The sequence below is a fragment of the Pongo pygmaeus genome, chromosome 14 (genome assembly GCF_028885625.2).
Source record: "Pongo pygmaeus isolate AG05252 chromosome 14, NHGRI_mPonPyg2-v2.0_pri, whole genome shotgun sequence".
NCBI lineage: Eukaryota > Metazoa > Chordata > Mammalia > Primates > Hominidae > Pongo > Pongo pygmaeus.
In genome coordinates this window covers 120,875,472-120,930,150 of record NC_072387.2, presented here as the reverse complement: position 1 = coordinate 120,930,150, position 54,679 = coordinate 120,875,472, and the positions used below count along the sequence as shown (strand labels likewise).

At 41.5% G+C, this 54,679-nt stretch overlaps 1 protein-coding gene across 5 annotated transcripts; it reads left to right on the top strand.

Annotated features, from left to right (window-relative positions):
- The first annotated feature begins 17,548 nt into the window (after positions 1-17,548).
- ANKRD10 (ankyrin repeat domain 10) lies at positions 17,549-54,454 on the top strand. Of its 5 annotated transcripts, none has more exons than XM_054446151.2 (6): positions 17,549-17,934; positions 21,926-22,078; positions 26,515-26,606; positions 39,386-39,621; positions 49,183-49,278; positions 52,885-54,454. In XM_054446151.2, the coding sequence occupies exons 1-6, from the start codon at positions 17,725-17,727 to the stop codon at positions 53,358-53,360; spliced, it is 1,263 nt and encodes a 420-aa protein (XP_054302126.2). In that variant the 5' UTR covers positions 17,549-17,724; the 3' UTR covers positions 53,361-54,454. The 5 variants fall into 5 exon arrangements, with proteins under 5 accessions (XP_054302126.2, XP_054302125.2, XP_054302127.2 ...); XM_054446150.2 differs by having other exon boundaries at positions 52,867-54,454; XM_054446152.2 differs by having other exon boundaries at positions 17,579-17,934; positions 49,183-49,423.
- The last annotated feature ends 225 nt before the right edge of the window (positions 54,455-54,679 follow it).

The window sequence follows — 54,679 nt, the reverse complement described above, 5'->3', positions numbered from 1 at the left end:
CCAGGAGCCAGGAACTGGGAGTTGGGGGTGCAAATATAAAGGGGTATTGTAGCCTGCACAACATGGTGAAACTCCATCTCTACAAAAAAATACAAAAAAAATTAGCCAGGTGTGGTGGTGCATGCCTACAGTCCCAGCTACTTGGAGGGCTGGGAGGTGGGAGGATTGCTTGAGCCCAGAAGGTCGAGGCTGCAGTGAGCAGTGAGCCAAGATCTTGCAACTGCACTCCAGCCTGGGCAACAGAGGGAGGCCCTGCCTCCAGAAAAGAACCTGGGAGGCGGAGGTTGCAGTGAGCCGAGATCGCACTACTGCACTCCAGTCCGGGCAACAGAGCGAGACTCCATTAGAAAAAAAAAAAAAAAAAAACAAATAAAAAAAAACAAAACCAACAACAACAAAAAAAATCCTAAAAACTGAAAAAATAAAGAAATAAAGGAGTCATGAAGGAACTCTTTGTGCTGGCTCAATAGTTCTGTAACTTGAATGTAGTGTTGGTCACATGAACCTGTACAAGGGGCAAAATTGCACAGGACACACAAAGACATGCAGACATGCATGCAAAAGTGGTGCACACGGCATAAGGCTTATAATGCTGTAGCAATGTCATTTTCCTGGCTTTGATATTGCACTACAGTTAGGTAAGATGCCATCACTGGGGGAAGCTGAGCAGGAGGTACCCAGGACCCTATGTACTCTTTTCACAACTTCTGTGGAGCTATAATTTATTTTATAAATTACTTCAAAGGTTTTAAAGATGTTGAGCCCAGTGTCCTCAGCAGTTATGAAGTGTGCACAAGTCCAGGGATTTTTCTGAATGCCCTAGGAGACTTACAATTACAGGCTTCAGAAGGCTTACAATCTAACTTTATGAACAAAAATAACTTTATGAATAAAAATGTCTAATATTAGCTAGCAAAAACCAGTGATAAATCAGTTTATAGGTAGCAAATACTGAAGATTTGCTGCTGAGCTGGAAGTGAGCCTTCCTTGTGTATCTAATCTGACGGGCACTCCAGGGAGAAGGAAGAACCCCCCGAAGGTGTAGAAGGTGTGGCGGCTGAGCAGGGGAGATTGCCTCTTGGTGGCCATGGCTGCCACGGAAAGCCTTTGTCCCTGCTTTGAGTGGGACGGGATGGAAGACACTTTGGAGCGACACTCCTCCCTTCTCCATAGTTTCAATCCTTTGAAATTGATTGAGAAATGTTCCTCATCTCTCAAAATCTTCTTGCCTCAAGAGTACAATTGTTCAATATTCATTTGAATATGCTTTCGTTTAACTAGTATTTGCATGTTATATTATTTTCCTCTTTTATTTTCAACTTTTTTGTGCCCTTATATTTAAGATATCCACCCCTATATTTAAGGTATATCTTTTGCAAACAACATATAGGAGGATTTTAAAAGTCTACTGCAACCATTGTTTTGCCTTTAACTGGAGTATTTACTCCACTTGATGAAATGTAACTGGGGATGTAGTTTGGCTTCTATCTGCTACCTCAGTATTTGTTCTCTATTTGTCCCATCTGTTCTATAGTCCTTTCCTCTCCTTTCTTGTCTTCTGTTGTATTTATTAGGTATTTTTGTTTTCCTTTTTTCCTTCTATTAAATTATTAAACATTCTATTAATGATGATAGCTATTATGACATACCTCTCTGCCTTACTAGAACCTACAATCCATCGGTACTTTGGTGACTTCATGGACAATGCAAAGGCAATAGAATGTTTAACTCTCATGCACTTTTCTACATTTTCCATCATTTTTCCTCTTTGGGCTATAATCTGGATATAGCAAAAGTGAACAAGGAATCCCTCCCTCCCACTAGAGGCCACCTGGTGCCAGTGTGACAGCCAGGGTGGGGGGCTGAGATTCAGCCCACAGAGTCTCCTTGGACAGATGCTCTTCTCCAGTGCCACGTAACCTGAGCAAGCACATGCAGCAGCCCAAGACCAGCAGCTCAGTGAGGACCGGGTAGTCTTGGCAAGGAGAAGACACTCCATCTTCCGGGGAATTCGTGAATGAGGAGAGAATGAAGGTGTAAGACTCTGGAGGTGGAGGAGACTCTGCGGTCTCCAGGGAGGCACCTGCTGCTCCTTTGCGTCCCCTCATCCCTGCAGAATGTAAGCAGATGCTCCCCTAGTTCCACATCAGGCAGAGTGGCTTTTAGGGTTTGAAGCTGTATCTGCATTTTGGTTTTGAAAATTAAAATACATCTGCATCACATATTCCATGTTGGCTTCTTTTTCACACATCCTATGTGGGCATAATTTCTTGGGGAAGACGTACAATACCTCAACATGTGCTTGGTGTCATTAATCCCGAACTACCACATAATTTTAGTTATTTCCTTTTTGCTTCTGGAAAAATACTTTTTAATTTCCATGAAATTAGGGATTTTCTAATTGCTATTTTTTAAATTTTATTATGGACACAGGTTGTGTAGTATTTGGGAGAAGGGGGGTTAGTGATGATTACTGAAATTTCCATTTTAGAACTGAAAAATAAAAGGGAATTTGCCAGACCATATTTCAAAACATATTATGAAACTACAGGGTATGAAACAGTATGGCACAAGAATAGACAGAGTATCAATGGAATGGAGTAAAGTGTCCAGAAATTCTGAGAGTCCTGGTGTTTAGCATATGATGAGGATGTGGAAGATTTGGGAACAATGGGTAAATGACTGGGAAAACTCTGAGTTCAAACATTAATACATACCACACAATAAAATAAATTCAGATGAGCTAAATATTTAAATATCAAGAATAAAAGCATGGAATGACTAAAAGGACATATAAGGGAATTGTACCATTCTGAGTCTAGTAAGTAACTTAAACAGAACTTTAATATAAAGAATTATTAAGTATGATTAGGGAGTAACTATAAAGACAGATTAGTAACTATAAAGACTGTAAAGACAGGCATACCAGGGCTGAGGGCAAGGGCCCCAAAAAGGAGAAATGTGGAAGGAGCCCTGTCCCCCAGGCCAGGGTCCAGAGTCACTGGCCAGGTTTGGCTGCCAACCATGGGGTTGTGAGGATGTTTTCTGGCCAGAGCTGCTCCCTAGCCGGGCATGGGACACAGCCTCCTGGGCCTGGGCAGTGGGTGGGCAGGTGAGGTCTGGGCACACAGGTCATGTGAGGAGACTCCTGGGCAGGGATCCCAGGGTCAGGCAGCTGAGGGGCTGCACCCTCTGAGCAGGGGCTGTGGCGGAGCCCCCTGGAATGTCCCCACCTTCCTGCACCACAGACAGACCCTTCAGTAGGAACAAAGAGGAGAACACAGCACACGAAGAAGAAGACACAGCACACCTGGCCCAGGAGGGAAAAGTCCCTTCCTCTTGCCACATCCTCTAGCATCTTCCGGTGGGGACACTTAACACTGTGAGCCCACACGGTGGCCACCTGTGGTCCCAGCTACTTGGGAGGATGAGGCAGGAGGATGGCTTGAGCCCAGGGGCTCAAAGCTGCAGTGAGCTATGATCACACCACTGCACTCCAGCCTGGGCAACAGAGTGAGACCCTGTCTCAAAAAGAAAAAAAATAAAAATAACATCGATAAGGAGAAATGCTTAAAAAGACAAGTCCACATGGCAGAGTAGACATCAAGTTTGAAGCTAGGAGGCAGCAAATCAATAACTGGCAAAGAAATATTTTTATAATCAGGGTATGTCTCTCAGCGTGACTCCAGCCACAGAAACTCAAAAGAGAACATGCCAATCTTGACTACCTGAAATAGAGACACTTTGCACAGTGAAGGTGCTGCAAAAACAGGCAGGACAGCTCTGCAATACAACAGAGAGCTGCAACCCTTGAATAGAAAAAGACTCATAAATTAATAAAACACAAATAATCCCAACATGCCAAGGGCAGCTCAGAGCAGAAACACAAAGCACATGAAAACATAAAACACATAGAAATACATTGGCAGCAGCCTCACTGACAATTTTTAAAGTGCAAATTAACAGTGGCATATGGTGGGTGCTTAATAAATACTTGTTGAATGAATTATTTTTGCATAAAAATATGGGTAATACCCAATATTAGCCAGGGTGTGGGGAAACAGGTACTCTCAAACATTGTTGGTGCAAGTATAAATTAGCCAAAATTTTCTGGAAGGAAATCTGAAATGTTTCCAGGAAATGAGACCTGGAAAAGCCAGGTCTTTTCATTATATGCACTTTTCATTATATGCATTATAATGATAATGTGCATAAAACTGGCCCAGAGATTCCACCTCAGAAAATGAGACAAAGAACCATACACAAATAAATTCACCTCAAAATTGTTTATCATTGCAAAAAGAGATGAATTCACCAATAAAGGATGAGTAAATAAATTATGCTAGAGGCACATATTGGGATATTGCACAGCTATTAAAAAGAATAGTAGAGATGTCTATTACCAGCCTGGAAAGCTGAAATTTGTTAAGTAAATGACTCAGGTTACAGAGAGTGTGTGTAATATGATTCCATTTTACCTGAAAAATCATGGGTATATTAATATATAAAGATACAGGTTAAGTACCCCATATCCAAAATGCTTAAGACCCGAAGTGTTTTGGATATGGAGTTTTTGGAATATTTGCCTTATGTATACTTACCAGTTGAGCATCCCATATCCAAAAATCCAAAGTCCAAAATTCTCCAATGAGCATTTCCTTTGAGTGTCATACTGGTGCTCAATGTTTTGAATTTTGGACTATTTCAGATTCCAGATTTTTTGATTTGGCATGCTCAATCTGTATTTATATCTATGTGTGTGTGTGGAAATGTATACAACAAATGAAATTACCTCTGGGATAGAATTACAAGGGGCTTTCATCTCACTTTCTTTTTGTTTTCTTCAACTTTTATTTTAAGTTCAGGGGTACATGTGCAGGGTGTGCAGGTTTGTTACATAGTTAAATGTGTGCCATGGTGGTTTGCTGCACAGATCATCCCATCACCTAGGTATTAAGCCAGCATCCCTCAGCTATTCCTCCTGATGCTCTCCCTCCCTCAATCCCACCCCAAACAGGCCCCAGTGTCTGTTGTTCCCCTTTGTGTCCATGTGTGCTCATCATTCAGCTCCCACTTATAAGTGAGAACATGTGGTGTTTGGTTTTCTGTTCCTGTGTTAGTCTGCTGAGAATAATGGCTTCGAACTCCATCCATGTCCCTTCAAAGGACATGATCTCATTCCTTTTTATGGCTGCATAGTATTCCATGGTGTATACGTACCACATTTTCTTTATCCAGTCTATCACTGATAGGCATTTAGGTTGATTCCACGTCTTTGCAATTGTGAATAGTGCTGTGATGAACATACGAGTACATGTGCCTTTATGGTAGAATGACTTCTATTTCTTTGGGTATACACCCAGTAATGGGATTGCTAGGTCAAATGGTGTTCCTGCCTTTAGGTTCATTTTCTACTTTATATATTTCTGTAATGTCTAGACTTTGTTACAAGAACCATTATTTTTGCAAAACAAAATGCTCATTTTAAAAATGAAGCAATATAGAAATGTTCCAAAAAGAAATGTCCCCAACATGTACCATTCAAAAACTCTCCGGTGAAAATCATTTTCCAGATCTATCTATGGGGAGAGAGAAGTACAATTGTACATACTTAGTAAAGAGAGAGGGAAGAAGGGAAAGACAGAAGAACAATTCACAGAGCAGACGATAATGTCAGATATGGCTCTGCTCCTGGAGCCCAGCAGTGAGTTAGAAGACCTGGCCCTGCTGTTCACTCAGCTGCTCTCCGTCCTCCTGAGTCTCTTGTGGGCATTTTGCCACCCTGGGTGGGGTTCCATTCTTTAAAGGCATTTATTTTTTTCCTCAAGATGGGCCCCAGGTCAAGTCTGGTACTGAACCAAAGAAACAGTATTCTCCTAGCAGAAGAAACAAAACAACTAGTTATGTGATTTATTGATAGATGAGGTACGTATTACTCTCCAATATCCCAGTGCCACTGTATTAGTCAGGGTTCTCTAGAGGGACAGAATGAATATGATAGATGTACATATAAAAGGGAGTTTGTTAAGGAGTACTGACTCACACCATCACAAGGTGAGGTTCCACAGTAGGCCATCTGCAAGCTGAGGAGCAAGGAAGCCAGTTCAAGTCCCAAAGCTAAAGAACTTGGAGTCCGATATTTGAGGGCAGGAAGCATCCAGCATGGGAGAAAGATATAGGCCAGAAGATTAAACCAGTCTAGTCTTTCCAAGTTCTTCTGCCTGCTTTTATTCTGGCCACACTGGCAGCTGACGAGATGGTGCCCACCCAGATTGAGGGTGGGTCTGCCTCTCCCAGCCCACCGACTCAAATGTTAATCTCCTTTGGCAAACACCCTCACAGACACACCCAGGATCAATGTTTTGCATCCTTCAATGCAATCAAGTTGACACTCAACTATCACAGCCATCCAATAAAAACAAAATTTGAGATATATATGTTATCTAAACCGTTTTCCTAACCACACCCCAAGTAAAGAGAAACAGGTGAAATTAATTTGAACAATATATTTTCTTTAACCCAGTGTATCCTAAGTATTATCAATTTATTATATCAACATATTTACATATATTAACATACATTCAACATTTAAAACGATTAATGAGCTATTTCATATTCCTTCACTTTCACTAAGCCTTGGAAGTTCGGTATGTGTTTTACAGCACATTTCAGTGGAGTACTAAAGTTTCACTGAGAACAGTTGATCCTTACTTAGATTCCAGACCATTACATGGAAAGAGTTCCATGCACAGATCTAAGTTGTTCCAAACCTACTTAAGAATTTTCCAATAACTGAATCAGGCTTCAGTTTTTAAGTTCACATTTAAATAAATTAAAATTAAATAAAATTTAAAATTTAGTTCCTCAGTCTCACGGGCCACATTTCAAGTGCTCAAAAGCACCCTGTGGCCAGCAGCTGCTATGGACCACACAGCTTTCTACTGTCCTTTACAAGCAATTGAAAGAGATTTGCAAGTGTTACAGGAAAGGGGTCCTCAACTTCAAGAGAGGGTTCTTGGATCTCCTGCAAGAAAGAATTCAGGACAATTCCCTAAAGTGAAAGCACGGTTATTAAGAAAGTAGAGAAATAAAAGAACTGCTACTCCATAGACAGAGCAGCCCTGAGGGCGGCTGCTTGCCCATTTTTAAGGTTATTTCTTGATTATATGCTGAACAAGGGGTGGATTATACATGCCTCCCATTTTTAGACCATATAGGGTAACTTCCTGACATTGCCATGGCATCTGTAAACTGTCATGGCGCTGGTGGGACTGTAGTAGTGAGGACCACCAGAGGTCACTCTCATCACTGTCTTGGTTTTGGTGGGTTTTAGCTGGCTTCTTTACTACGACCTGTTTTATCAGCAAGGTTTTCATGACCTGTATCTTGTGCCAGCCTCGTATCTCATCCTGTGACTTGCAATGCTTTAACCATCTGGGAACCCAGCCCAGTAGGTCTCAGCCTCATTTTACCCAGTCCCTATTCAAGATGGAGTTGCCCTGGTTCACACACCTCTGACACAAGGGCAGTTTTGACTGGGAAACAAGCAGCAAATGATTCGAATTTGTCACTCAATCCCTAAAGACACAACTCCACTGTAAATTTAGTTTTACCTAAATTTATTCGTTAAATCATTTAGTTAAATTCTGAGCATCCACTGTGAAGGAGGCCTTGTCTCTCTGGGCCATCCATTCAAGGGGGCCAGGACAGTTAGTGAGAAATCGGATCATTCCAGAGGTACGTGCTGGGAAGAAAGCAAAGCAGGATGGAGCCGCAGAAGACGACTTGGGCTGGGGTTCAGGCCATACCGTTCCTCCGAGATGACATTTGAGGGGAGGTCTGAAAGACAAGGAGTCAGCAGTGTGAGGTTGGGTGACAGCGTTCCCAGCAGACGGAGCTGGATCCAGGAACAGGAAGCCCGAGGCCTGAATAACCTCAGCGAGGGCAAGAGACAGCAGTACAAGGCTGGGCTGGAGGGGCACCAAGTCTCTATGCTGTTTGTATTTTGTTCCAAGTTCAATGAAAAGGCATTGGAAGGTTTTAAGCTGGCACTATTATTAGATTTATATCGTAAAAAGATCCTCTGGCTGCTGGACAGGAAAAGCTGAGAGGTTACCGTGTCAGTTTAAGTGAGAGAGAATGGGTCAGGGAGATAGCCGGGGAGAAAGAAAGAGGTGTGTGGACTTGAGATATATTTGGGGGTAGAGCCCCCCTGAGCTTGCAGATGGTTTGCACATGGGAGTTGGGAAAGTATTGGCCTGCAGGTGCTGGACTCCAGCCCCTGGATAGGTGGTGGTGTTTACAGAGTTAGAGAACACTACGTATGTGTGGGATGGGCAGCAGGTGTAGGGAGGGTGACTCAAGAATTTAATTTGGGGCATGACTAGAGATGCCCCTCAGAGATCCAAATGGAGATATTTACTAAGCCATGGGATTTGAGTCTGGAGCTCAGAGGAGAGGTCAGGGCTAGACACATAAATTCAGAAATCACCAGTTGTAAGTAGTGTTTGGAGGTGTGGGATTAAATGACATTGCCTAGGAAGAAAATACAGAGAATGGAGGATCTAGGACCCAGCCCTGGGGTCTTTGAACATTTGGAGGTCCAGCAAGAGTTGATGTGTCATGGAAGCCAGGACAGAGTGTTTCAAAAAGGAGCTGATGGTCAACTTGTTGCATGTTCCAGCAAGATAAAGCCAGATAAGAATAGAAAATTGACCATTTGGTTTGGCAGATTTGAAGGACTATGATGAATTTCACTGGCTATCCCTGGGAGTGCTGGGGACAGGGTTGAGAAGGGCCTGGAAGACAGTGGCTGCAGACAATTCTTTGAAAGGGCAGAGGAGGGATGGGCAGGAGCTAGAAGGGGGTATGATGAGTGCGTGTGCTTATTTTAAGGTAGAGAACCACTGTAAGTGGTCGCAGCAGATTTGCCTGGTAAGGGGACTAATCCATTCAGCAGGGCAGAGAAATTACTGATTTCTGAGCATCTTGCTTATTGGACATTTGTGTCTTGTTTCCAGTAAATTGCCTGTCAATATCCTTTGCCCCTGTTGTTCATCTCTCTCTTCTTGATCTGTAAAAGTTCTTTTTATATGCTGAATGCGAATGCTTTATAGTCACGCCCTTCATACAACCTTTTGGTCAATGACAGGCTGCATATACAATAGTGGTCCCATGAGATGATAATACTATTAATATATTTTGACTGTACCTTTCCTACATTTAGGTATGTCAAATATGCAAATACTTACCATTATGTCACAATTGCCTACAGTATTCTGTATGGGAACATGCTGTACAGGTTTGTAGCCTAGGAGCAACAAGCTCCACCATCTAGCCTCAATGTGTGACAGGCAGTACCATCCAAGTTTGTGGGGGCGCACTCCAAGATGCTGAAATGAGGAAATCGCCTAATGGTGCATTTCTTAGAACGTATCCCTGCTGTTAAGTGAGGCATGACTGTATGTGTTAAATGAATTGCAAACAATTGCCCTTGTTCTGTAGCTTGTCTTTTGCTTTGAAAGAAGTTATGTTATTAATTAATAACATAACATGAAAGACATTATTATATTATTACTTATAACATAGGCAAGTTTGGACATTTCTATGGCTGTGCTTTACGTGCCTTGTTGAGAAATCCTCCACCCCTCTAAGGTCATAAAGATGTTCTGCTATCTTTTCTTCTAAATCTTTTTCCATTTTGCTTTCACATTGAAGTCTAATCCATGTGGAACAGATTTTTGAGTGTGTTTGAACTCTAATTGTTCCTCTGTCCTTGCCCACTGCTCCTTGGAGTCAGGCTGCAGTGAAGCAGGGGGAAGGCATGTCCAAGTAAACAGGAGCAACTCTGGGTCTGTGGCCCCGGTTATTCTCTGTGGAGGGACACATCCTTGCCAGCACACTGAACTTGCAGTAAGTGTGGATAAAAGTCACAGGCTGAGTGCTGCCGCACTTTGGAGAATGAAGAGGAAACAGCCATCCTACAGTTGGGATGAACTGCCCCTGGCCAGAGGTCAGAATGCTGGAGCCTCAGCAGCCTGTGTAGAGGACAGCGCCAGGTGAAGTAGTCCCCTACAGGCACCGGGTCCAAGGAGCAGGGCACAGGAGCCCAACAGGCACCGGGGATGCTCTCAGCAGCTGGCCTGCCCTCAGTGGCGCCAGTTTCTGACAACAAAGCCCCTAGCAGCCATTACCACTGCAATTTAGCCTTCCTGAAAAAGCAAAACAAAACAAAAATCTAATAGCAATACCTAGTAACAGAAAGAATCGGGAACTGGGATTTTGGTGAATTGCTGTTGGCAGTGTAAATTCATAAAGGCACTTGGGAGAGCAATGAGTACCCAGCATCTTCCTAGTCTAGAGATTCTTCCACACCCAAAAGCTCACCTGACCCTCACAATGACCTTTACCTGGACAGGATAATTATTGTCTTCCTTTAATAAATGAGGAAACTAAGGCAGGGCAGGAAGGAAACCCTTCCTCCAGCAGAAGATCCCCCTGTGCACTATTCTTTGCAATATTCTTTTCAACCCAGCCTTCAGAAACAGGGAAAAGAAAAAGAAGGCTGTCACAACGAGAAATTGAACTGTCCCGGTAGTCATCCACGGGCTTTGCACCAGGTCTGGAGCTGTGCTGTTTTCTCCAGCTTCCATCCCTGCTTCTGGCTGCTCCATAAAACACTTAGTTAGCTAAGCTTATAGTCAGCGCTCAAGTCTGGAAGAGCCTGGAGGGTTGTGGAAGGTTTTAGGTGCTATAGGATAAAGGGAGACAATCAAGCGTCTTTCTGCTAGGCAGAGTCCACACTGTGATTTGATCTCTTTGGCTCCCCACGCCCTGGTGCTTCTGCATGGCTGGGACTGTCCTGCATTCACTCAGTCTCGTGCTGTGAGGTATGAGCAGTTTTAAGGTGACATCCACCTCCTCTTATAACATGAGATGGGTGGATTATTTTATCCTAGGTCATGAAGATTCCTATCAGGGTAAATGCTTTTGTTTTTAGAATGTTCTTAAGGAATAAATACAATAGTGACAATTTCAGGAAGGGTGAGGAAGATGTAAATCCCTTGAGTCACACAAGGTACCAGGGCCTAGCCCAGCCAGAAGCGGGTCAGTGTGCCCTGACTCGAGGCTGGGCACTCAGCTAGTGGAGGAGAGCATGTGTGAGGGGTGGGGGGGGGGCACCAGCACCCCTCCCAGGAATCGGCAGAAGCCATTTTAATAACCGTAATGACTTACTAAGGACTTTCCTCTATGGTATCCACATGGGGAAATTAAGGAATCGGTTGAAAACATTTTCAAGGACTGCATGGTTACTAAATTAAAGGTCAAGATGTCAGGAAACCACCTGCGGATCATCCTCCCTCAGCAGCTCCTCCGGTGGCTTGCTCTTTCCTTAGGTGGCAGGGACCAGCTGGCAGCCTTTTCCTTCCTTCAACACCCTCGCCCATCCATCCCTCCCCACGCCACGGTCAGTCTCCCGCAGACAGACCTGCCCTTGCTTCTGAATAGAACTGGGGACTTTTCCTTTTTTTTTTTTTATGGGTACTCACTTTTGCTAATTTAAAGTGATTTTGCTAATCACTTTTTTAACAAGACAAAACCAAGACAGGATGATCAGTAAGATTCTAGAATCTTCATGTTCTTTATATTTGAGATCCCTGGTCCATGGTGCTTTCTCTCTTTCTGAAGGGAGCTATCAACTGATTTGAAGCTCAGTCTTCCATTTCAATTTCATGCCATTCAGGAAATAGGTATTAAGGACTTAATATGGGCTGGGCACCGTCCTACTTCCTACGTTCGAGGGATACAGTAATGATGGAGAGAGAGAGAGACAGACAGACAGAGATCCATCTGTGACACTGCTCAGCAGAACATGGAGCATCAGCCAGAAGTATTTAATATTTTCAGAGCAGTCTCCTCTATCTGCTTAAGGGGCTCACCAAGAGCTCCTCTCCAGAGCAGAGAGGGGGCAGCTGGAAAGACAATCGTTGGTTTCCACACTTAAAGCCCACAGAAGCAAATCTCTGGCATATTTCTAATTACAAGAGTATATGAATAGGGGGATGCAGTCTCAGGCACACCTCTCCACAGTCAGGATTTTTTTAAAAAATCTATCTCTTTCAGGATTAGAAAAAGAAGTAACATTTACTTGTCTGGTTTTTAAATTGTTTCATTTGGAGGTGACAGGAAATCCTGTGAGGGTAAATGCTTTTCTTTCTAGAATGTTCTTAAGGAATAAATACAATAGTGGCAATTTCAGGAAGACTGAGGAAGATATAAATCCCTTGAGTCACACCAGGTACCAGGGCCTGGTCCAGCCAGGAGCGAGTCAGTGGCTGGGCACTGGGCCGGAGGAGGAAAGCACAGCAGGGCCACCAGCACCTCTCCCAGGAAGATCAGCAGAAGCCATTTTAGTAACTCGCTAGGGACTCACTACGGACTTTCCTCTATGGTACCCACATGGGGAAATTAAGAAATCAGTTGAAAACATTTTCAAGACTAGACACCTGGATCCTCCCGGGCCTGCCTGCAGGGGACAGAAGCTCCTGTCCTAACATGGGAAACAGCTTTGGAAAGGGAAGTGAACAGCACCAGAGAAGCCAGTGCACAGAGGAATCCAGGGGGTGGCTGGTGCCTCCCCACCTCGGGCGAGAGAGGTGGAACCCGGCAAGAACCAGTGTGTTATTTCCTGGAGCTGGACGGCTTCACAACAGAAATGTGTTGTCCTGCAGTCCCGCAGGCTGGAAGGCCCAGATGGAGGTGTCAGGGCTGTGAGAGAAGGATCTGCTCCAGGCCTCTCCATGGCTTCTCGTGATTTGCCATCGTCTTTGGGGTTCCTTGGCTTGTAGAAGCATCACCCCCATCTCTGCCTCCATCTTCACGTGGTCGTCTTCCCATGTCTGTGTTCAAATGTCCCCTTTTTTTTTGTTATTTTTTTTGAGACAGAGTTTTGTTCTTGTGGCGCAGGCTGGAGGGCAATGGCACGATCTTGGCTCACCACAACCTCTGCCCCCCGGGTTCAAGCAATTCTCCTGCCTCAGCCTTACCAAGTAGCTGGGATTACAGGCATGTGCCAGCACACCAGGCTAATTTTGTATTTTTTTTTTTTTTAGTAGAGACAGGGTTTCTTCATGCTAGTCAGGCCGGTCTCAAACTCACGACCTCAGGTGATCCGCCCACCGCGGCCTCCCAAAGTGCTGGGATTACAGGTATGACAAATGTCCCCTTTTTATAAGGACACCAGTTATATGGGATTGGGGGCCCACCCTACTTCAGTGTGACCTCATGTCAACTAGTTATATCTGCAATGACCCTATTTCCAAATAAGGGCACATTCTTAGTTCTGGGGGTTAGGACTTCACATGAATTTGGGGGGGACACAATTCAACCCAGATCAGAAGGAGTGGACTCTGGGACAGGGCAGGGAGCAGCCTTCCAGGCAGAGGTAGCCCCAGTGTCAAGGATGTGTTCTGGATAGCCCTGGGCAGTGACATAACAAGAAGTCCAAAGACAGGCAGTCGGCCCTGGCTGTAAGGACATCACCCAGCCAAGGGTCTGATCTGGGACTTTGCTTGCTGGGAGCATTATCCCAGGTGTGGTCTGAAAACCTCAAATGGCAGGAGCCAATTTGGAACAAACTCTATTTTGGTATCTATTTGTTTAAATGGGTAGGGAGAAAATGTAACTAGCACCACAAACTCACTAATAGTTTATTAATGAGAGGATGTGAATGAAGTGGCTAAGTTTAAAAAAGTGAACCAGTTTTAAGAAAAAAATATCAATCCTTTGTAGATATAAAAGTCCACATATGGCCAGGAGCCATGGCTCACACCCGTAATTCCAGTGCTTTGGGCTTTGGGAGGCCAAGCCAGGAGGATCCCTTGAGCCCAGGAGGCCAAGGGTGCAGTGAGCCATGACTGTACCACTGTACTCCAGCCTGGGTGACACAGTGAGATCCTGTCTTAAAAAAAAAAAAAAAAGTCCACACACAGGTGGTATCTGAATGACAAGTTTTGGAAACTGTTCCTACATCAATTTTTAAGCAGATTTGCCCTCTCAAAAGATAGATTTGCCAGCGTAGTGGATGTGGATAGGAATGGAGAAGGGGCCAAGGAGAAAACAGCAAGCTTACAGGCCCACGTTGAGTCCTGAAGGTGTTGTCACAGTGGGCTCCCTGATCTCCATCCTCACAGCCAAGCTGCAAGTCTGACCCGGGTCCCCACACCCCTCCAGCCCAAGTCATCACTCCCTCCCTTAAATGGCACAACAAAACCCCTCATTGGTTCCCAAACTTTTTGAAATTAAAAAGCCACTCCTTAGCATGGCACGCTTAGTATGGAACATCAACTGGGGCCTGTCTTGCTCTCCAACCCCATGACCCTCAGGGTGCACTGCTCCTGGTGTAATAACGACACTCAAGAGATGCCCATCAATGTCTGTCACACTTATGGACACTGAATCACTGTGCCATTCACACAACTGAGCCCTACCCCACTTCCACAATTTCTCACACAATGCAATCCTTTTTTGGAAAAAAAAAAAAAATTCCAATCTAAAGGCAATCTTAATATGTTAAGTTTTGAGTTTTCCTGTTTTCTTTCATGGATTTGGATCATATCTTCAAATGCCTAAGTTGGCTTGTGTATGGTTGCTTCATCAGATGAAAAAGATGTTATGAATCTACTCTTCTTCTCTTTGGAGCTTTTAAAAAATGAGAGTCTCAAAGGAAATCTGAGATTGCTAATGATTATGTTACAGGAAAGGGGTCCCAATCCAGACCCCAGGAGAGGGAGGGTTTTTGGATCTCACTCAAGAAAGAATTAAGAGTGAGGCTACAGAGTAAAGTGAAAGTAAGTTTATTAGGAAATTAAAGGAATAAAACAATGGCTACTCCTTAAGCAGAGCAGCCCCGAGGGCTGCTGGTTGCCCATTTTTATGGCTATTTCTTGATGATATGCTAAACAAGGGGTGGATTATTCATGCCTCCCATTTTTAGACCACATAGGGTAACTTCCTGATGTCGCCATGGCATCTATAAACTGTCATGGTGCTGGTGGGAATGTAGCAGTGAGGATGACCAGAGGTCACTCTTGTCGCCATCTTGGTTTTGGTGGGTTTTAGCTGGCTTCTTTACTGCAACCTGTTTTATCAGCGAGGTCTTCATGACCTGTATCTTGTGCTGAGCTCCTATCTCATCCTGTGACTTAGAATGCCTTCACCATCTGGGAATGCAGCCCAGTAGGTCTCAGCCTCATTTTACCCAGCCCCATTTAAGATGGAGTAGTTCTAGTTGGAACGCATCTGACAATTATGAGAGTTGAGCAAAATCTGGGTGACCAACCAATTAGATCACTGGCATTGGGAATAGTGAGTAGACACCATCCTATCCACAATCCTCCTGCCACAGTCACAAGATCTGTCTTGGGGATCCATCACCATGTATATATGTCAGTCTACTCCTGTATAGCTACATAAACATGTATATAGTCTAAATAATCCTTAAAAAAAACCAGTCATCTGAAGTGAGGAAAGACATACGCGAAGTACCCTATCACTATAACCTATTTTATCTTCCTAGCACTTAATATTCTACACAAAATAAATTCCAAAGTTAAAAAAAATCTAACAGTGGGTTGGAACCTAGGTCTGGATATTATTCTAAGCTCTGCCACAGGCATGCAGTTTGCCCTTGGGCAAATTCCTTGACTTACCACTGTCTCTGTTTCACCATTCCCAGAATGTAGCCTAGTGAGTAATCCCTCCCTTTCATTATATGGAGGACAAGATACACTCACGTCCTTTCGCAAAATGGGACGCCTCTTTCCTAAGAAAGATGGAAATCAGGGGGATATATTTTAAAGAGATTAGATTAAAATCAACATGGCATGTGAAAAGAAAAATGATTACGTTCTAGAGTAAACAAAACCTGAAATGAGTTTATAGTCTATTCTCACCATTTTGGTCCAAACAAAAAAGTATTGCTTGATTATTCTTTCCTGCTTCACTAACAGATTACAAACTCCCTGAGAGAAGATAGATTCTATGTGTCATATTTTCCATTCATTAGCAATTGCTCACTGGATTGAAATATTTGCTACTTCCTCACTATAGAGTGTTTCTCAATGTGTTTCATTCAGCATTGTACTCAACAAATGTTTGCTGTATGAAGACATGTCTGTGTTGAGTGTTTACACCACTAGTTAACAATTTCCCTTTGTTAAATCTTAGGTTCCTATTTTTTTGTTTTATTAACCAATGCTGCAATATGCTTTCTCATGCATCAGTATTTCCCTAGACATCTAATTGCCTTGTTAAAGTTCAATTTCTGTGACGTGGACTTTTGCAAAAAGGAATAAAATTTACACAGCGGAAAACTATATATACAAATGAAACAAAATACATGATTTAAAAAGACCGCATATTTAGAAGGAAAGGAAATATAAACATTGTGGTTATTCCTCAATAGTGAAATTACTGATGCTTTCATAATCAGAATAAAATTACATATGTAATAAAGCCCATGATACTGTCATTAAAAATAGGGAATTTAGTATTCCCTTACATTTATACAGTTCTCAACAAAAAGCCTTTTATTTTTTGCTCTGTCTGGTCTTCTGGCTTATCTCTTAAAGTTGCAAACGTATAGTCCTAGCCCACTGCACTCGATTCCGAAGAAGGGATCCCTCGGACAAAACCGAGGAATCTGTCCTGCTCTGTAAGGAACTAGGGCTTGCTGATTCCCAGATGTCAACGAGAAGCCCTGCTCCCCGTAGGCGCTCCATAAATTTTAACTCGACAACTTCACCGCGCGCTACGGGGCCTCGGAGAGACCCGTGGCTCCCACCTGCTCTGGGCGCAGGCCCGCAGAGCATCAACCTGCGCCCCCGGCAGCCGGAATTACCCGCCCGGACCGGCTCCCAGGCCGGAGACATCACGGTCCGCATCCGGCGCGCAGCCGAGACCCACCGCGCGGACGGCCCCGGGCCCCACTCAGACCGCTGCTTGGCCGCTCTACGCCCCTGAACCCCCACACAGCCAGCCCCGTGACCTCCGAGCCCTGTGACCTACAAGCCCCGGAAGTCGCTGTAGGCAGCGGCCCAGCCAGGCCCTGCCCCTTGTACCGGAGCTCCAGGCGACGATTCCAGCCAGGCCCCGCCCCCGGCCGCCCCAGGCGCGGACCCAAGCCAGGCCCCGCCCTCTCCCTGGCCACTCCAGGCGCCCGCCGCCCCAGGCGTCCTCTATCCCAAGCCCAGTGCCCAGCTGCTCCAGACGTCGACAGCCCCAGGCCCCGCCTCCTAACCGGCTGCTGCTGGCGCCCTCTGGTCCTGGCTCCGCCCCCTAACCGGCTGCTCCAAGCGTCCTGTGGGCTAGACCCCGCCCCCTACCGGCCGCTCCACGCGTCCGCAGCTCCAAGCCCCGCCCTCCGCCCGGCTGCTCCAGGCGGCCTCCGGCCCAAGTCCCGCCCCCTGCCCTGCCGCTCCAGAGGTCCGCGGCTCCAGGCCCCGCCCCCTGCCCGGCTGCACAAGGCGTCCTCTGGACCAGGCCCCGCCCCCAGCCCGGCCGCTCCAGGCCCCGCCCCGCCCCCTCTGCGCGCGCTCCGCTCGGCAGCCTGTGGGACGCGACCGCGGCGCTAGTCTCGTTCCTTTGTGCTGCGGCGGCGGCTTCTCGAGTCCTCCCCGACGCGTCCTCTAGGCCAGACAGCCCCGCGCTCTCCGGTGACAGACCATGTCGGCGGCGGGAGCGGGCGCGGGCGTGGAGGCGGGCTTCTCCAGCGAGGAGCTGCTCTCGCTCCGTTTCCCGCTGCACCGCGCCTGCCGCGACGGGGACCTGGCCACGCTCTGCTCGCTGCTGCAGCAGACACCCCACGCCCACCTGGCCTCTGAGGACTCCTTCTATGGCTGGACGCCCGTGCACTGGGCCGCGCACTTCGGCAAGGTGGGTGCGAACGCCTTAAGGCGCCATTTTCTGCGGCTGTCCAGTGGGAGTCGGGGAAAGCGGGTCTGAGGTGCGGGGGGCGCAGGGCGTGCCGGGATCGCGGGGCGGAAGCGGGATCGGCGGCGCCTGTGCCCGCGGTCCGGGGCCGCGACGGGGCAGCCGGGGGGCGCGGGGCGGAAGCGGGGTCGGCGGCGCCTGCGCCCCGAGGGGCCTAGGGCGCATGTGCGGCGGCGCGCGTAGCAAGTTTCTAACAAGGCGGGCTCCAGGGGTCCCGGCGCCTGTCGGCCGGATCCTGTGCGCGCGCGCGCGGATGGCGCGGGGCCTTCCAGGCCGGGCCGGAGGCGCGAGCGATTTCACAGAGCCGGGTATTAGGCCGCGAAGTCGCCCAGGCGGCTTCCGGGGAGCCGAGCTGGGGTCGGAGGCGTCTTTTCGCCCTCGCGCTACCAGAAAGAGGCGCGCGGGGAATGCCCAGGCGCGGTCGACCTTCTGGTTCCGCACAGCCTCGCCGGTAGCCGAGGGCCGCGCTGCGTACGAGCTCAGCCGAGAAGCAGGCGCCCTGGCGGGACTGGAAGGCCCGGGCAGCTGTGTGGGATGGAGGCCGGCTCTCCAGCTTCTGGGTTTGCTTTAAGGCTCGTAGCTGGCCCCGCTTTAGGAAAATTAGTGACGGCTGTGTTTATCTTGGATCTAAATTACTGCAGAAGTGGTTAAATAAAGCAGAATTCTCTTCCCGTGGAGCCCTTACTTTCCCCTCTTTTTTCTTAAACTGAAAATTCTGGGGGAACACAGTGCTGCTTTAAGGTTTTAAAAGGTTGGATAGCTACAGTTTCTTCATCTGTGAAGTCGTTGGAGTACTTGCTCAGAAATCTTAAAATGAGATTTCACCGTGCATTTCAGAAGTGACTGGTTTTAATTAATATTTTTTAATTCACTAAAATTCAGGGATATTTATAGTGTTTTTCTCGTAAATGATGAGATGGGGTTAAATGGTTTTGCAGAAATATGTGAGAGGTAATGTGAAATAAGTTACTTTAAGAAGGCCTGGCCTTGGTAACGTCGTTACCAGCTGATGAAGTTGCGGTTTACCTTGCTGCCCCTGGTGCTACATTCACAACGCAGCTGTATCTTTTGGAAAGCAGTTTCTGACTCTTTTAAAGAGGAAAAGTCACTTTTCTTTCAATAAAAGAAATGAAAAGGAGTTTTGACGATCGGGGTGGGACAAGCAAGTTAATCAATCCTCAAGGGCTGTTAGGTTCCTGTGGCACTGTCTCTGAAGTTGTGCAACCGTAGTACCAGCTGGAGAAAACAGGTGCCCAGGGGAAATGAGTTTCTTAACCAACAAAAGTAATAAAGCCTCCTCCCTGCGCTTCTGCCTGCAGCCTTAAATAGATTTCCCGAGGCAGTCAGTAATCTGAGGATTTCCTCCCTCCAGAGTGTCCGTTGCTGTGGTTTATTTTTACACTAAACTTTAGGATTCCGTCCTTTCTACCGTGGTTGAGAACGACACAATACTGGGTGACAGTCAGTGAACAACGATCGGTAGAATGCTTAAAGCCTCATTACAGATGGTCACTTAGAAAAGTTAATCCAGTGGTGCCTCCACTTGTCCCTAGGGATTAAAATAGCCATAACTGCTTTAAAATGGTAACCTTTAATGTGTATTTTATCACAGTTTTTTAAAAAACACCAACTGAAATCACTTTTCAAAAGTCTACTTCCATGGGACTTTGAGTAGTAGCTTTACCTTGGTCATCAAATGTTGTAACAAGAAGCAGTTACTTCATTGTTTGCAGCTGTCTGAATCATAGGGCTCTTTGGTCTTAGATACGGAAGGGGCCTTAGAAAAGCCCTGTCCAGTGTCCAAACATTCGTTTCTGAGAAGAAGCTGTTAGGACAGAAATCAGGCCAGGACTCAGGGCTGCCGCTTGCGAAGTCCAGGCTTTCTCCCCAGCCCTGCTAACGGCTGCCCTCTTAGACAGGTTTCAGGCTCGTGTTCTTAGAAATGTGCCAGTGGTGCACAAGATCCCCTAACCGTTGGTAAGACTCGTTTGTTGCCAGAGGACTAAACGGGTTGTTTAAAATCTCTATTGTAGCTTTTATGGTGCCATATTGAACAGTATCTTTACAGAATTCCAAATCCAAGTTTCTAAATTGAACCCAAGGGTAACAGGTTTAAGCCCAGCGAGCCCTCAATAGCTGATTTTTGGTACGCCAAGTGATTTTCATCCGTTTTATTTTTATTGGATTTGCAACCTGTTCATTTTATCGCTAATTAATACTTTCATTTTCACCCAGTAAATTAATAAAGGCAATAAATAAAAATAGACATCAGCCTTTACTCCCAGGTCCAAGTTGGTTGAAGAGGGTATTTTGAATCTGTGTACTCTTCATCTCACAGGAGTGTTCACTGAAAGCCTGAAAGTGCTAAGAGAGATGGAAAAGGAAACCTTGAGGTGAGATGGGAGAGTGTCAGGTGTTTTGTCTTCAGGTGAGGTCTCTCCTCTTGAAGAGAATTGCTTGCAGTCAGGCATAGCTTGTTCCCTAACTGCATTGTGATTGGAGTGAGGGAAAATGAGCAGTATAGGATCAGAGAAGGTGGGTTGAACAATTGCTTGGCACATGGTAGGCACTTGCTAAATTTGTTGAATGTGCTGAATTATTTTAGCCAGAGGCTATCATAGTATTGGTGCTTGGCCACAAAGTCTTAACTTGCCATGTTAGTCACCCACTAGGTGCATTGCTCAGTTATGCTGTAGGCTTTTTTTTCCCCATAGGGTTTTTAAATACAAATCATTTCAAAAGAGTAAAAAAATATGGAGAATGGGGCCTCTATTGAGTATTCAATGAGTATTCAGTGCTGGCTTGTGTAAAAGTGCACAGTTGTGCACACTATAGAAAATAGTCTTTGACTATGAGGAGTTTACTATGGCTACACAAAGTTTGTGGGGGTTTTTGTTGTTGTTTTGTTTTGTTTTTTGAGACAGGGTCTTGCTCTGTTGCCCACGCTGGAGTGCAGCGGCGTGATCTCTGCTCACTGCAACCTCCACCTCCGAGGTTCAAGTGATTCTCCTGCCTCAGCCTTCTGAGTAGCTGGGATTATAGGCATGCACTACCACACCCAGCTAATTTTTGTAATTTTGTATTTTTGAAACCCCAATATGGGGTTTCACCGTTTGGCCAGGCAGGTCTTGAACCCCTGACCTCAGGTGATCCAACCGCCTTGGCCTCCCAAAGTGCTGGAATTATAGGCATGAGGCACTGCGCCTGGAATTACACAAAGTGGTGGTGGTGGTGGTGGTGTTTGAGATGGAGACTTGCTCTGTCGCCCAGGTTGGAGTGCAGTGGCGTGATCTCAGCTCAGTGGCGTGATCTCAGCTCTCTGCAACCTCCGCCTTCTGGGTTCAAGCAATTCTCCTGCCTCAGCCTCCCAAGTAGCTGGGATTACAGGTGTCCACCACCATGCCCAGCTAATTTTTTTGTATTTTTAGTAGAGATGGGGTTTCACCATGTTGGCCAGGCTGGTTTTGAATTCCTGATCTCAAGTGATCCACCTGCCTTGTGCTAGGATTACAGGCATGAGCCACTGCGCCCGGCCTACACAAAGTTTTTTAACCCACCAATCCCTTTAACGTTTTTGTTTAGAATAGCCTGTGCAACAAACAGTTTTGATAGAAGTCTTGGAACAGCGCAGTCCAATATTTTCTGATTTTGGCTTATTCAATTGTAGGGAAACCGAAATACTTAAATCTGTATAGTGTTAGTCATCTTTTTGCATTTTTCTATTTCTGTCTACCATCTTTTTCATAAGGACGAGGGAATATGTTATCTTAAAAGTCCTTTAAAATTTGCATGATATTGGGAAAGAGTGACTTAATCTGTTAAAAAACTGGTAACAATGCCATTTGTCGCCATTATAGAATTTAGATTATTCATGTAATATTGAATAGTGTACTGACATGTCTGCGTGTTTTCATTACCCCTCTTGTTTTCGAAGTTGGAGTGCTTAGTGCAGTTGGTGAGAGCGGGAGCCACACTCAACGTCTCCACCACGCGGTACGCGCAGACGCCAGCCCACATTGCAGCCTTTGGGGGACATCCTCAGTGCCTGGTCTGGCTGATTCAAGCAGGAGCCAACATTAACAAACCGGTAAGAGTGCTGGTGATGGACTTGGTTTGCTTTTGCTTTTTGCAGTTATAATTATACACGGTATTGCTTTAAATTGAGGCCTTAATTAGAGTTTGATATCTTTACCTGAGGGCAGACTGGAATTTATGTTTCTTCAATTGTTTGTGGAGGATAGTAGGCCCTTTCCATAGGAATGCTTTCCGTTCATAGAATGCTTTCACCTATTGTGTGATAGACTGATCCAGAGTGATGTGCCCAAGGTTATAGCTGGTAATTAAAGGAGCCTGGCCTTGAGCCCAGGTTTCCTGGCTTTCTACTCGTAGCTGCCTTAGCCTCATTTCCACAGATAATTATAAAAACACTTTCATCCTAGGAAAAGCATGGCTATTAAGTCAGCTCCAAAGTGAGCTTCGGATACAAGTTGATGCCTTGATGCAGATAAGTGCTAAGTATCATTTACTAAGTGGAAAGAGTAAGTGACTTGAGGACTTGGTATTTAAGATTAAGCATACTAACAGGAACATAATTGTGCCAGATTTTTTTTTCATGGTGTGTTTTCAGTATCATTTCACCTAAACCAAACACACAAGCGTTCAGATTGTTAGGTACTTGGTTGTATAAGACAAGCAGCATCTGATAACCATTAGGTTGTCTGACTGGGAGCAGTCCCTAGACTCAGCATCCTTTGCTGCAGATGGATTAGTCCTTAGACTAATTTATAATTTTCATCTCTTAAGACCTGGGCATGGGCTCTGGGAGCTGGTTTTTATACCTTTTTTATATTTTTTTACTCCTATCTTTAAATGCTTTATAGTCATCAAGGTCTTGTGTGCAAAGTCTTCTTTCTACTTTTCTGTCTTTCCCAAGATTCAGTCCTTGATTATAACCAGGTATAAGGTTGTTGCTAGTCCCTCTTCTAAAAACCCAGCTACCCACCTAAGCAGTAAGTAATTGAGAAAGAGGGTGTTTTTAGCCGTGATTTAAAACAAGGATCAATGGGAAAGTGGGGTAAGTGATAAGGCAGTTTGTCCCCTTAAAAGATGTGAAGTAGAAAAGAAAATGTAAGGGAAGGTGGCCGAGAGTTGAGGCCTGTTTGTTACTAAACTGAAATGTGGGATATGGGACAAGTTTTAAGGTTGTGCTGACACTTCTCTCCTTCCATCTCTGCATGTGTGCCTTTACATAATGTATATTTCTCTGCTGCTCTGTTGCTTGTCTTCATAAATTCAAGAGTTATGAATTACCTACTCAATACTCTTACGTGCTGGGCAGCGCCTTGTGTTTTTCCTTCTCCTCTACCCCTGTCCCCTGGTAGAGAGGGCAGTGTGGGCTTGATTCCTTGGGCAAGTCATTAACTTTGTGGCTCAATCTCCTTATCAGTAAAATACAGTTAATAATTCCATGAATGGCAGTAATTAATACTTAGTATGGAATTTAAGTATATAATTTTTGTATGTTAATTTTCATCAAATTGTTACATAGCATCTTATTTAGAGAGGACTAGAGAAATTGTCTAACATTGCTTTCTAGACCTTTTTAAATCGTGAAGCCCCCTTTTCAAAGTGTCTTACGGCAGCTCAGTATTTTCAACAAATAAAGGGAGTGAGGCAGAAAGTGTGCTGCTGGGTCCCCTACCTTCCTCTCAGATGCCTCTAGATAATACCTCCTGGAAACCTCTACCGCACTCGCTTCTTCCCAGGCAGGATCCTAAAATCTTTTTCTTTGCAGCCCTCCCTGTATTTGAAGTATCCGGGTAGACATTTCCAAGTCCTCACATGTGCCTAGGGCATATCATTTGGCATTGTTAAGCATCCTGGAATTTCTCCTTAGTGTATCTTAGGTAGTTGTGGTCTGCTGGCATGTGGAGTTTACATATGAATCTGAGGCAGGCATCGTCTCGCTCTATTATGTAGTGGGTGAATTTCGACACCTCTTGTGATGGGCACCCAGTGACTCTAGAGGACACAATAGCCCTTTTGTTAGCTCCCCACCCCGCCTACCTGCTGACTCATCTCCAGGTAGACAGTTTCTCTCATTTCTCATATAAACTCAGGATGCCAGATCCAGGTTTTTCTCCTTTGTTGTTTGTGTCCATTTAATTTTTTGAACCTGTTGATGCAATGTTTTAAGCCAATTTCTAGTCTGTTAATCTTTTGGCATGTTAGCTACTAACAGTTCAAAGTTCATTTTCCTCAAGGTTAATACCACAGACTTTTTTGGCAGTCTCTAAGGTGAGCCTGTGAGATTACCAAAGCTCGTATGCTGCCTGGAGGCCTGTGTTCTCGATTTCCCCAAGAGGAAATGAAGTCAGCTTTCCTGTGATTTGTTTTTAGTGAATCTATATTGACTAGCCTTGGTCTGTAATTAGCAAATCTTCTCTTTCATATGCCTCTTCTAGAATTTTGCTGGTGTTTGATGTCTTTAATTTTTCATATCTAGATTAGAAATGAAATTTTTCTTTATGAAAACCCAGGGTGCCCAGCCTGTCTTGAGCATTCTGGCACTGCTCCCAGTTCCCTATAGATCACTCAGTTTGCCGTGGCTGTGATGTGAGTGGGCTGAGCTGGAGGCCTGGGCACCTTCACCTGGCTCTTTGCTCTTAAGTATCTTTTCTCTTGGCTACCTTCTCTCAGGATGTCCGGGCCTTTCTCTAGTGTTTGCTCTGCCCTTAAAGATTGTCCCTGCAGAGTTGGGTAGTTTTGCTTTTTCATTGTCATCTGTTAATATCCCTCCATGACAGACCCTTACTTTTTTGTCATTTTGCAAGGATAGCTTTAAAGACCTTTTTTCCTTTCTAGCTTTTTTCTTTTTTGGCAAAGCTTTATCTAAATCTCAGCTCCAGTTTTCCTGGGAATGTTTTTATGTAATTTTTATTTGTCTTTATTTTGTACTGCTTCTCTCCCCACCTCTCTTTTGGGGAGGATAGGGCTAGGTTTTCGCTTTTTAAAAAATCCAAGTTGACTGGATAGTTTATAGCCGCGTGGTTTTCTGTGTTTCTGTCTTCAAAAATGGATTTTTCTGTTTAGAACTTTACATTGCTTTATAGTCTCTTTAGACCTTTGTTTAAATAAATGTGCACACTTTTCCCTCTACCAAGCACTCGAGCCTTTCATACTCTTATTTTTCTGTAAATTAATCTACCGCTGTTTTTTTAACTTTGGGTGGCCCTCACCTCATGTTTATTCCTGTGAGTATGCGTTGGTGAAGGAGCTTAGCTATTTACTGAGTTTAGGAATGAACTGTTTTCTAAGTGACCCACAATTGCTGCACTCCTTTTTATCTTGGTCTCTTAATTGTGTGGTAGTCTGTCCAGTTCAGCTTCCAGTGAGGTTGCAGTGTGAGTATTCAAGAAGTGTTGCTGTGGAGCCCCCAGGATTTCCCAGTCTTCATTTTCCACCAGAAATCACTTTCTTCTCTTGATTGCTGTGTGTGATTGCCTTTCCTCTCTCTTGCTTGGCTGACAGCCTATGGACCAGAAATCACTTTCTTCTCTTGATTGCTGTGTGTGATTGCCTTTCCTCTCTCTTGCTTGGCTGATAGCCTATGGACCAGAAATCACTTTCTTCTCTTGATTGCTGTGTGTGATTGCCTTTCCTCTCTCTTGCTTGGCTTGACAGCCTATGGAGATGGTCTTTCAGGTTGTTTCATTCATGCAATGTAGACCTGGGTTGACTGCTGATGTTCACAGTGGCTTTCCTGGGTCTGCTCACTTTTCTCTGCCTCTGTGTGTGCTTCACCTCCACCCCCCGCCACCCCACCCTCTCTGCACTTTCTGAAGCAGGAATTTCATTCTCATGAAGCTTGGTTTGCTTTACCTTTGTGTTCTTCTCCCTTTCCTCTAATAAATACTGAAAATAGATTGGGAATATTTAGTAAATATTCCCTCTAGTAAATATTGGAAATAGATCAACTATTGAACCTCAAGCCATCTTGTCTAAGTTGCAGTCCCACTTCAAGTTCAAAGCAGAAGATTCAAGATCGGCATTGATGATGTTGACTCGGGTTAGCACTGGGGTAGGCACAGAGGAAAGTGGGTAGCTGAGACCATATGTCAGCTATTATGTGCTATTTCTTGGCCTTGATGACTATTTTAATGTGTGTGTGTGGTTGGTTGGTTGGCTTGTTTGTTTAGTTAACTTATTCTGGGTTTATATAAAACACACATGTGCTAAGATCCAGTGTAAAGTGATTTATAAATCACTGTTGAGAGCAATCACGCTGTCACTACTGGAGAGGCCCCAAGATATTTGGTCATGACCAAATATCTTGGCCCCTCCTGGTTCGCTCTCATCCTCTGTTCACGTATAGATTTCTTTGTGTTCTGCTTCAGATCTTGCTCAAAATGTTTTACTTCAAAAAAGGATGAGAAGGTCTCTGATCTGTGCTAATGACATTACTTCCAAAATGTCAGAAGTTTTCTTCTAAGTCTGTGTGTATTTTGCTTTTTGTTGTTTCAGGATTGTGAGGGTGAAACTCCCATTCACAAGGCAGCTCGCTCTGGGAGCCTAGAATGCATCAGTGCCCTTGTGGCGAATGGGGCTCACATCGAGTAAGTGTCTTTCGTTTATTCTTTCCAGCTAAAGATGTAGTCGAGGATGTTTTGTTTAAAGGCAGTACATAAGCAGGCAAAAGTCCTAAAACTTTGTTTTCAAAATTAGTAATGTAATTTTGCCTTTTAGAACAGTTGGTGTTAGTGAGGAAAATTGTGTGGATTAAATTGATCTCTAGAGGAGGGGGTTTAATTTCATAGCAGCCTCAATATTCTTGTCGAGAGAGTATTTGAACTGAAAGAACAGTTAACTAATTAGATTTTGAACTTGGCATCATTACTTTGCCACCATTACTTTGCCACTAACTAGTCGTGTCACTGTGGTCTTTAAACTTTTCTTTGCCTAATTTTGATTTCAAAACAAGAAGCTTGGATTGGATTAAAATATCTTTTCAGGCCTCTCTGGCTCAAAAGGTTTCTAAAGAAAATTCAGTTTTCTAGGTTTTGATTTGCACGTCTTAGCAGATGTGAGAAAGTTGTGTTTTAAAGCCCATTGTAACTTAATGGTTGATAGTTCCTTGTAAAATAGGACTATTTACATTAAAGACCTCAAGCTTGCTGTAAGCTTCTGGTACTGGTGGCATTATTTTAAAATATCTTTTGTTTTAGCCCAGCTTACATCAGTTAGCTTATTTATGCTTTGATAGGACAATCTTAATGTTTACATGTATTCTTTTAGAAATGAGATCTTATATGCAAATCATTAGCCATGACATTATACATTTATTTTAGCTATTAAATTTATTTGTATTAACTTTCTCTTAAAGATTTATATTATAAAAATTTTTCTTCTGCAGTTCACAGCATTAACAAAATGGATGCGGTTTTCACCCTTAAATGTTGAGTGTAAGCTATAGAGCTGTAATAACCAAAATAACTGATATCAGCTTTTTTGTTTTACCCTGAGTGTTATGAATAATTCTTAAAAATTAATTATAAACCACATTATTCTAATCAGAAATGTGAACATTAGACTTTGGAGGAAATAAAACCCACAAAACTAGTTTAACCCTTTGGTTTCCATTTCATTGCTTTGACTCTGTATTATATTGAAAATAGATCCTAGACATCAAAACCATACAGGCTAATGCACGACATGTGTAGGTACCAGAGGCTGTTAATCATCTGTGAATATCTTAGCTTCTATTTTGTTAAGTTTATTGGCAAGATTCGCCATTAGTTTGGGCTGTGATCATTATATAGTGATTTAGTATTATAAACATGGCCTCTATTTACTGTTACATTGCAGGGACTCTCGCGACTTCATGTATAGTTGTGACTAAAGGTAATGTAGAAACAATTGATAGTATGTTTTATATACTAGTAGAACATTGAGATGATTCTCAGTGGATTGCTTTAAAGCAAAGTTATTTGTGCATTTTTCTTAGCTGTAGTTAGATTTAAAACTCATCTTTAATTTTTATAACAAGCTTTCATTATAAAATACGGAGTCATAACATAATTGATTAAATTGCTTGTCATTTATTGAAACAGTGGATAATTAGAAGTTAATATTTTTAATGACTTACTTTCTAAATAATACTCTTAATTGGTCCTGAACATTTTATTACAAAGATGTTTTATTCATTTTATGGATAGCTTAATCTTTTCAGCCAATAAATATCACAATGTCCGTTTTTTCTAGTAGGTGTCTTTTAAAAAATGAGAATCTTTTATTTACAATTCTGTCCTTGGTTACAGGGCCCTCAAGTGTCTCTTTTCCACCAGGTGTGGCTGAGATGGGCTCAGGTGCCAGTCTGTTTTTCCTTCTCAGTATAAGAGCCACCACTCAAGACCCTGCATTATGGTGACTTCCCTGGACTGAGCTTTCATATTTTTTTTAGAAGAAATATTTAGCCTGAGCTACCTAGCCAAAAACAATTCTTAAAGTTATAAGCCTTTGGCCTGGAGATAGAGCACAAGTAATCATTATTCATTGCTATTGTATATGTGGTTATTTAGTTTTAACATCGAGATAAAATGTCAGTTTTGTCAGTAAGCTAATTTGTAAGTTGCTTCTTGATTTCTGCACATTTTAATAATTTACCCCATTTAGTCCACCAACGTGTAACAGTTTGAATCTCCAAAATAATGGTACTAGGTCTATTTTATTCCCTGTAACGCTGCTCATATGGTAAAGTATAGTCCTAGCAAATCATAACCGTTTCTTTTTTTTAAGACGTTCAAGGAGCATAGAATTAACTTAGTTAAAGTTACTTTTTTTTCATTCAGAATGGACCAGATTATTAACTCTTCATATTACATGCTATAATATTTAGGAGATAATATAAATTTTTCCTTTTCCTGTGAATAGATTAAAAGCTGCCTTATATCAGTATTATTAAACTCATTTGCTCTTAATTCCTGCTTTGCTTTTTATATATCTGCTACATAAAGTGCCCAAAGTCTTAAATTGTTGTGCTTTTTTGGACATCAGGTACATAATAATAAGGGCAACTACACTAAGTGTCTGGCTAGAATGGTTTGTTATATAACTTACTTGTTAATGTAGGTTGCATCTGTAAGATAACGCATTTCAGCTGCTGTGCATCGTATTAAATTTTCTAGCACCACACGTGAGTATGTTAATGGACTTTCTTTTTCTTTCCTTATTTTAAATCTTGAGTTTTGGTGCCAAGTTTTCTGTGTGTGAGGCTGTTTCTGGCTTATATGTTGGTCATTATTATTTGCCATTGTTTACATCTAAAAATTAAAATGCACAGGATTAAATCTAACTTGTGACCAAACTAAATGTTTGTGTACTTTAAAGGACCTAAATCTCTGTGTATGGAGTTTTCAGCAAGTACGTGAAGTTGTCACCATCCTTAATCTTGCTTATATGGTAGTTGCATTTTTCCACTGCCCCCAATATTTGAGTGCTGCTTGCTTGGTACTCAGGTTTTGACTGGAAGAAGAGGATATACTGTTATAAAAAGATTGTCATCTCATTTTTCTTTTGGACGATGGAACAAATAACAGCATAACATTAAGTCTTAATGTGATTTTGGAAAAAGACTTGAAAACTTGCTATCTGCTGATAATTAAGAAGACCTTTTCACTACTAGCATTGTAAATAGAATTCGAGCCTTGGAATAGCTGTACTTTCAGTAATTTGGTACCAATTACTTTTGGCTGATTTGTCTTTATTTTCTTGAGAGAGAAGTGGAGGATGTTTCCATATCAACCAGCTAGTAAAATAGCTTTATGCCACTGAGTAGAAATAAAGAGATTTAGAATGAAACCAGCATGACTTGCATCTCAGGCAGATTCGTAGGTCCATTTTAATACTGCATTATACAGATGCCAGTGTTTAATGGCAAAGTCTCAGAACTTTTCTATAGGAGAGGATTTCTTGAGAAGCCATTTATTCTGTGGTAACCAGATCTTCAGCTGGGCTACATGTATTTTAACTTAATAATTTTTATCTTAACTGGGATCATTAGATAGCTTGAGAAGCATCGATAGCCTTATATAAGCAAATTCAGTGACTCACTCTAGAAAAGTCTCTCTTGCCTAGTTTAGAAAGTAGGCACAGTTGGCTATAATAACAAAGCCTAGAATGTGATGTTAGCAGACTATTCTAATGCCACAAAAAAATACTGTTTCACTTTAATTAAAAGAAATTTTAATTAAAATGGAATTGTTTCAGTTTGGATCATAATTGACCATTTATGACCCACCTTTGTTTGTTTACCATAGAGTCCTGTCTAGAAACCAGATTTTCATTAGGGCAAATACAGATGAAGAGCATATTTAATATTAGTGTTAAATTCATTTGCGACTTTTGCCCTTGGCAAAATGTAACCTAGATTTACTTTTAGCTATTCATTTTGAAATTTGTGGTTTATTTATATTTGTTCATTTTTTTGCCCATCAAAATAATATTTCAGTTACAAAATCTACCAGAATTATGACTCTGAATTCATATTTTCTGATTTTAGGTCCTCTGAATTCTAGTCATCCTCACATCCTACATCCTTTTTGCCTCCCTTTTTTTTTTTTTTTTTTTAAAGAGGCAGAGTCTCACTCTGTCATCCAGGCTAAAGTACAGTGGCATGATTATAGTTCACTGCAACTTCAAACTCCTGGTCTCCAGTGATCCTCCTGCCTCAGATTCTTGAGTAGCCAGGACTATAGGCACATACCACCATGCCCAACTAATTTTTAAAAATGTTTTGTAGAGATGGGGTCTTGCTGTGTTACCCAGGCTGGTCTCAAACTCCTGGGCTCAAGCAATCCTTCCAGCTTGGCCTCCCAGAGCACTGGGTTTACAGGTGTGAGCCACTGTGCAGCCTCCTTTTATCTAATCGTTACCACAGCACACTTGTCTGGTCTTGGCTATTTTCCGGTTGTTAAGATGTTTCAGGATGGAGGCATCACTTCCTGAGATAGCTATTAAGTTCTGCCTGCTAGACAGGGACAGTAAGTGGATTGATACCATTCCAGACTTGTTAAGAAATCGTTTAGAATTTTGATTGTTTTTCATAGCAGCTTGATTAAGATACAGTTTTTAATAATTTCTTTACTACTTTTATAGATAGTGCTTTCAAATAAAACCAATGATTTCTAAATCCAAATGTCTTTTTCCCTTGCTAAATTACAGCAGGAGCATGCTAAATATTTCATCAAACTACTGGAATGATGGTTTTACATTTTAATGTTTGAAAACATAATTGTGGTTCAATTGCAGTGTAAAACTATCCTCAGTAACTTTGAACTTGAAAACTTGGCACCAAATTTATTTAGGTAGAAACTCTTTAAAAATAGTTTCTTCCTATTATTAACTGAAGAATATATTTAAGAAAGTCTTCATAATTAAATAAGAGTTTGGATACCAAAGGGTTAAAAATACACATGTATTTCTTTTGCTGAAGATATCTTAGATGTTTGCTAATGTTTTGTCTTTACAAATGGACAATTTAGTAATGTTTTTTATCTTTTTTTAATGATTCCATGTATTTGCTTATTTCCATCTAGGAATAGTTACTAATGTATTTGAGATACAGCATACCAAATTTTAAAGTAACCAGAATCGTGAGTTGATGGTTTTTAGTCCATACTGTTAAACTTATGTTGAAATATTGACATATTTAAATTGGCTTCATGCTAAAAAATTACCAAAGGTAATTTAAAAGGCAGTGTTTTAGAGCAGTAGCTCATGGTCCAGGTGGTCACATGACAATGGCTTAAGCTCAGTGTGCTTCTGCACCTTATGTTGTCTATGTATTTTTAATCCAAATGTTGCCTGCAAATATGTGATCCCTTATTATTTAAGTTTCCTGTATTATGAACCATTGCCCGTTTTAAATCACACAGAAGATTCTGAATCTGTAAAAACTACACATGTCAATGTTTTACAGCTACGTAATTCGAATTGACTTGATTTTTTCAAGTAATCCTAGAAAGGGGGAGCATTCCATATAGAAACTGCTGAAACTGCCACAGGTGCTTCTCCGAAAACCTTACAGTTGTGGCATTGAATGTTCAGTATCGCTTCCTTTCTGCACACGAGGCATACTGTTGAGGTATTTGTTGCGGTGATTGGTTTTAACGCTAATCTAGGAATTCAGATAGAGATGCTTTAGATTTGCATGCTTTGCTTACCTAATTTATGATATCTACCTTTCTATTTGTAAACTAACAATAGCTAAGTTGAGATCAGAATTTTAACAGAAATATTATTTATATAAAAATTGTTATCTTTTATTGTCACATGGCATTAACAATAAGAAAACATCCTGAAGGTGATGTGACAACTTGGATTCTAAAAATTATACTTCAGGTATTTCCTGATCCGTGGTTTTTCAAAATTGAAACAAAGTCGTTCTCATCAGAATGGCTTCTCCTTTGTTCTGGAATTGTGGCACTATAAGTGGAAACTGGTGGGACCCTGGCTGGCTTCAGAGTGGAGCCTGATTTTTAAAGTTCTTTGGGGGAGAATTCTTAGATACGAATTTTAGTGAAAGTTCTTTGGGGGAGAATTCTTAGATATAAATTTGAGTGTTTAAAGAGACAGGGTCTTCCTCTGTTGCCTAGGCTGGTCTCAAACTTCTGGCCTCAAGTGATCCTCCTGCTTCTGCCTCCCAAAGCGCCAGGATTATAGGGTTGAGCCACTGTGCTTGGCCTAGAGGTAATAAATTTTAATATTCTATTCAGAATAAGAAAATATAGCATATAAGCATTTGTGTCTTTAGTAAAGTTAATGCCAGTTTGATTTTTTTTTTTTTTTGCCAGTTACTTAGCAGAACATGTAATTCACAGTAAAGATGATTCTGTGTTGTACCACATTTTAATATTCCTGTTTTGAAAGAACAGTAGAGAGAAAATGGGTGGCCTGCTCAGTGTTTGCTTTTCGTAGTCTTGGTGAATGTTACAGGAGATTGAATTTATAGATAAAAGCACAGTCATCATAGTTTCCACAATAAATTGCAGCACATTTAGCTTGCTAGTCTAAAAATCTGATCATGCTGAGTTTCTTTTAAAGAAAGTTAATTTTAGAACTTCAGACTAGAACCAGTTTGAACCTCAAGTTGACCGCTGTCTGAGTTTTAAAAATCTCTTCCCATTTTCAAAGATTTTTCAAATGGATGTAGGAGAGGACCAAGGAGGGTAGGCTATAGCTGTAGAATGACATACTCCTATTTTCAGAAACGAACAGACACACGTTTTAGGTCAGGCACAGCCCAAGTATCCAGGTGCATCAAACTGGGGATGCTAAGTTCAAAAATGCGTCTGTTTTGAAGATTTCATCTGAAAATAATGTGTACACCTTCATTACCACCAGTTTGCATTCAAAATAGTTTTTGAGACTCTTTTTAAACTCTTCTGGATACTTCAGTTTTCCCTTTGCGTAAACACAGTCCAGATGAACTCTGTCTTTACTACTCATACCTCACTTGAGGTTGACAGGAGTGGCCAGCAGTTAGTGCCTGTGGTCACGTAATACACTAAGTCAATACCTGTGGAGTGAAATCTGGTCTCTATAAAAAATACAAAAAAAATGGCTGGGCGCAGTGGCTCTCGCCTGTAATCCCAGCACTTTGGGAGGCTGAGGTGGGTGGGTCACGTGAGGTCAGGAGTTCAAGACCAGCCTGGCCAACATGGTGAAACCCCGTCTCTACTAAAAATACAAAAAATTAGCTGGGTGTGGTGGTGGGCGCTTGTAATCCCAGCTACTCGGGAGGCTGAGGCAGGAGAATCTCTTGAACCTGGGAGGCAGAGGTGGCGGTGAGCCGAGATCACGCCATTGCACTCCAGCCTAGGCAACAAGAGTGAAACTCCGTCTCAGAAAAAAAAAAAAAAGAAAGAAAAACTAGTTGGGTATGGTGTTGCGTACCTGTGGTCCCAGCTACTCAGGAGGCTGAAGTGGGAGGAGCACCTGAGCCCAGGAGGTGGAGGAGGCTACAGTGAGCTGTGATTGCACCACTGCACTCCAGCCTGGGTGATGGGAGTGAGACCCTGTTTAAAAAAAAGAGAAAAAAACCTGTGGAGTGAAGGGTAAAGGATGGAGTATTTAAAAAGTACTATGACAGAACAAAGTACTGTAAGTACTAGAGTTGAGTATGGATGGAAACACGGAACCTGTAAATCAAGTGTTTCATTTACGTGCTCAACTCTTACTGAATTTTAACAATTAAAACGTGAAAATTGAAATATTGCTTAACAAATGAAAATAGAATTTAAAGACCTGAACTTCTTTTATGATCTTTAATGATTATTTGTTCTAATCTTTGACTTGGAAACCCAAATTATTTTCAGTCTAACGTACTTGAAATTTAACTATTAAAAAAGTTTGAGGAACTCAAACTTTGAAGTTAGGGCTCCTTTTGTCCAGATAAAGCACATTGCCTGGTTTATTGTAAGGCACTTAGAACATGTAACCAAAAACACTCAATTTAGGAATAGGGTGCTCTCTCAGGGTCTTTTGTTTTACACCCCTCTCAAGTTTACCTTTAGGTATTTTTCTTGTTGTTTAATATTTTGTGACAGATTTGGCAACTTTTAAAAAGTTATTTGAATAGTGCATAAAATTTCAGAAAATCCATTATTAAGAGTAGAGGAATATTATGAGGAGAAATATTCATTCTAAAGAGAATCAAAACCACAATGAGAGACTGTCTTACCCCCGTTAGAATGACAGTTATCAAAAAGACAGTAACAAATGCTGATGAGAATGCAGAGGCAAAGGAACGTTTAAACACTGTAAGTGGGAATGTAGACTTGTACAACCATTATGGAGAAGACTATGGAGGTTCCTGAACAAACTAAAAATAGAACTACCATGTGATTCAGCAGTCCCACTACTGGGTATATATCCAAAAGAAAATCCATATACGGAGACATCTGCACCTGCCATGCTCATTCCAGCACTATTCACAATACCCAAGATTTGGAATCAACCTGTGTCTGTCAGCAATTGAACAGATAAAACGTGGCATATATACCCCGTGGAATACTATTTGGCCATTAAAAAAACAAAATTCTGTAATTCTCAGCAACATGTATGTAATCTTAGAAGATATTATGTTCAGTAAGCCAGGCACAGAAAGATAAATACTCCATGTACTTACTGTACTTATGTGGAAGGTAAAAAAGATCTCATAGAAGTAGAGAGTGGCTCATGCCTCTAATCTCGGTGCTTTAGGAGTCTGAGGTGGGAGGATCGCTTGAGGCCTGGAGTTTGAGACCACACCAGCCTGAGCAACATCTCTCAAAATTAAAAAAAAAAAAAAAAGTAGCCAGGCATGGTAGCACATGCCTGTATACCTAGCTACTTGGGAGGCTGAGGCTAAGGAGGATCCCTTAGCCCAAGAGTTCCAGGGTGCGGTGAACTATGATTGTGCCACTGCACTCCAGCTGGGGCAACAGGGAGATACTCTGTCTCTTTAAAAAACAGTGGTTACTAGATGGAAAGATAAATTCTAGTGTTACCTTGCACTGTAGGGTGACTAGTTAACAGTAATTTTTTATTTTTTTATATGGCTAATTCAGTACAAATGGAAAGTGAGGTGATGCATATGCAATTATGCTGTTTTTTTTATCCCTATACATTGTATTGGAATTTACAATGTACCCCATAATAAAGGATAGAGGAATATTTACAGTATCATCTGTTTGGTTAAATGTTATTCAGCAGTTCTGGCCTGCTGCCTTTTTTTGTATGACCTATGGCCCAAGAATGGTTTCTACATTTTTAAATAGTTGAGCAAAAATCAATAGAATAACATTTTCTAATACATAAAATTAGATGAAATTTCAGTTTCAGTGTTCATAAATAAAGCTTTATGAGAGCATAGCCATGCTCAATTGCCTTGAGGCTGCTTTCAGCCTACAACAAAAGAATTGAGTAGTTAGGACTGAGAATGTATGGTCTCCAGAGTCTAAAATAATTACTACATAGTCCTTTTTAGAAAAGTGCCTTCTGGATTAGATGATCCTTAATGATCATTTCAGGCCAATTTCTATAATGTGCACTACACAGTTGAGTGACCACTTGCAAGGTTTTTAATGTGAGCAGGGATAGTGGAGGTGATGAATGTAGGTAAGGAGAGGAAATGAGAATGAGGACTTCAGGGGCAAGAGATGGTGGTGTCATTTTGTGTTGTGTTCCTGAGTCAGGTACCAACAGATTTCCTCTGAGTGGAATATAAATGCTAACAAGTTAAACTGTATGTCGTATACATTCAGCCCTTGGTAACAAGGGAAATGATAAGAGTTGAAATGTTCTTGTACCTCACTAGAAGCAGAGAAAGGGTGCTGGATATTTCTGTTTCCAATAATGCTGCATAGATAGTGCCACTTAAATGTAGAGCAAAATTACAGTCTCCTCTAAGTAATTCCTCCGGTTACTGTGTGTCCTAGATTCCGATAACCTGTCCAATACTATTTCTAGAACTTTTTCACCTACCCATCATGTCTGTCTTCTAGTGCCCCAAAATTATGTGAGATGCTAGAAGTTGTTTGACCTGTGATTGTTCTTGCTTCCTTGGTCCTTATGTACGAGTACATAGCATGATTGGGCCAGAATCCATCTTTTGAGCTCTTTTAGTAAAGTAAGCTTTGAGATAATACCTAAGACCACATGGAAATTTGGTTGGTCTAAGTAGAGGACAAGCACATGTTTAACTACTTTTGGTAGGGAAAAGTGAAATGGGAGAGTTTACCAGTGCTACATGTGTGTAGGCTGACACTCTCAAACTTCACAGTCTCCAGGAATCTCCATATGTTGGCACTGTTTTGTTGATTACTTTTCTGTAAGGTTATATTTCTTTGGAAGATCAGTAAACTTGCTGTTCTAACCCAAATTCAGTGTAGTCTTCAGCTTCTGAATAAGGAATAAAGGAATTGAATGTGCTTTGGATGTTCTTTTAACAACTTCAGAATGTTGGCATGCCCCTTGAGCATCTAAACTTCCCTCAGCAAATTGGTATTTATTTATTTATTTATTTATTTATTTATTTATTTATTTAGAGATAGTCTTGCTCTGTTGCCCAGGCTGGAGTGCAGTGGTGTGATCTTGGCTCACTGCAGCCTCTGCCTCCCAGGTTCAAACGATCCTCCTTCCTCAGCCTCCCAAGTAGCAGGGACTACAGGCATGTGCCACCACCACAATCAGCTAATTTTTTGTATTTTTAGTAGAGACGGGGTTTCACCGTGTTAAGCCAAGCTGTTCTCAAAGCTCCTGACCTCAGGTGATCCACCTGCTTTGGCCTCCCAAAGTGCTGGGATTACAGGCGTGAGCCACCACGCCCAGCATGGTATTTATGATTCTAAGTGCCATTTCAAAAATCTGTTTGTTCTTTTTTATTCTCTGGTCCACTAAAGAGTAATCTTTACTGTGGACTTTATTTCATATTTTTATTTGTCCTAATACTAAGCGGTAGCTTCTCATTTCTCTGTTTCTTGATTTTGGAGAGCAAGTCTATGCTTATCTATAGAAATAATCAGTTTGTAAACTTAACGTTCTCCTTGAAGAGTTTTTGAATTTTCATGTGGCAACTTATTTTTCTGTTCACATTCTTGACAGAGTAGACCCTCCCAGGTCATCTGCACTTCTGATATCTTTTGAAAGTGAAATACACCATTAAAAAAAAGCCCAGCTATATGATGAAGCTGTCACGTAATATTAGTATATTTTCTATTTCAATAACAAGGTGATCTGATTTGTACAAAGTGTAATTAATGTAATACAATCTGCCCAAACTTTGGTGCTTCCTTTTCATTTAATTCATATATCAAAATAAAAATATTAGGCAATACTAGAAAAATACTCATGGCCATTCATAGCCATGCAGTCTTATTGGCTAATAAAAATAGCGACTTTAGTCTCTAATAGTCCTGCACATAGCTGTCTTATATTTTTAAGAATTTTGTTGGTTTCTGAGATTCTCAATTCTCTTTTATATCTGATCAAATACGATTTGGGTCTTTTTTCAAAAGGTATAATACATTTATCTTATGTTTTTAAAAGTGGAGACACGTTTAGTGAGTATCCATGTACACTTTTCATTTCTGAGGTCAGAGGTTTGTGATGTCTGGTAATAATGAATATAAGGCTATTGTTAGTCCTTATAAATAAGAAAATATTATTTGTCCCTAATTCTGTAGTTTTCGCTCTCAAATGTGGGGGTTTTTTTTTGTTTTTTTTTGTTTTTTTGCATTAACAGTAACCCCAAGAAAGGCATCAGGGTTCTGGATTGGTTGTTTGAGTGACACAGCACAAGTCCTTTATTTCATCATGCTTTTGCTGTGGATGTAGTGTAGCTTGCTGAACAGGTATGGAAGCTGTCTTTGCTGTTAAGTACTTCTCCGGTTTGTCTATCAACCTGCAGCTAACAGGATGTCTGCTTTTTTACAGGTTTATTTCACAGAGCAGTGTACATTCTTGTCTTCCAGGGGAACTTCAACATGGAGTTACTTTTGATCCCTCAGTTTTAATTCAGTGTCTAAAGGTTCACAAGTTCAACTTACTCTATTTTATTCAGCTCTTTCACTTACTCTGCCATCACTTCCTACTTTAATCTGAGTTTTAGCTACTGTAGAAGTCCCAGACCTTTCGTTTTGAGTACTATTAGCCAGGGAAAACTTTGGTTCTTCTGAGTGGTAGAACAGTATTCAAAGCCTTTTTAAAGGAACCAACTACTCAAATGCTCTAGAATGTCAAAAATACAATACTCCTGCAGGGTTTTCCAAGCAAGGCCAAAACAATCAAAATCTGACAGAAAAACACAGCTTTTCAACTCTGGAATCTGATGATAGGTTACTTTAATGTCAGGACATCCTTCTAAACTTCCACTTACAGTGTCACATGTAAGCATAAAGGCTGGCTTGTTGGTAAGCCATTTTGTTTTTAGGAAGACAGTTATGAATGCCATGGACAATTTCAGTACATGTTTGTTTGTTATGATTTTATTCACGCTAAAGGAATGGGTTATTAAGATTAAGTGCATATAATACAGAATTCAGTTTCAAGTCTGAAGTTAGCATAAATTTAGATTCTTCAGACTAACATAAAACATGATTTTGAAAAGTTAAATAGGAAGATGCCTTTTTTAGAAGTTTAGCATATTTATTTTGTCTCCCAAATCTTGCTTAGAAATCAAATGTATATAAGAGAAGTTAGTTACAGAGCTAGATTGATTAACTACTTCTTTAATGAAGATTTGCTATGAATTTGTTTACTCTTTCATACCACCTTCAGATAGCTAGTCAGTTCAGCAGGAGCAGAGACCAGCTTAGCATGTGGATGGGGTGTAATTCCGTGTTTTTGTGTTGTACAGCCTGAGAAATGCCAGTGGCCTGACAGCAGCAGACATTGCACAAACCCAGGGTTTCCAAGAGTGTGCCCAGTTTCTCTTGAACCTCCAGAATTGTCATCTGAACCATTTCTATAACAATGGCATCTTAAATGGGGGTCATCAGAATGTATTTCCTAATCATATTAGTGTGGGAACAAATCGAAAGAGATGCTTGGAAGACTCAGAAGCCTTTGGAGTAAAGAAAGCTAGAACTGAAGGTGAGACCGCTTTGCGGGTGGGAAGAGCACACTTATTTTTCCTTTCTTTAATGTGTTTTCTTCTTATGGCTGAGTGCACCTTCGAGATGAGACCTTCACTTCAGGTGGTAATGCGCCTGGTGGATTGTGCGGTGACGGTGGAGATTTCTCCTGTACTGCCACTGCGAAGATGGGACACTTAACAAAAGGGAATGTGAGGGAAATACTGATGGCCCAAGTGTAAATGTCTATGTGGAACTTTTTGAGCACCCATGTTTACCTGCCGTGAATTAGATTTTTTAATTTGTTGTATCTGTTTGAAATATATCTATTAAAGAAAATCTGCCACTGTGCCTCTTTTTTTTTTTTTTTTTTTTTCAATTTGCTTCTTGTAAATGTTCCTGGTCTTATAAAAATTGCTGATGGTCTGGCAGTAAAACATTTTCACATTTGGGAAGGTGAATGTTTTCTGTACTATTTCTGTACTATGATTTGACCTCAGCTGGTCTCTGTACCTCACATGTGTGTTGATTTATCACAGCAAGATCTGGTGTATAATTTGATCTTGAGGATTTAAGTCCCTAAGGTAAGTTATTTTCGTTGTAAGTATTCTCCGACCCTTTCTTTTTTTTTGAAGACAGTCTTGCTCTGTCACCCAGGCTGGAGCACAATGGTGTGATCTCGGCTCACTGCAACCTCCGGCTCCCAGGTTAAAGCAATTCTCCTGTCTCAGCCTCCCAAGTAGCTGGGATTACAGGTGCATGCTATCACGCTGGGCTAATTTGTATTTTTAGTAGAGAAGGGGCTTCACCATGTTGGCCAGGCTGGTCTTGAACTCCTGACCTCCAGTAAGCCACCCGCCTCAGCCTCCCAAAGTGCTGGGATTACAGGCATGAGCCACTGTGCCTAGCCGGTTTTTTGGTTTTTTGGTTTTTTTTTTTTTTTTTTTTTTGTAAGGTAGGTTTGAGTTTGTAAATAAGCAGAGTCAGCCAATCACTCTTGAAGTTGAAAACATCTCCCTTTCCTATAGGAAAATCATCTATATATATAAGATGTCTTAGGCCAGTTGTCATGGCTCATACCTGTAATCCCAGCACTTTGGGAGGCTGAGGCAGGAGGATTACTTGAGCTCAGGAGTTTGAGACCAGCCTGGGCTACATAGTGAGACCTTGTCTCTATTTAAAAAAAAAAAAAAGTCTTAATAAGAAGGTAAATGTGATAGCTTGGCAGGCATATTTAGTGAACATAGGGGGAGAGGTGGGAGTGTGAAGTAATGAAGCAGATTATGAGCTCAGATTTGCTGAGGATAAGCACAAAGTTTTGCCCCTTGGTTTAAAAAAAAAATCAACCGTACAAGTTATAGCATAAGGAAAACTGAGTGACTATCAGTTAATCACTTAAAAATCTAGAGATTTTGGTTAACTTTAAATTTCATGAACCAACATCATCTTTTCTACCTTATTTAATGAGTGTCCAAGTGAAACATTTTTTCCCTATAAAGTTGATAAAATGTCAGTATCATGTACTTCACAACTATTTAAATTTGTCACCATAAAAATTCCTGTGGTAAGACTTTTTGTAGTCATGTATGAACTTAACAGTTTTATCAAATTCAGATTTTTATGAGTTAAGCATTTCTGGAAAGATGCTAAAATCATAAGCATGACATGAAGATCTGCATAAAATTCAAAATGGTCTTTTTTAATGGTGATGTATTCAGCATTGTCATTTACTTGTACCATGTTTTAATATATTTTTTCTAATGTATTTTCAACGCCTTTTTAAGAGCATCCACTTTTTTAAAAAAAATCTTTTGTCATTTCCTTTAATTAAAGCCTGGTTAATATTGTAGCGTGGCCTCATGCCCTTATGCACAAATTGTACATGTCTGTCCCTGTATGTCACTGTATAGTCTAAACGTCCTTGAAAAATGATTTATGCTTCATTTTCTCTTATCGCTGATAAATCTTAAATTCTGTTTAGTATTTTTAAAAAGAGATCACTTAACATGCTAATTGGACTCAAAATGCACCTGGAAGAGTTTGTAAAACTAGTCTCAAGTTTCTAAGGTCAGTTGAACTGGCCAATACCACGTTGCTTAATTACCCTGAAAAGCATTTCTGAGGATTCCTTGTTTCCTAATCCTCGTTAACTACATAAATTTGGTTTAAAGAGTCATGCTGACTTTTGGGGATTTTATTTCTTCCTTTAGAAGGAGGATTTGTTTTGGTTGACCAGTGATTAGAAGTTCACATTTTGCACATTAAACTCGCCATGCAGCCTTCCCAAACTACACATTCCTGGTCCTAAGCCCGAGGGTGCTAATTTAGACAAAAATATGGTTGGAGCCAGCACTTCTGCTTAAGTGTTGCAGGTAATACGTAGACCTAACAGGTTGAGCCACTGTTGTAGGTACACAGTACATGACTGATGTTTCTGTGATTATCACAGTTGAAATATTTCAGCCAAGATGCACATTACTTCAAAGCTGCTCATCCCTGGTTTTCCTAATTTGTATACTGACCATGACTTTACTAATTTCCTGGAACTTCTTTTTTTTTTTTTTTTTTTTTTTGAGATGGAATCTTGCTTTGTTCCCCAGGCTGGAGTGCAGTGGCGCGATTTCTGCTCACTGCAAACTCCGCCTCCAGGGTTCACGCCATTCGCCTGCCTCAGCCTCCGTTGTAGCCGGGAATACAGGTGCCTGCCACCGCGCCCAGCTAATTTTTTGTATCTTTAGTAGAGACGGGGTTTCACCGTGTTAGCCAGGATGGTCTCGATCTCCTGACCGTGATCCACCCGCCTCGGCCTCCCGAAGTGCTGGGATTACAGGCGTGAGCCACAGCGCCCGGCCATTTCCTGGAACTTCTAATGGTTCCGTCTTTTATGTAATTGACAGTCCTTAGATTTGCCACACTTGTCACAAGTGTGTGTTGTATTTTTTTGTGTGTTTGTGTGAGCATAGATGGGCATCTTTAGCTCACCTACACTCCCACCACTCTTTTTCCCTACGGGAAAAGGTGATTTTTTCCCCCCTTTTACCATTACATACTGAATGTGATGATGTCGGGTATTGGGAGTCATTCTTGATCATTGAAACAGGGTTTTTTTCTTACAATTACCTGAATGTTCTACATGAAATTGTTCTTGGTTTCAATAGATATATAATTATTTTCATATTAACTGACCAGTTTTTTAGTTTTGAATTAAAGATATGTTGCTTTAGTTTTCATTGTAATTTCTGGCATCTTGTTTTGATTTTGTTTAAATGTGTGTTTTAAGTTTTGCTTAATCTGAATTATTTTATTAGGTTTTTGATTCTCATGCCAGAGTAAAAGAAATGATAAATTCTTTTTTCCTCATTTAACACATGTATATAAAATACTTTGAGTAACTTCACATATAAAAATATTTAGAAGAGTTTAAGCTGGGTTTTTTGTTTTTTGTTTGGCTTTAAGAACAAACAAAGTTACAGGTGCCAAGGATAATATCTTGGCTGCATAACTTGTATCTTACCAATAAAACTTAGTTCGTTCTGTTTTCCTAGAATTTAAGAGTTACAAATATTGATGCTTTTAGTGTGGAATTTATATTTACAAAAGTAGTTACTTCCAGAAAGTTTTCTGGCTAAGTCAGCTCTTAAGGAGATCCCTGTGAAATTCACTCTGAGAAAAAAAAAGCCAAAACACTTTGGAATCCTGAGTCTGAATGTTAACCATTCTTCCCCACAAAAAGTAGTGTCTCTGCTTTTAGTAAACTACTTTCAAGTATTTTAAATTGGAGGAATTTTCCTTTGGAAACTGTTGATGTAAAAGATCTTAAGTGAAGAAGAAAGACTTGGCCTTTTGTATTGTTTGAATATTAACTGTCTTGGAAGTTATGCTACAAGAAGTCATACTTTCATGAAGTTATTTGCATCCGTATCAAATGCAGTTTAGTCAGAACATAGACGTAATAGGTGTGGACATGAACTCTGGAGGGTGAAATAAAATCCACAGTTACTTAAGCAGTCTGTTTTGATGGAAAGTCTTGGGATAATACTTTCCCCAGTGGGATTTTGTTCACTTTAGATGGTGCAAGGAAGTATCAGTCTTTAAATTCTTTTTTGTTGTTTTCTGTTTATCAATCATTTGCTCGGATGGTGTGACGCATGGGCTTCAGGACTCCAGCTGCACCACTGTATATAAAAATCAGGTTTGCTAGCGTTCTTGGTTAATCTTCAGGAATAACCCAATACAATTATTTTTATATGTACTCCTTGGAAACTTGTCAAGTTTTTCAATGATCCTGGTTAGAAAAGAATGCCAGTCCCTTCCATGAGTGAAAACTTGATTTTGCCGATTGATAATTGTTTTGGGTGGAGCTCAAGGGTCGTGGGGAAGAAGCAGGGGAACACAGTGAGTTTAAAAACTGACCCATTAACTTCAATTTCACAATTGGGACATTTGCCCCGGAAGTAGGCTGTGGCGACAGCAGATCTCAAACATTAAACTGACTTCACAGCTCGGTTTTAATCACATACGCATATTATTGGTCTTAGAATCTCATTCATACTATGAAGGTATTGAATATAAAAACACCTTACAGAAAAAAGTATCTACAACATGATGATTTAAAGGTAAAATTACTGGTGGGAAGTTTTAACGCTTTCCCAGAGTGGATTTAACCTGGATAAAGGATCTCTGCCTTTTGTCCTTAACTGTTCGTGTTGAGCAAGGTTAAAGACTTGGTAAAGGAGGGCAGATATGACCAGCTGGTTTGTTAAATGATAGATGTTAATTCCTTGAAACTTGAGAGGAAATAAAATGCCTCCCAGGAGTAAATTTGTAATTTAGTTCCTTCTAGTTCAGTTACATATTATAGCACTTTTAACTCCTGACGTCCTTACTGTTTTCAAATTTGCAGTATATTTGTTTATAAAAATTTGGCCAGGATGATAGAACACACCTACCTAATTGTGTTCAAATAAGGAGTGATTGTTTTTTCTTCATCCCTGAAGATGTGACGTCTTGAAATACAGTCTGAATTACACTTCCAGTCCAGAGAGTGTCTGCGTTTTCCACTGTTAAAAGTCTCCATTTGAGCAAACCTCATGGGCCTGAGTTGTCCTCAGCACAGTTGTGGTCACTCCAGTGGGAAGCAAAACCAAGACTGGCACACTTGATCACAAGCCGCTTTTGTATTATTTGAGCCAAACCCCGCGGTCCCCCCTGGTCTTTCCAGAGCGCTCAGTGCCCTTCTCTGTCCTTTGTCGCTGCTGCTTCCTGCTGCCTGGAGTCATCCCAACCCTCTGCACTGCTGGAATCTGGGCCCTGGCGGGTCCCGTGAAAGGTCACCTTGTAATAGAAAAACAATTTGGTTTTAAAAGGACCTTAAAAAGTTGAGTAAAATGTGCTCTACGGCAGAACAAAGAATAGTTCCAGGTAATGGCTGATGGGAAACCAGGAAGGCAGAGTCTCTTTCCTTGCTGCCTTAATGAGAGGACATTGAGGCTTCCCCAGTGGAAGCAACAGCAGGATGCACTCAGTTCAGTGGAAAGGCCACAGGCGGGAGGGGTCCTGGGCCATTTGGCCACCTCTCAAGGGTTATGGGTCAACACCTGGGACCCTTCCACACAGCACCTAGAGGCACAGTAAAAGGTAAATTACTAATCTAGGTCAGGATCTCAAGCTTCGCCTAAGTTCATTGGGTGAAACTACTTGGCAGTTTTTGACTTGTAAAATGTTTCCTGATGTTAGTCTTGGGGAATATAACCAGTATGGCTTGGGTCTTGGGAGTAATGTCCTGTTGGCTGATTGGAGCACGTTATATCCCAAAGTATGACTTTATAGAGTGTTGTTGTTTTTTTTTAATGTAAAGATTTAAAGTTGTGATCAGGCATTTTTCATAAGCCTTACATGTGTCTGCAGGCATGCCTGGCAATTACAGTCCTGTTTTCCTGTGTTGTCAGTATGAGTGGTGCACCAGAGTGTCTTCACTCCACCTGGTCAGCACTCCCATAAGCCTCTAGTGGTACGACCTTGGTGTCCAATTGCGTTACTTCTGTAATGCAGCAGACCTTCCCGGACTTGAAAACTAAGACTTTTTTCATGGTTTCAAGCTGCTTGATCCTGAATAGCTCATATAGTTACAGAGTTACTGGGAACTGGCTTTAGGGGTTTTGTGCAACCCCCAAATTTCAGATGAAAATACAAATGGAGATCGTTTAGTTGCCCTGGGCATCAGCCCCAAGTGGAGCATCTCTGCATGTCCCCCAGGGTCAGGAATGTGGGTTTCTCAGCCAGAGGCGTGCTCTGCTGGCTCTAGTTCTCACTTAGGAGGGCAGGCAGTGACCACACCTGGGCGTGGCTGTATCTCTGAGCAGGAAGGCTGGAGGTTTTGAGCTAGTCCTAGATAGGTTTCCATCCTGAACGTTGTGTCTCAGGTGTACTAGAAGCCTGTCTTTCCAACAGACACCTGCTTTTACAGTCAGCAGGTAAAGACCCTTTGTAAAAAGTGATCATACTAACATTTTCAGAAGCATTCAATCATGTGTAACTATACGAGTCAATAGGAAGATAGGAAAGGATAGTGCTTCCTTTCCCAAACTGAGTAAACTGATGACCTTGGAAGACATGTTTTTCTGAAATATCTGTACAGGCCACCCGTCTCAAATGCAAGGTGTAATTAAATGATTTTCAGCAGCGGCAACAGGTGTGTGGGAGAAAATGCCACAGGTGGCAGGGTCTTACAGGTCCAAATCCAATGTTCTTAAAATTTTGAGAGGCCAGTTTTAATTTCATGGCTTACAACATAATTAAAAGAGATAAATAATTGCAGGCTTAATATCTCTACCAGCCAATTAAGAACTTACGTATAGCTACTAGGAATGAAGAAGGCGGCACTCATGTGAAACAGCATTACCCAAGGCTCTGACAGCTGGTTGTGGGAACTACACAGTATAGAGAGGCCGTATCTATGGAGATGGAATGAAATTCTAAGGTGTCTGTTGGAATGATTCCTACAATAGAATCTTGATTGGTAAAATATGGAAGCCTTTCATTCTTACCCTGCTTTATTAGAGAAACCATCTGCATTAACAAAAGATGCATTACTCAGTGGAGCAGTTTCTGAGAGGTCCCTGGTCACTGTGAGCCTTCTAGTTACAGGATTAATTGTTGCTGGGAGATTAGTGTGTTGCCCGCTTCCTCTTCCCTGGGCTGCCCTTGACGTGGCTCTTCCAGCCCCCTAGTGGCACCTCTGCCTTCAGGGTGCATGTCCTTGCAACTCGCATGGCCAGGCCTGCCTGGATGGTTGTGATTCCTCAGGTTGTATTACAGGCTACGCCAGGTACTGATCATTTGTTTTTGTTTACCTTGTGTTTTTGTTTCTCCTGGCTAGTAGGTGGGCTTCATCTGTTGATGTGAGTACTATTCTAGGTACTGGGCCTAGTGAAGGAGAAGACAAACACCCCAGCTTTCGTGAAGCTCTTCTCTGTTGCGGTTTTCTAACCTGCTTTTCAGAGGTGTGAAATTGCAGGTAACCCCTAGTTGCCACTTTATCCGGGGAACATTGGCATCTGAACGCCAATTGAGTGTGTAGGTATTTTAAGCTGTCTGCATTGTATTCCCATCAAAGTCCACCCTTTTGTACAAACCGTGTTCGTGGCTGGCTTTGCAGGATTGCAGCCTGTGGGAGGAGCAGACACTGACCTGCTCTTGGCTGCAGGTTCTCTGTGTCTGCATGCCGTGAAGGTTCCCGGAGGTTGAGACGACTTTGGCACACTTAGGGGATCTGCTCTTCCACCACCCCCGTCTCCCATTCTTTTTTCTTTTTTTTTAGATGGAGTCTTGCTCTGTCACCAGGCTAGAGTGCAGTGGCACAATCTCGGTTCAGTGCAACTCCGCCTCCTGGGTTCTAGTGATTCTACTGCCTCAGCCTCCTGAGTAGCTGGGACTGCAGGCACTCGCTACCACGCCTGGCTAATGTTTATATTTTTAGTAGTATTTATTCAGCATGTTGGCCAGGACGGTCTCGACCTCTTGACCTCGTGATCCACCCGCCTCGGCCTCCCAAAGTGCTGGGATTACAGGCATGAGCCACCATGCCTAGCCCCTTTTTTTTTTTTCTCTTTTTTTCAAAAGATGCCCTGCTTACACACTGATCTCTTAAAAGTGCATGCCTGAGTCATAGTGAAAGTGGAGCCTGGCCTGTGGAAGATTTTTTAAAGCTTTGAATGGATAAGACTAAAATCCACCATTTAATGCCTCTGGTCTTAAAGCACCTGTATTTGAAGAATGCTTTTGGCCTCCTACCTATTCAGACTTCTGACTACCCCCCATCCCCCCAACTACACAAATCACACTGTTCTGTTTCTCTCCCACATACTAATTTCAGAAATCGGGTTTCTCATTCTGTACATTAGCATCTTTGTAGAGTAATCCAGATCTCATATATACAGTATAATCAAAAATGACTCGCGTGCCTCTAAAACTAGAGCTAATTCAAGCTGCAAAGTTCCGTTCTCCCTATTTTTAAATGTTTATATGAAAGAGGTATTTAGCACTGAAAGTTGCTATTTGTGGTGTGTATTCTTTGGCCCAGAAATAATTCTAAGTATCTGAGTTAAGCAGAAATACACACAAAAATGCATTTATGAGTATGTTAATTGTAGTATTCATGATGGGAAGGAAAAGGGAAGCAGCCCAGACAGCTGCGGGGAATTTGGTTATAGGTGAAATGTCATACAGTCATAGGGCAGAGGAAAGACTGTTTTGAAATTAACTGATACGACATTTATGCCATGGTAAATGAATAAAGCAGGGTGTAACAGTGATTTGTTAGACTCCTTTTTGGTAAAAACACATTCTTAAACATGAGAAGCCGTTCAGACACGTGGAGCTGCTTGTAAGAAGTGAGTCTTGCTACAATTCGGAGGCGGATGAGCTTGTGCAGCGTGTGTATGACATGGGGCATTCGCATCTCCACAGTACAGAGAATGGTAATCTTGGAAGTGAAGTGCCTGTGTAGCTTTAGCTTCACATTTCTAACACTTTCTGTATTTTGGTGTAATTATTTTACTGTATTTTGGTGCTCAGATCAAATACCACTCTGGGACAGTGCTGACAGACTAGTCTTGAGTCTCAGCCTTTACATTATTTTTTTGTTAATGGAAATAGTGGATTTTTAAAAAAAATCAGAATTGTTTCAATTGTATGTCAATTTAAGAATTGTTTTAGTATTTTTTTTTTTAAATCATCTGCTGAATTTGAAAATGGAGTTTAGACTTGTTTCCGGGTTGTATAACCACTTTATGTCCTCTCAATGCCTCTAAATGTCCAGAAAATTAGAATTTTTACCATCAAGTAAATCTATAATAGGTATCTGAAATTCCATGACCTTAGAATCTGCACATGTCAAGAAATTTTTTTGATTGTGGAAAAGTTTTTCAGTTCTGTGCTAAGCTCGTTAGTGACCTGTCGATTTTTTTTATGTGATTGTTGAAAGTGTTCAGTGCTCACACAAAATAATGTAAACTGTATGTCCGAACACTTATCTTGTTACAGACAAAGGAATCTGAAATAATCTTTGTTTTCTGTGCAGCTCGAAGTTTGGATTCTGCCGTGCCACTCATGAATGGCGACACAGAAGATGATGCTGACAAAATGCACGTTGATAGGGAGTTTGCTGTTGTAACAGGTGGGAGTGGACAGTTTCCTGTTAGCTGCAACAACAATCCAATGGTCGAAGACACCAAACAGCAGGAGAGTGGTTCTGTTGGACCAAAAGAAATAGAAATATATACTGTGTCAGCAATGCAGACCCCCTGTCGTTGCAGGAATCAGTATGCATATTATTTCTAACATAAGTTTTTCTCAGATGTTTTGCACTTTATTGTCCAGTGTCTTTTTAAAAATGTTATACTATAATTTACATATCTTGGGCAAGTTTGTAGATACAAGGATAAATGATTTGGGTATATTCTATGGACATGGAAAATGTAAGTGCAATCTTTATTCTGATTTGAAGCTGTTGCTTAATGTGCCTTGCTTATTTTTAATGAGGTTTGCATTTTTAATTTTCTGACATATGGCCTTTGGGTGAATATACCGAACATGCTACAGTTAATATTTTCAAACCAATATACCGCAAAGAGGACGACTAGCAGTAAACACTGAGAACTAGTAAATGTGGTTCTGACTCAGCCCGGTCACTCCAGCATGGAATCTTTTACCCAGGACTTGGTTGCTCTGGTTTCTGTGGTCTTCATTCTGAGTCTGTTAAAATGGTAAACACTGTGTTTCACAACACACATTTTATACATTAATGTTTTTAGTATATGAAAACAGTATTCCTGTTTCCAGTTTTTAAAAAGCAGAAGCAGCTCAGTTCTTATAGCATTTAGAATATCTAAAATGGTTTGTCCGTTTAGCTATTGTTTTTTTATTCAGGTGACTACAAAAACATTTTTAGCTGTTCTGTTAACATGTATTAATATTTAGAAGTAGATTTTTTTAAGTTTATTATGTCTTTATGCAAATTCTTCACTGCAGATGAAAAAAAAAAAAGAGTATGTATATTATTTCCCAAACCCACATGAAAAAAATCATTTGTGTTCACTAAAGTTAAAAGAAAATGTGTTCATCTTTCTGGAAGCTACAGAATTGCTGGGGTCACCGTCTTCCCAGTAAAGAAATTCAGGTCAGTTAGTATATTTAAAATAATACGTTTTCTGTAGTCAGGGGCTATTTGACCTTAGCTAAAGATCCATAACAAAACTCAAATCCTGCGTTTTTTAAAAATGACCTTGCTACCTGCTTTTGAATAGGCAGAAGTGGCCACCCTTTATTCCTCAGACATTAGTTATTTGTTAAACTTTATCCAAGCTGGAACATACTTTTGAAAAACCCAGCCCATCCCGTATACCAGATGCCGAGTCCATACACCCTGTGTTTCCCATCATTTGATTTATGACACTCTGACTGAGTAAACAATGTGTTAAATCACTAGAGATTACTTGAGGCTTTCCTTGTGGGACATGGCACTTCACGTCCACTGGAAGCTTGAGGGAGCTGCCTCCACAGTCCTTTGAGAATCAGACCAAAAGTCAGGCTGCCCTCCCTTAAACACTTGAGTAACTTCGAATTTTTGTTCTGCCAAAATTATTTCCAAGAATTCTACATTTTTGAACAACTGTGTACAGCCATCTTTGCATTTTAAATGCCCCTAGTTTGAGACTCGGGAGGGTCAAGTGTCCCCACCCCTGGAAAGGGCTCGGATAGGAGGGTGCTTGCTTCTAAATCCCGATCTTCTCTATGGGGTTGGCTGGAAGAGAAGTAGGATCTTGTCTGAAACCTCATCCCCAGCATTGTGTTTGGATGTTCGTGGGATCCAAGGGCTGGCCGGGCAGGCAGAAGGGAAGTGCAGGTCTTAGCTGGCAGCTGGGAGCAGGGGAAGGGAGAGCGTTGGAGGTCGTGATGTGCGTGCTCTGCCTCAGTAGGTCTGAGGTGCCCGCTGTTATACTCAGTTTTATTAGATTCTCTGTAACAACATGAGCTTACCAACCAGCCTTGATTTTGAGATTAAATAATTGAACAGATTTACTTTAACTGGGCACTGAAGTAAAAGTCTACCTACTTTATTCTCTTAGTAAAAACTATACACACAATAAACAACTGTCAAGGTTGCCATCATATTTGAGTTTTGTCACCTAGGAAAACATTGTTTATACTTTGTTTTTGAAAAAATTCTTATGAATTTCCCCTGGGAATAACTTGTTTTATTTCGGTTTTTATTTTCTATTTAGTCCTTGAAACACTTGTTTTCTAGTCTAGGATTTTAGCCAACTAGAAAAGCTATCATTTAATTTTGGGGAAAAAATCTATTGTCCTATGAAGAATTTATAGCAATTATTAAACTATGTTGCTTAAATATAAAAAAAGGACGATTAATGGAATATTTAGATAATGTTTCCATTCACTGAACAAGCCGTGATCCTTTATTGGCAGGAAGACTTGCAGGACATACCAGAAACCTCTGTCAGAGGTTTACAGGAGGTGAGATGGAAGGGAAGCCCTCTATGGGAAGAGTCACACGGTGTGTGACATGTTAGGTTAATCGGATGTATTTAAGCTGCATCCTTATTCTAAAAGTTATTAGACCTGAGCTCTTCTAGATTTAATAACATGCTTTGCTTTGGTAGTGAAGAACATTGAAATAAAATCTAGTATTACCAAGTTAGAGATAATTTTAGATCATCCCTTATACTGTTATGTGAATTCCTGTGCACATGAATATTAGTGATTCCCAAGTTCCAGTATACAGAAGAATAACTTGTCATTGCCTGTCCTGGTGTGCCCAGATGTGCCATGATGGACCTTTTATCCCATAAGACATCTCCCTCCTGATAGATGTCTGTATATGCAGATTAAACTACCCACATGTTTTCCAGCAAAGGTGGTTTTTGAAAGTAACCTAATGAAACCCTGGCTGCCATGGTCATTTTAATTGCTGAACTGAGAAGAAGCGACTCTGCGTTGTGCTGTTGGCCCAGGCCTGCATGCCTGAGGACTGTTGGCCGTTACAGTTCCTTGCTGTGGTCGCCGGTCTCTCTGTATTCTGCCAGTGCTCTCATGTGGCATTTGGCAGAAGTACTACGTAGATTTCTGTGCTACTGAAAAAAATAAAAATAAAAACAAAGTGGTTCCTTTTAATAGCTCTGATTTGAGACTCAGGAGAGGGTCAAGAGTCCCTACCTGATTTATGAGGAGAGAAGATTTTTTTAAAACCTCATGTGATGCTGTCGTACATAGTTCAAAGAGCTTCCTTAATTCACTTCATTTACCTTTTTTTCCATTTTCGCTTGAGAACTAGAGAAGTTTGTGTTCTGTTGGAACCCTCTGTAGAACACTTTACACTCAGTTCTGATGGACCTTTTCAGGGGCGATTTTTTAAAAACCGCTCTCAAAAGTAGTCTTAAAATGAGAGCACTTTATTGCTGGCTTTTCAGGACTGTGTTGGTATTTTTCATGCAGCGCATTTGTCAGCTTACATTTTTCAGTTGAGCTACCTGATGCTACTGACACACATATGATTTTCCTATCTTACCAGGCAAATACTACTGTTAACGTTTTAATAGTAAGTCTACTTATGCACATTGATTTTACTTTGAAAAAAGAACTGGTTTAAAAGGGAAAAAAAAAACAAAACAAAATTCTTTAAAATTGTAATGGCAATGAAGCATTTTATAGTTTCTCCTCCCTCATTGGTTCTGAATTTTGGTGACAGGTGTATTTCTTAATGCAGATATGAAAAACAGTAGCTCCGTATCGAATACATTGACAAATGGATGTGTCATCAATGGACATTTGGACTTCCCCTCCACGACCCCGCTCAGTGGGATGGAAAGCAGGAATGGCCAGTGCTTGACAGGATCTAACGGAATTAGCAGTGGATTAGCCCCAGGACAGCCGTTTCCGAGTAGCCAGGGTTCTCTCTGCATTAGTGGGACTGAGGAGCCAGAGAAGACCCTGAGAGCTAACCCTGAGTTGTGCGGTTCTCTGCACCTGAACGGGAGTCCAAGTAGCTGCATAGCCAGTAGGCCTTCCTGGGTGGAAGACATTGGGGATAACCTGTACTATGGACACTACCACGGGTTTGGGGACACTGCTGAAAGCATCCCAGAACTGAACAGTGTGGTCGAGCATTCCAAGTCCGTGAAGGTGCAGGAGCGGTACGACAGTGCCGTGCTGGGCACCATGCACCTGCACCACGGCTCCTAGAGACGCCGGCCTGGCTCTCAGAAACACAGGAGTCCTTCCTGGTAGCCAGCTCAGAATACCCATGTAGCAGCAACTTGAACGAATGTCACAACTTGTACTGTTTTTTTTATACTTCAACTTTCTGAAAAAGTAAACTTCGACAAGTTCCCAGCGACTGCTTGTTTGTGCATGAGTAGGGCTTACTAAGTGCATAGATGTTTCTACAGTGAGGTGTCCTTTTTATAAGGTGCACTTTTGGAGTTTTTCTGATGCCAATCTCAACATTGTCTTTTTAATACTGTCACCAGATATTGCCATTTTTCTTTTTGTTAAAAGATTATATGATCAAGATAAATTGGGGTGGTAAATGAGGTGCCTGGTAATTTATCTCTGCACATGGGCTTCATTTTAAAAAGCTTGTTTCCACTGTTTTCTGTAGAATTTGACAGAACACAGCTATTTCCCTGTGCAAGGCACAGCCTTACAAAGATTTCTGCAGTGATTTGTGTGAAGAAGAGAACGTTTGTCTTTTTCAATGAAGCTTTGCAGATCACCATGTGGTTGGTTTTAGTTGTAGACACAGTGGTCCCTCCTTAATGATGAAGATCACTGCCTTGGGCTTCATGGAAAACAGGCCCAGCCTGGGGCTGCGTTCTGATTTATTGTTTTTATTCCACATTTCCTACTTGGTCTCTGGAAATTTTACCACACGTAACAGATTCCTTTATACGTAGTGGAAGTTACTATTTGTAGGAACTGTCAGGTCAAAATATTTAACTGACTTTTGACATGTATTTTCTTTTTTCCTTGTTTTTGTTTTTTGGGGTTTTCTGCTTTAAGATATATACCACTATGTATATCCAGTTAACTGAGAGAATTTTGACTCTCTTAAAAAAAACTGCATTAAGTTTTTGATTTTGTAGAAATTAGCTTTTGTCTAGGCAACTAGTGGTTATACTGTGCAAATATTGTAATGAATTTTTACTTTTTTGATTTTTGTAATAAAAATTGGTGCAGATAAAATGTCAAATGAACAAACCAGTGTTCTAAGAGTGTTACTAACATTTGTTTTAAAACTGTCCTTCACAAATTGAATAAAAAACTCTCACACTCAATTTGTCCCTGGGGTTTCTCTCTGTGCTTGGGGGCCCAGTGGGGTGTGGATATCTGTGGAAGGAATGGGAAGGGAGAAAAAGTTTACTATTGTTTCATTTTGCTTATAAGATTTTACTTGACTCTTCTGACACTCTTCATACGGTGTTTTCTCCATTTTTGAGTTTCTACTCTAGTTTTATGGGCACTGTTGGTACTGAACCTCTGTGGAGGAAGGATGGATTGCA

What these genes read in the sequence shown, in the direction of transcription:
- ANKRD10 (XM_054446150.2), top strand. Translation starts at nt 17,725, where the DNA reads ATGTCGGCGGCGGGAGCGGGCGCGGGCGTGGAGGCGGGCTTCTCCAGC. An exon ending in GAGCCAACATTAACAAACCG is followed by an intron (nt 22,079 to 26,514) that starts GTAAGAGTGCTG and finishes TTGTTGTTTCAG; the next exon opens with GATTGTGAGGGTGAAACTCC. An exon ending in AAAGAAAGCTAGAACTGAAG is followed by an intron (nt 39,622 to 49,182) that starts GTGAGACCGCTT and finishes TTTTCTGTGCAG; the next exon opens with CTCGAAGTTTGGATTCTGCC.